This window comes from Leptosomus discolor, chromosome 13 (assembly GCF_034619465.1).
Source record: "Leptosomus discolor isolate bLepDis1 chromosome 13, bLepDis1.hap2, whole genome shotgun sequence".
In the NCBI taxonomy this organism is placed as follows: domain Eukaryota; kingdom Metazoa; phylum Chordata; class Aves; order Leptosomiformes; family Leptosomidae; genus Leptosomus; species Leptosomus discolor.
The window spans coordinates 11,070,553-11,142,641 of record NC_141403.1 but is presented as its reverse complement, the minus strand read 5'-3'; the positions used below and the strand labels follow the sequence as shown (position 1 = coordinate 11,142,641).

Sequence of the window (72,089 nt, the reverse complement as noted above, 5' to 3'; positions counted from 1 at the left end):
CTGATCATATGAGAATCTTTCAGTTTTTGCCTTGGAAACCATCTAGTTTCTGCATATGAACTTTTTATATTCATATTTACTTTTCATCTGGTGATATTATTTGCAATACTATTTATTAGTGTATGAATCTTTTTAATATATTCTATTGAACATGCATTTGTGCAAGTGTTTTGATGCAAATATAAATCACTAGACCAATGCTGAATTCCATCTGAATTTCATGTGATCTTGTACCAGTGATGATACTCAGTCATTCTTTGTCATCTTGCTGTTGGATGTATTTAATAGAAAATCCAAGGAAAGAGTAGGTATTTGTTGACCAAACCTGATACCACAAGAATAAAAGATAGAAAGATCACGGGGAACTAAGGATTTGGGAAACCAAGTGTAGAGAACAGTAAAGCATCTGGAACTATTATACCACAGACTTACTTTAAAAAATAGAGTAAATGAACTCTGAGATATGAATCCCCTCTTTTCACCTTGAGAAATGTCATAATTAGCTGTTGTGCTGTTGAAGGGAAAATAACGCATGCAGAAAGATCTCAAATGTTTCTCTCCATCTAGATATCCAGATCTACTGATGGCCATAGCAAGTATATGAACCAATGTGATCTTATTTTAAATCACTACTTTTTCAAGATTCAAAATGTCCTCCCTACAGACATGGCTGCAAACGCAATCCATTGTGACCTGCAGACGTATTGGGTTGTATCTGTGGAATTAATTTCCTTATTCTGAAAGTTCTAGATTACTATTTCTACCAGAATGAAGGATCCGGTCATGCAGCAGTGGTTCATCTAAACTGAAGAACGAGACGCAACTAAAATCATATCATGGCTTCCTGAGCGCAATGAACAAAACAATTCAGGAGCACTAAAGGTGCCAGAATTATATCACATGTGGTCTCACATGGAGACTGCTGTATCACAGGCACACCAGGAAGAGGCTGGAAAGGCCCATGACTGGTTCATAAGCATTGCAGATGGCAATTTCATTCTGTATACCTAATATATTAGCCACTTCATTCCAATATTATGTGTTAAAACTGCAATGGTAATGAAATAGGTACCATTTGTTTGTATTCCCTGTTGGATGGTGCATTACAGAAATGGCTACCCTAGAGCAGCACTGATGCAAAGACTGTATCAAAGACTAGGACTGGCACATCTAAAGCCTAGACATCATAAGTTGAACTCAACACAGGCAAAATTGGTTGCAATTGTGTCTGGAGTGAGATGAGTTTGCTTTGTTTGCGGTACATCTAAAGATAACAACCTCCAGTGCCTAAGGAAGATTTAAGAGAATACAAACAACAAGCTAAAGAGCTCAGTCAAATGATATTTCTAGGCTATATTAGAATTAGAAAGAATGAAAGGGAACTGCCCCGAAGGCTGTAAAATAATGAGATTTTTAGATATCAACAGATGTCAGATCATGTAATGGCTCTTTCCTGATGCATTCTCTAGCACACATTAAACACCTCTATATACTGTTCAGTTAAAACAATGTGAAAGTGAATATGCCAAAGCAGGGGATAATTACCCTGATATGTCCAAATAAAGTCATTATTCTGTTAGTAATAACTTTGAAATTAACACAGATATGGAAATAAGTTAGCCAAAACTTAATTGTGGCTCTTTTTCATTTAGTAAAACCAAATTATGTTTTCTTTTTCAAAGACTGACAGAATGACAACACACATTTGCAGCCTATTATTCTATGACTAAGGCAAAAGTGGTAGAGCTTAATAGTAACCCAGGATGAAACAATAACAGATAGCAAGGGGATGTGCAATATGTAAATTATAAGAATGATTAGAATTAAGATGTTTTTTCAACCCAGCACTCTAGATTTTTTTTTTTTTTTTTTAAAGAGACATAGTGTAGCAGCATCTTACAGCTAAGATCCAACACTTGGATTAGAAAGTAACTTCCATTCTTTGCACTCTTGTAATTAATCTTTTTTCATTCAAGAGATCAATACCTATTACAGTGATGCCATTTAGGAGATGGCAAATACCTGCTCAGTTCCATTTTCTGCCCAAAACCAGGTAACTCAGAATTCAGTAACAAAAATGAAAATAAAAGCTTGATGTGTCAAATAAAAACTAGCTACGAGACATCAGAATTATGTTGTGAACTAGCTAGGAAAACAAATTTGTAATATGTTTACTGCAGGAAAATAAAATAAATGAAAAAGCGTAATGGTAATAGATCTTCAAGTCCTGAGTTTTTAATGGGTTTTTTTTTTGGTTGGTTGGTTGTTTTTGGGTGTTTTGTTTTGGGTTGGTTTTTTGTTTGGTTGGTTTTGGTTTTGGTTTGGGGTTTTTTTTTGGTGTTTTTTGTTTGTTTGTTTTGGGGTTTTTTGGGGGGGGGTTCGGTTTTTTTTTTTTAGAGTTTTCATCTAGTTTCTGGTGGAAGAAGGATTGACAAAAAATGCAAAGAAAGAAAGAAAGACTAAAGAATTGGTAGCAGGAAGAAAGAAAGACTAAAGAATTGGTAGCAGCAAAAGAATGGGGAAAAATTTGAGCATGGCAAGGTACTGACATAGATGGGGTAGAAAGCAGAGATTCTTCATGGACCTTAAAGCAACTTACTGGATTCAAAAAATGATCTGTCACTGAATAGACCTTTCAAGATTGTGACCCAGAGGATTAGATCCGTTCAGTGTTCAGAAAGTGTTCTTTATACAGCATTTTCGAAGAGTTTTTACTTTAAGAGACCAAGCTAGAAACTCTGGTCCCACTAGCTTTTGAGAAAAACCTACGTTGTTCCTGAAAAAGGGAGGAGAAGGTAAAGTCTTAAAACTGAGGTCCTGACTGTGCAATGATTTGTGCATCCACTAAACAGTATTCACTTGCAAATCGATGGCAGGTCTAGGAGATATGACTATACACAAGGCTGGAGGGAAACAGGATTGCTTCATGCAGATCTTGTACAGAAAAGATCCTCATGGCTAAATAAGAAGTGATCTCAGCAGCGAGCTATTCCTTTCTCCTGGCCCGTATTCCAAAAAATTCAGCACAGTCAAAATAGCACTACTTACATTTTTCATATTTTCTACTGGAAAACCAAATGCTGGCATCTGTTAATTATGTTACACAGCTTATTGCACTACAGAAATGGACCTCAAACCCAGGAAGTGAGAGAGAGATTTGAAAACTGCATGCCAGGATGCTCTAATGTCAGGTTTTTGCAGTACAGCTATTTTTATTGCAAAGAAAATACTGCTTTGCTGTAAAAAGATTACAGGTGAATTATCTCTATCCCTTCCCTGGAAAAATCAATTACAGAGGCCCTATTGATATGTGAGGTTTTTATAATATATTTCTCTATTGGTAAGAGACTGTCATTCTGATGTTGTTTAATTAATGATTGCTTTATCACAACAGGTGTTATTATTCCTAATGCCTCAAATTGAGGACAGTAAACTCAGCTGAGATTTCAAGTCTGAAATACCAGCTGGCCACAACCGAGTAAAACACTGCTTCAATGTTTTAGACAAGCAACAAACAACCCGATATCCATCGAGTCGATGCCTCTGCTGCTCCACTGCTCAGAAGTGATGCAGGTGGCGTATTGCCTGCACAAGAACGGTTTGGTACTGATATCCTCGTACAGCCACGGCGCTGAAATGAACAGCTGCAGCTACAGAATTTAGTATTTCTTGTTGCTATGAGTGCAAGGTTTAGGAAGCGAGCAATCTCTGCTAGCTATCTGTACACGACAGGTGATTTTACTGCAAAACAGGTAAACAGCAAAGGAAGAAAAAGGCCCTGCTTAGGTTAGAAATGACAGAAACAGTGAGCGGATTGTGTTGTCATAGGAACTGCGAGAGACAAATCTCAGATTCCATGATTTTGACTGGCCAAAATAGGAAGCTGTATCTTAGAGTAATACTAAGAGTAATAGCAAAAATGGGTTAAAAAAAAAAAATAAATCTAAAGTTCAAAAGTCAGACCTTAATGTTAAGACTTGTCAGAACCGCTGTGGCTAGAATTCTTACACTCATGTGTTTTGATCTCATTTGCAAGTGAAGCCTGATATGTTATTTTTCACACCCGTTATTTTTCTTCCATCATTCAGTATTTTTAAATTAATAATTAAACATAAATATAATTAAACCCTGAGCTGAACACTAAATTATTAATTTATTCACACATTCTTTTCTCGTACTCTGACCATAGGAACTAATCATTTTACAAGCATTAACATATTTCTCTTTACAGCAGTGAGGTAAATTCCTGACTTCATAAATAAGAAACTGAGTCAAAAAGAAATTAACAACAACAGAATTTAAACTACCCAAGAACTTGCAGTACTCAGTTGTAAAACTTAGGACTTTATATTTCAGAGAACTTGGCACTCGTACATTATTTCCTATGCAGCTGCATTAATGTAACAGTTTCACAAAACACATGTAGGCATCTCCTCTTGAAAGCCCAGAAAATGGGCAGTGGCCAGTTCCAAAAAGCTTGTTTCACATGAACTAAGCCACCACCTACAGGAATCCAGCACCAAAAGGAAAAACAAAATCAGTTTAACTATGAGACCAGACTTTCTGTGTCTTCAGTTGTATAAAACACATGTAATAATACATAATGTATTATATAATACATACCTCTGCTGCAACTAGGCATAGGTCATAAAATAAAATGGCCTCTTTCACTACATACCTGAATTGAGTCCCAAAATATTTCATGTTGTGTGCTGGACTATCCTTTTACAAGGATATTTGTAAAACAAAAAACCCAACATATTTATTAGGGAAAGTATCTTACAAACAGGCAAATCAAACTGAATTCCCAGATCATCTTCTTAAAGAAATTTTTGATTTTCAAAACCAGATTTACTTAATTAGTATGTCTTTGATACTTCTTAGCTCTTATTTCATCCCAGTGTAGTTTCCTAATGCTTAAAAAAAAAAAAAAACAACAAAAAAAACCCCAACCAAACAAAAACAAACCAGTCATCAGCCTTTGAAACTTGTTTCTACAGCACGGCACTCAGTCAAGACAAAATGATACCCAGCAGCAGCAGTGGGCCTTTGCCTTTCCACAGGCTCTCCCATAAAATGGAGTGGGACATAAGTCTCATCACCCAACTTCACAGCTACGTGCTGGTGGCAGCAAAGTGTGTACAGCAGCAGCCTTGCATTCACTTCCAGGTTTTGAAGGAGAACTTTCTGCAGTGATCAGCAAGCATTCAGCCTCCCCCATCGCTGCTTCTGCTGCCCTTTGACCCTGTTCTAGCTTCTGCCCCCCCCAGCATGCTCACTGACATCCTCCCACAGCCCGCCCCGTGCTTCCCACCTTCTCGTCTTTTGGTCTTGTCAGCCTTGACCTCATTTACGTCCTGCTCCACTGTTTACTCTCACTCACTTCCCAACTCTTGTCCTTGCAACTTTATCCTCTTGTCCCCTCCAAATCTGTCCATCGCTCCTTTCTCACCTTCCCCATCATATCCTTTCTCTTCTTCTCTGTGCTCACTAGCTACTACAGCAGATGTAACAAAAAATGAGCACAGAGACTCTTCCCAACTCTTGTTAGCTCTTTTACCCCCAACCATGGACAATAACAGCTCAGAGGAAGAACTGGGGAAAAAAAAGGCAGGAAGAGAAAGGCCTGGAAATAGCATGTGTGTCTTCTAAAGTCCTAGCAACACAAAAATTTATATTTTCTTGCCATTTAGCTAACATAAAAAAAAAAAATCTCTGTGTGGGTAACAAATAATTTTTGTGCCTTTTATAATTTAACCAAAGCTGAGTAAATCATATTACTGCTGTTAAAAAAACATTTAAGTTTAAAAAAAAAATAAAAGCATTTCAATGTAAAGTTGAACTGATTTTTTCCAACATGGATACAAGAATATTTTTTCCCCAATTTGGATCTCAAATGTCAATTTTTTTTTTTGCCTAAACTATTCCTTGAAATTTTCCACATATGCCAGAAATCTCTTCTTCAAAACTCCTGCTTAAATTGATTAAATTTTAACAAAGTTGTAAGAAGCCAAAAACAGATATCTATAGCAAGTATCTGAAAAATTCAAATACAGACTTTAAACCACTCGCATACACTTAAATACAATAGAAATGGTCACACGAGACAAACATCAACCTGGGAATGACTCCTGTTATGTTAGTTAGAAATGCAATCAGCAGCAAATCATAAACTTTATTAAAAAAATTGCATGTTAAGCATCTATTAAAACTGAGTTTTCCGTCAGCAAAAAGGGGAAAGTAAACACCTCTGTGGTACTTCAATGCTGTCTATATGCACCTGTTACGAACATAATGCAATGTCTGAGCATTCAGTAAGACCGAAGGAAGTTAGACTGCAGTGGTGTCTTTCAAACCTGAACAAGGTGCAGCAATGAACTACACCCTTTTACACTAACAACAGACTAGCAAACATTTACACTGCCATAGATTAAGGTAAATTATTAGCTAAATCTCAATGTATACAGTTATGTAGATGCCCTGTCATCTTTGTTATTCAATATTGATTGTTTTCCTGTTGATTCTTTCTCTAGGGTTAATACTGCAGCTCTGACTGTGACTTTGTTGGGTTCCTGTCCCCTGCTCAGACCCAGACTTTCATATATCCAGGAAGAATAAAATAGGCTATGCGTAAATGATTTGACAGGGCAGATTATCCACTGCACCTACTGAGGGCCAGAGCACTTCATCTCTACACCTCACAGATTCAGAGCTGATCTGTTTCTGACTGCAGCCTCCAGAGCAGGAAATAAAATGCTGTAAGCAGAGTTGTCAGAGCCCCATGCTCATCCCACCCCACCTCCACAGAAGCGGAGCCCTAATTGATGTCCTACATGCTGAAAGTAACTGGGCTATTACCAAGAGTGCTGCATTTTTCAACAGCTTTCAGAATGATCAGAAGTGATAAGGAAAAGTCACGTAACAACATGGTGATTCGGGAACATGTCTCACTTCAAAACTACAGAAATGATTACCAATACACGCAGCTCATCTACTTTCTATCATGGTTCATTTAGCTAATGAAATGTTTTGGCAGCTAGTCAAAGATTTGCAAGACTAAACCTACTAACAGAAGATATATTTTGAAATAATGGGACATTTTAGCACATAACTGATCAGCTGCACATTGTAATTAATACACAGGGATTTCTTTAGACTATAATCTCATCTTATTGAAAGGCAGTGGGTTATATAAATATCTAAATGTCATCACTGCTAACTCTTATTGACAAGAATTTCACTAAGAAACATCACAGGTATTTCTAAACTAATTTTCAAAATAGCAAATGCCAGAGACATTGTGTGGTATTGATAATGTACTGTTATGAAAGCAGAACCAATTTGATTTGTTTAGTAGATGAAAAGCTTGCAGTGATAAGCAACTTTTGCAAACAAGAACAAGAAAAAAATGCTAGTTTAAGTCAGGGAAGCTTTAAGGAAAGAGAGCTCCTACAAATCTGGCCCTTCTGGTGCTTACATCCATTAAACTAAAAAAAGCTGCAATCACACAAAAAACAGATTAGTAATCAGAACTCCCTGTTCTGTTTCTGACTTTCTAAACCCTGGCTGTACCCTTGAAAGAGAGCACAGGAAGAGGAAAAGCTCTTCAGGAATCTGAAGTGGGCTTGCTTCAAAGTTATTCTATGAGAGCATGGAAGTTGGTCTTCAAATGAGGAATGTATTACAGTCTCCTCCTGAACCTCTGCAGCAGGTCAACTCCCCTCTTAAAGCTGTCCGCCCTTTATAGGTGGTGGTTAGCAGGTTTAACAGTCCTGGAGCGAGGAGCTGTATTGACAAGCCAACATAAAGCAAAGGAGGCTTTCAGATAGTCACAGGAGAAAGTGGCCCATGGGGATGGCAGTTTGGATCAGAAACTTAATCTATGTGTTGTGAATCTCCCTATGGATAAAACTATAGCAGGAACTTCTGCACTGAAAATCGCTCTGACCTGTGCTGTTATGCAGTGTTCATTCATATCTGTCATCAAGCCTCAACAACCTTTAAAGGAAGATGCATGCTGATTTCTGAAGAGGTAGAGCATAGATTTCTGTTTTAGACACTCTCATCCCAGAAACTGAAGGGGCAGAGGGGTACATGTAGCCAAAGAAAGTGTTAATAAACACTCCCTACCTGCAAAGGTACTATTAATTTTTTGGAAGATCAGCATTGAAGAACAGATCCTTCTTTCATGTGCCATTTTGAGTTGCTGAGCATTGTATCAATTACACAGGAGGTACTAGCTGCCGAACACTTCGAAACACAGCGTTGTAGTTAATATTAACTATCAGCCTAGGTGTTTGATTTCTGCAGTGAAAGAATGAGACTTCCCATCAGCTTTGAAAACAGTATAAGGTTCCTAAATAAGGTGCCTTTTTAAATGCCCAGAACTGAGCAAGTGAGGTGAATCTGAGACCAATATTTGACAATTTTCATCCAGGAAAACATCATCCGATCACTCTGCCGCCTAAATACAATCATTCTTCCTATCCGCCATATATTTATACACCTATCAGTACTATCTGAGCCAGGTAAGAGTTGCAGATAGTCCTATATACACCAAGTAAGATTCTGCTGCAGGCCTTTTGGAAAGGAAATACCAACACAATTACAAAATGCAAATAAAGCTGTATGACTTACAAAAATGTTGTCTTTCTCCAAGGAATCTGAAAACCAAACCAAACCAGCCTCCTGATAGTTATTCAGGATGCATGGTATATTTTGAGTACTTCACTTGAGTACCTGCAGTCAAAACAGAATTCAGTCTGCCCTACATAGAAACGTTACTGGTTATGCTTCAATTTATGCAGAATTAACCTTGTGTCAGCTACCCACATTTTTGAAAAATTATCTTTTTTGATGGTTGGGATGTTACTATACAAGGAACTATATAAAAATATAAAGGGCACTGGCAAGATAATATCCATTTTTTGAGTGGTACTTTAATGAAGTAAAATTAGTCTCTGAGAAAATAAGTGCCCTTGAGTGTGCCAACATACTTTTAAATATAATTTTAACATCAGATTTCTTTATTTTTCTAAGTATTTTCTCTCTTATTTGGGAGTGTAACAGATACAAACGACGAAGTCCAACTCTTCAGACACTTGTAAGTAATCCTTGCTCATTAAATTATTCCTCTAATATCTTGAGAAACACTCAAGTGAGTCAACTCTTTCAGTATTTCCATTACTTCTGCTACATACTGAATAAACTTAATTTTGATGTCAGAATAAGAACTGATTTAATGCTTCAGCTAAGCACAGTAAGCAGATGCTAAAAGTGAATTTTTGAGGAAAAGTCAAAGCAATTTTACCAAAGCATGTCTGTCCCTAAAGCGGTGGTTAATAGTTACTTCAGTTATCCAGGCTTTAGTTTCAAAAGGACAAAGAATGTGCCGGTTTCCTACTCGGAGGGAATGAATGTTCCTGAGTCTTTGCTAATGTCTCTGAAACTCAGACTAATGCTTGATGTATCTTATATTTACTTTATAAGCTTAAATTTATCCATTATGCCTATCGCTTCCAAAATATTTTATAAATTTTTCTGATAGTGGTGTTTGAACAAGACATTAGACAGTGCCAAAAACCCAAAGCAAAAATCAAAGAAAAATTGCTGGAGTATTATCAGACAGATATGGTGGACTTTAGATAAGATTAAATTAAAGCTTTAGATAAGATTAAACTTGTCATAACATGCCGGGTCCTCTTTAAAATGAGGTATTAATGTCCTCCATGGCCTGGATAATGTGCATTCATATATGATAAATGAGTTGGTTTCTGCACATGCAGAAGAATTTGAATTTGCCTATCAGAAAAATATATTTATAATTACAAATATGTTGAAAAATTTTTATTAAGTTATTCTGATACCTAAGTAGACTTAAGCTATTTCTAAACTGTTGGGGACACTGATTCAGTGTTGCATTGTACTAAGAAGCACAATCTCATACAGTCTCTCCTTTTATCACCCAAACTCACCACATGGAAACCCACAAGATCTTAGATGGAATCCAGGTTAAAACTAGGGAAATCTGCAGGGTTTCATTCCTGAAGTTCAAATTTTTCTAAGTGAAATCCACTTTGATTCTTTTCCTCATTGAGAGTTTAAATCCTTGCAAGGAATGTACAAGCTAAGCCATCATACTTCTGAGTCCAGGATGGATTAGAAAGTTTAATATTAACTATAAATTGACAACAATAATGAATATAAATCAATTTAGATAAATAGTACATGTAGTGATTTTGTTCACAGAAAGCATAATTAATTCAGTATGACTGCTAAAGTGAATTAAGATACTCAAATAAAAATAAGCACAAAATCAGTAGCATGGATTTGAAAATCATGGGCCAATCTGATCTCAGATAAGAACCCACCAGCGCCAGTGTTACACATTACATCTGCTGTTACTGCCAGCAGACTCTGGACACCATCTCCAGAACAACCGCATTCATGTTACTGTGGGTACACTGGTATAAATGCAACATCTGGGAAAACAGGTTCACACAATTATCCCTTCCAGTTAAGTCATCATGTTAAAAACACATTTATCATTCCCATAGTCATAAGATGACTTTTAAAAAGAAAGATCTTGTGCCATCTTTCCTTAAGAACACCATTTTTTTTAGATATCAAAACAAAAAACTGTTATAACCTAGTATTAAATCACCTCAAAAAAAAAGTGTTTGATGTCTTCATTTGTTCCTTGATATTTCATTTCACTTGCAAGTTAATTAAGCATTATTTCAAGTAAAAATGTCTTTTAATTCCAGAAAGAGCAAAACTGAGTATTGTTTATGCAATGATCCAACTTTGAATACCTTGTAAGATCCCTGTGTTCTCAGGCCAAGTAGAGAGCTCTCTCTCTAGTTTGCTGAGAAGAGAAAACTAAATCTAAAACCAGATTCAGATTTCAAAATACTTTGAAATGTAGATGACTGGCTACCGATTTAAAATGCTTTGTCTCATGTAGTTCTGTGGAGTGAATGGAGCTGTCCCCCCTTTTTCTGTTAATTATGTGGAAGAAAATGAAAACAGGGAGTGGTACAACCAGCCAGACAAATTCTGCAATAATTGCAAAGCAGCTCTTTAAATTCTACTGATCTTTTTACCAAGCAGTAATCATATCATTTTGAAGTAGCATTTAAAATTTCAAAGGTTAAACAAGATCAGAGAATTTTTTTTTCCCAGAAATGGATACCATATCTGATTTAGCATAAGTCCCAGGAAGTAGGAGAAAATATCTAAGGAGCCATATTAGTATACTAGTAGAACTGTTTGAAAGACAGCGTGACAGCACGAAAACAAGGTTTTTTGAATGCCAGACACAAAGACAGAAAGTCTGTTCTGTGGTAGGAGCTGATGAAGAGAGTGTATTTGAGGCAAAAGTTAACATCCTGCAGGTAATTCTGCACATAAACAACTATGCAAAAATCACTTTAGAGAAATAAAATGCCTCTGTTGCTGGAGAGGAAGACTTTGGACCTATATTCCTTGTAGTCTCCAGTTTCATTCTTCAGTTCAAGAATATTCACCTATTTTTAGATCTGCAGTAACACAGCTGTCTTCCAATTTTAACTAGCTTAAAATTATGATTTTTATCTGTGATGAGAGAAATAAGATACATTCCTATTGTACTTTAGACTGAGTTAACCAAGTTTGGTCTAGCTTGGTGCACTATACTTCTCACGGATTTTGTTATGTGATCTACCATTTATTTTCAAATGCTGATTTTAAGAGATTGCTCTGGGTTTTTTTTTGTCATAACAGTATGGTGTTCTCTTCATAAATCAATAATATTGTTTATTTAGGTGGATTGTGAAATCAATTAGAGAAAAAATAAAAAAAGACACTTTAGGAAGACAAAATCCTTCTTCATACTTTTAAAACAGAAAGAGGTTTTTGCAAAGTTCATAAAAAAATTAAGGGTTTTTATTTAGTACAAGAGTATATTTCTTTGATGTTTCTGTGGTGTCACTTACTGCATAGCTATGGCTCTCAGCATCCTAATTTAACTTTGAATTTAGGCAAATTTGGACTAGATGATCTACAATGCCTATTTTCCCTTTTTGACCTATTTTTTGCTATGAATATAAGTACCAGAGAATATAACCAGGGACAGAAGAGAACAGTCAAGTTTACAACATCTGAAGTCATTCTAATCTTCAAATGTCACATTGTATAAGTGACTTAATAGACTAAGGTCACTTTTTTCAGATGACATAAAATGTTTAGTAGTATAATTTTTTTTAATGCAAATTAGAGTTTCTAAAATGAGTAATAGACTTCCCAACCTCCATAGGCTGAGGCTTTCAGTCATTTCTCTACAGGAAATAGTGTTTCACTGTAAGGAATTTCTGTAAGTATGCAGGGAAAACATACTCCAAAACTCAAGTGAAACTATGTGTCTAACTGGGATTTTCATTGTCCTTACTGCTTATGTTTATAGCAAAAGACAGGCTAAAAGTGAATTTATTAAGATGTATATTTAATTGAAGTGAGAGTTTAATGTAAAATTTGTAGGCTTCTGAAATTAGTTATTCCAGAATTTGGAGATGTTTGTTATTTTTTAATTATCTAAGAAATGCCTTCATCTATCTCAGGATTCCACACAAACAAACATATTTACAGCTGTGGGATAATCACTGACAAGCAACATTTGTTTAGTTGTACCACATGCTCTCTGTTATTTGAAATATGCAAAATATTGTTCCTTCTCACCAAAAGATGAGATGACCTACCCCCTCCCAAGCCATTAGTCTTTCTGATGCTGAGCACATCAAAACGACCACAACTTTAAACAAACCAACACCACTTTAGTTTTGTGCACAAGCTATCAAGTGTCTCGTCTCCTTTAGGCTTTATAGATTTTAAACCACTTCCGGCTTTTCTTGATTAGCATTGATCAGAAAGGAGTACTATCTTCTTGTGATTAGCGCCTTAATTCGGAAACCTAAACCGAGCTGGGCATGGTCTCCTTCTGGAAGCTTTCAAAGGCATTCATGTCTGAAGTTTCAGCATTGTTTTAGATGTAATACCAAATTTCACTGGATCCTTGAAATTTATGATGATGTTTTTTTACTTGACCATTATAAATTCCTGAATCACGTTTTAGAAGACTTCCTCTTGCTCATTTTGGTGTACAGGTGGCATAGAGAGATTAGCTCTCTAACCACATGTCCTTCAAGTTTAGTAGTGGGTTTATCCCTTCATTATCTTCAGTGTTTCTAATCATGATCCCAGATTAATAGGGAATAACCAGTGACACCTTGTAGATCATCAATAGTAGGTCCAGAGTGCAGGATCCCTGCGATTCTAAAAATGCAAGCTTTCAAATATCAGAGGGGAAAATTTCAGCTACACTTTGAGGCAGAGACTTGCTCAGCACTATATTCAAAGTCTGTAAACAAATATGCAGTCCCAAATAACTGCAAGCAAACCTTGACTGAAGGAAGAAACTTCATGAGATTCAAAATTGTGGGATTTAGTACGTTCTACAAGCTTTGCCTGCTGAACAACACATTCTGATATGATGTCCTTCACATTTAATTCAAAAGTATTAAAAGCTCCCCTTCTAAATATCTATTTAAAGCAGTGACTAAAAATCGAACAGGTGGCAAAATCCTTTGTGCACTATCAGCACAGATGAATAACACATCAGACTGCTTGGTTGTTAATGGCCACCAGATGTCTAGCCAAAGAAAAAGAGACAAATAACTATCTTATTAGCCCTGTTGCACTGCAGTTCTATAAACAACTTACTGCTGTAGCTAATAATAATAGGATTAACCTAAAGAAAAACCAAATCAAGAGAAAAAAAGCAGAAATCTAATTTCTAACAGGATTGTAACAGCTGTTCAGTCTCACAGATTTTTTTAATTAGGAGTAAAACAGAATCTTCCAAAGTAATAAGCATTTATATATATATATTTTATATATATTTAAATATATATAAAATATATATTTAGATATATATATTTATATATATAAAATATATATATTTAGATATATTTTTTTATATATATATATATGTTAGACTCCTAATCAGAAGCAAATAATTTGTATTCAATCTGATGGGCAACGAACCACCGAAAGGGAGAGAGTTATATTTTATTTACTAGTCTTTCTAAAATCTGAGTCATACATGCAATATTAAACAAATATATAGATAAAAATATCATTTCTTAATTACATCAGACACAAGTGTTCTAAAACAACTGTTGATATTCCTATAGAGCATCCAGGTTTCATGGCAACATTCCAAGACACTGAAATGTTAGGACACAGAATATCATTCAGACGAAAGCATTTTATTTTGTTTTTCACACACAGACAAGTATAAAAAAAACCCATGAATTTAAATTTCATTCTTAATATATTCAATTTTTCTAAATGTATAGTTATCTGGCTATTAATAATTGAAATGGTCCTTGAAAACTGATATCCTGAGAAATTCATTTTAACTATAGAATTCCAAATTAAATAGTTAGAACACTGTAACAGGGATTTCATACTAGGCTGAAAGCACTGATTTTTCTTTACTTTTTTTTTATTCATACTTTACTCAAGTGAAACTCTGAAACACTCTAGGGACACACCAAAAACCCTATGCATTACCCTCCTTGCTATATAACAGTCGTATCTATGCTTAAATATAATGCAGACAGAGGCAGCACTTGAATAGCATCCTCTGAGGAGCTCTTCTAAAGCAATTGTAAGTGATTGTAACCACTGATGTGAAGCTGAAAGGGTCAGCTGTGTGGATTCTGTGTGTTCTCCCTGAAAAGGCAGAACTGGAGAATAGTGTCATTGAAGATGAGAAATCATTTGGCTCTCTGTAGCAGAGTCTGTAAACCAGAGCTAGCCTTTTCTAAAACTCAGTATGATGTAATCTTAATTGCATTGGACACTTTCTCTGAAACCAAAGTTAATTAAAACACCTTTATCAACAGATATTTTGAATTCCTCCTTCTTTTAATCTTTAGGATTTGCTTGGGAAATCAGAATCAAAAAGCAGTAAAAAGTTTTAAGATGGCATAATCTCCAGATCTTCACTCTTCTCTTCTTCTGCAGGAAAAGAGAACTTGATTGAAACTTGCATTGAGTTTTAGTAGCTCCAAGAGTTTAGCTACAAGAGTCCATGATCTTTACATGAGAGGGATAACTCACAGTCCAATATTTTAAATACAGTTTATTCTATTAATTAATAAATGCTTTTATATTCTGAAAGACCTGCAAGTAACAGGGGAGAAATCTGTTAAATTACTTCAATAACTTCATAACAAGAAGTACTAGAATATAGTTTTCTCCCAAGTTACAGTTCAGTTCTCAAGCATCTAACACAGTGCCTTTATATCAATAGAGAAGTCTTTCATGCTGATGCAGTAAAGTTACAAGCCTCCCATGAGTGCAATAGCATTTATTCCATACTCAGTTTTAGTGTGTTCATACCATCACATTAATCTAATATATACAAGTAAAGCAAAAGTGAAATGTGTTTTTAGGCTTTTTAGAAACCATCTTCTTCTGAATTAGAATGACATTTATGGGAGTGATTTTCAAAAAAGGCATTGCTAGAAGAGTGGTAGGCTATAGGTCACAATTTCACTTTAAAAGATTTGCTTAATATAAGACCAAATAACAAGGAAAGAAAACTATGAAAGATAAAATGCAGACCTTACTTTCATAGTAAGGTCACTGAGGCTGAGTGGTAATAAAGATGTTTTAAGCTATTTGTTATGCTCAGAATTCCCTGTTGTATGCAAGTTTATCTGACTATTCAAGCAAACTCTGCTCTTGAAAGTAAATGGTATTTCTTTTGCAGTGGGGAAATGCTGAAGTACCAAAATGCTGCTGTAGCAAAAGCTCGCCGTCCTTGAGAAAAACATAATTACATTAAATGTGAATATAGTAGTTAAATAACTAGATAAGCAATGAAGCTAAATTAAGTTAAAATTGACAGATAAAGCTCTGCCTTTCCTGAGACACAGCTGAAACCAAGGACTTGAGCATTCAGTGTTATGGACTGTTCTTTACTATCTTTTCTGCCTAATGTTAGTGAAAAGAAAGACCCTTCTTTAAAGAGGTAAGTTAAAAAAATACCCAGTGGGAGTAAACAAGCCATCTAGAATAGTAAAATCACAATGACTGCAATGAGATCCCATCTCCAGAAGCCAGACAAAGGATTAACAACAGTGAGAAAGAAGAGATGACACACAGAGGTAGCAGGATTTTTATCTTCCCCAACCCAAGTCCAGTCATGCAAGTGTGGAGGGAAAAACTGACAACAAAGAAAATAGGCTCTCTAGAATTAAAAAAAAAAGAACATCTATAGCAGACAAACTATATCCAGCTTTATCCAAGCAAGCATGAACTGCATACAACAAAGCCATTTTTCCTCCTGCCTTTGGAGACTCGCTTGAAAGAGAATCTGGACACAGCTAAAGGTACGTGACCAACTGTCTAAATTAAAGCAAGTTTGAAAGACTCAACTTGTCACTCTTCCCTCTCTTTCTTGGTCCTTTCATATCTAACCACAAACACTTTCACGTAAGTATCTTTTCTTTCTGAACATAGGTTGACTCTGACACTACGAGGATTCGATTTGTTGACTTCACACGCTGGCTTGAAATGTAAATGCTAGTTTTATGCATAAACTATCAATATATCTCAGCATTTGCCTTCCACTAGACTTTTAGGATTGGTACTTCTTCATCTTTTGTTATACTAACAGCAGTTTTTGAAATGGAACTGGAGCTGCTTTAAATTATTCTAATTGGTGGCATTTTCATTAATTATAGACTAATTTTAAGGGACTTCAAGGGCCCAGTTTCTCAGCTGCTTAACATTATAGAGATTTCAATGGAACTATGCAAGTTTTCAAGATTTGTGAGTACAGCTAGATGTATAAGAAAAGCTATATTTCACAAAAGCCTGTTTCTAAAGTAGTTAAATATTTTACAAATGTATTTTTAAACAGGAGAGTTAAAAGTTCTTACTAAAATGGGTAGAGAAGACTTAATTTGCAAAACAGGTTATAAATTAGAAAAATATATCTCAACATTTATATAGGTTTTTATATTCCAAACTTGAATTGCATTAGTTTGTTCTTCAGTGTGTCTAAGGTTTATGTTAATTACTAGAACAAACTTCACTGTAAATTAAGCCTATGTGGAAATGCTATGAACAGTAATAAATACAAAAATATTTCTTGTAAGTAAACATAAATTAAAGTTGAAAAAGTACATTTTGTATTGCTTTATTCTCATTTTCTTTTTCAGATATTTTGCTCTATGTGTTAATTAGCAATTTCCAAAATTCTGTAAATCAGGAGGTAACTCAGTAATTAATATGAATGACTTATTTCTACTTGTCCAGGAGTTGCTATACCTTTTCACAGGATATGAAAAAGCTTTCGTATTCTCTGAACCTGTACAGAACAGTTTGCAGAAAACAGTAACTATACTGTTCAGAGACAAAAATATACACACAAAAGGCTGTAAATAATAGTTAAGCTTTCTTCAGACTATTATTCTACTTCACTGCAAATTTACGTCTCTTGAAAGGTGAAATACATCCCGGGTTTAAGAGCAACTAAAATATATTTAGGATTAAACATTTTCCTGGGCGCTGTTGTCATTTCTAGAAAGACTAAAAAATTGTAGCTAATTAAGGTTTAATTAAATTACATTTTCTATTTTAACCATATAATGAAGCAAAATTGTAAGAAAAATACTCAGAATAGGGTGAGGTCCCTTTTGAAAGGCTTAAAGGGTAGGTTTGCCATTGTCTTAGAATCACAGAACTGCAGAATACCCTGAGCTGGACGGGACCCGTGGGGACCATCAAGTCTACCTCCTGACTCCACACAGGGCAACCTAGAAGTTGAACCATATGTCTAAAGCGTTGTCCAAACACTTTGAGTGCTGACAGCCTTGGGGCCACAACCACTTCCCTGGGTAGCTTGTTCCAGTGCTTGACCATCCTCTCAGGAAAGACCCTTTTCCTCACACCGTATCTGAACTTCCCCAAGGCAGCTTTAACCCATTCTCTCCTGTCCTATCACCAGACACTGTGATCACCAGAGAGACCAGCACTCTCATCCCTGCTCCCCTCATGAAGAAGCTGTAGACAGCAATGAGGTCGCCCCTCAATCTCGTCTAAGCTGAACAAACTCAGTGTCCTCACAAACTCCTCGTAAGTCATGCCCTCTGCTCCTGTCACCACCTTTGTTGCCCACCTTTGGACACATTCTATTTTTATATCCTGCTCATGTTTTGAAGCTCAAAACTGCACCAAGCGTTCCAGGTGAGGTGGCACCAACGCTGAGGTACAGTGGGACAGTCACTCCTTTGGACCACCTAACTATGCTGTGCACCATGCACCCCAGGACATGGTTGGCCCTTCTGGCTGCCAGGGCATGTTGTGGGCTCGTATTGAACTTACCATCAACCAAACCCCCCAATCTCTTTCTGCAGGGCTGCACTCCAGCCTCTCGCCCCCTCAGTCTATACATACACCAGGGCATCCAGGATTACACTGTCCCTGGTGTAGAATCCAGAGTTTGTCCTTGTTTCATGCAGTTATACTGTGAGGAAAAAGCTAATGCTGCAATTAAGGAGAAGCCCGAGAAAAAGGTTTTTTCCGACTACAGATTATACAAAACTATTATTAGGGAGCAATTAAAAGCAAGTTCTTTGAGTTATTTCAAGCACATATTAATGTGAAAATATTTTAGCCAGCTCATTTCTCCACTGAAATCAAAACTGAGAGGATTGCATTATTTTGTCAGCCAGACAGCTTCCTCTCCCAGAGGAAAAATTCAGAGCAGATAAAAAGGAGGTAATAACACAGGACAGATGTCTGCTTACTACGGGAAGCCTTCAGAAAAGTTTAGAGGAGATAGTTAATGAACTGTCATGAAAAACAGTCTGAAAATTGCTGCAAGTTAAAAAAGTCCAAACCAACTAATACAACAAAAACAGGAAAAAAAAAAACACCAAAAAAAAAAAACCCACAAAATAAAACAAAACATAAGGAGCTGAGAAATTCCTTGTGTTCTTGGCTAAAGCTCTTACTTTCATCGTCCTTGTCAGGAAATAGCTACCAATTTAGACAACACTTATGTTGTCTGTATGTCTGTATATGTGGCAGGGGTTACAGGTTCGGAGGTATTTGTCCAGCACCCCAAGACAATAGGGTCTATAGAGGCTTAACCCCAAATGAGTCTTTAAACTACAGTATAAGTGTTGCAAAAATAGTAACAGAAGAAGGAACTACATTTTCACTGGAGTGAGAGGGTTTTAGGATTAACATCTTGCTACAAAACTCAAGTCAGTGAAGAAAGTTTAAAATGTAATATTCTGGTTGCTACAAGCTGAAACAGGTCTTGGTTCCACAGACGTGGCTCCTGTCAGCGCTGAGCTCCAAGATGAGCTAGGCCAGATACAGGTGAAGACAGCAAGTTACTCCTTACACGTACTTTAGGAAAAGCTCTTTCTAGCAATTCATTGAGGCATTCAATAAAACTGAAAGAGAAATGTAAAGTTTAATGTAAGGGTTTGAAAAACCTTAAGGCATCAAATATGACAGAAAGACCTTGACAGAATTTTATTTTCATTTTTTTATTATTTCCTGTTTGTTAAAGATAAAAAAGGCTCTAGTCTACAACTGTAAGGTGAAATTCACAATTTAGTTTCTTATGCTGAGTGTAAGTATTAACTCTGTATGTAATTTTATGAAGAGTTACGCACCTCAAAAGGATTTAACAGGCATTAGAATGAGAAATCAAAAAACCCTGAAGAAACTGAAGTGTCTTGCAATTCTACCGTCTTTGAGGAAGAAGGTCAGAGAGCTTCATACACCCCTTTAAGGTTCATAAACACCTAGCTGTTGTTGCCTAAAATGTCTTATTTGGCAGTAGAGATGGGATACCACCTGATGGTAATAGTGCAATACCTCACAAGCACTCGGCTGATCAGTACTATTCTCAGTCTGAAGGCATCCAAACCCATACCATAATCCTCTGGTGACTGTCCTAGACACGGTTACAGACAATTCTGCATCCCCCTTCCATTCAAATTTTGCTATACTGCAAAAAAATCCCTGAAGATTTATTGTATCGGAGAACAGGCGCGTAAGGGTTATCAATCTCCTATTAACGGCTAGTCTGTCTGCTCACAGGGCTGAGAACTGCATTCCAGTAGAGTATGTCCCTATTGGCAGGTAGCGCTGTACCAGTGCTATGGCCATGAAGTGAAACCCTTCACTGTCTCCCTTACAATGCTGTGGCTCATGTCCTGGAGCCCCCTCTGGCACAAGAACTGGGGTCCTTTTGCCTCACCCTCAGATCTCCTCCTGTCCTGCTGCGCTGGTCGCCAATAAAGACATATCCAAATGCAACCCAAAAGTCAGATTAAATATTTTTTTGGAGAATAGGTTTAATTCCAGCCTATTAGGGAAGAAATACCCTTAGAGATTGCAGGTGTGTGTTTGAACTCCTCAGGATGAGGCAGTGCTTAATCTGAATTCCTTTACAGCCTTATGCATTCTCACACATTCCTTAGAAAAGGAGAGCAGCACTTCTTCAAAGGAAAGCAGTGGCGGTTTCAGTGGAATTTAACTCTTGGTTTGCCCTGGTGCCATGCTTCTTCATCCATGACAGACACAGCAGAGACAAGGCACCACCACGCTAGGCCACATCAGAGGTCCGCATGCCCCAACATCCTGTCCCCAACGGAAGCCCATAGGAAAAGCCTTCAGAAGAGTATATTTCTAGGACACAAGAATACTAGTTCCTCACTCATTTGAAGCTATTTCATACCTTTGGTTGTTCTTACTGCCCTTCTCTCAACACTTTAAAGGTTTAATATTTTTGAGGAGGAAAACGCAAGAATGGCGCAGAGTATAACAAACATTAGTGCACCATGATTTTAAATAAAGACATAAGGGTATTTCTATCATGTTCATCTTCCTAATAATTTCTAATATCCTGTCTGCTTCCAACTGCTTCTGGTATGGAGTTCATATGATTTCTTTTTTCCATACACTATTTAATACAACTCCAAGATCTCATTCCTGAATCACTGCTTAAGCTACATCGTTACATAGCTAAAGTCAGGCTGTGGGAGATCTCTGTACATCATTTCACTTTTATCTACATTGACTTTCTTCTGCCATTTTGTCCCCAGCTGACTCAGGTAGACCTTTTGCAGTTTCTCACAGTTTTTTTCTTCTTACTTTGAACATTTTGCATTGTTAGGCCACTTTTTCACCTTACTTCCCATACCATTTCCCAAATCGTAACTGAATATTTTGAAAAGCACAGGTTCAGTGCAAATCTCTGTTGGAAAACATGAACATTTATTCCTATGCTTATTTTACAGGTTTTTATGCAATTACTTATTCATGGAAGAACCTTCTCTTTTATTCCAAGAAGCTTAGGTTCTTAGCTGTTAGTGGCTCCCTGTGAGAAAACATTTAATTGCTTTTCTTCTTTCTCAAGATTACTCCTGTCTTAAGCTTTATGCACAGAAGCAGAATTTGGGGCATTGAAAATACTTTCAGGGCTGACTGTAGATTTATTTGAAGTAAGGAATCGTGTTTGACAGACTCAACTCCTCCTTCCTGCCAAAAACCAGGAAGCAAAGCTGCTGCTGTTACAGGCTACTGAGGGAGTCAGAGATGCAGAGGAGAAGCTGTGTCGGGGTAGGAGCAAGTGGAGTTTTCTGTCAGTGGCAGTCTCCTTTATGCCAGGGATACAAATGAAAGCCTGACTCTGCTTAGAGCTTTCTCCCAATTCACAACCTCCTCTTAGAGGTCACACTGGCAGTTGGACCAGATGATTGTTGTAGGTCCCCTTCCAACTGAATTATTCTACTCTATATTCTCCCTTAGTGGTCACACCACACTTTCTTTTCGGCGATGTGGCAAAGAACTGAAGCCTAATTCTTAAGTAGAAAAGATTAAATTTTACTCACCCCTCCTATGACTTTCAAGCTACTTCTGTGTTCATAGGGGAAAAAAAAAAAAAAGATTGACTCTGGGTTCCCTTTTGGCATGTGTATGAACTTGACTGTCTGGACATCTCATGCCAGCCTCTTGCTAAAGACTAACAGCATCTCTCAGTTTATCTAAACAGCTCAGTATTATCACAACAAACTCCATTTCCTACTTGTGCTTCTAAAATTTCATTTCCTTTAACCAGAAATCCTTTTATGCAAGAGTACACATCTGAAAATAAAATGAATAAGAAAAGCCAGAATCCTTGGAGAATTCAGTCTGGTTCAAATATCAGATAGTGGTTTGGATCTTCACAAACCAAAAAAGATTTTTCAGTCCTCCATGCAGATAGGGTTTGTTTTATTTCAGAGAAATAGAGAGTTTATTTTGACATGTATTCTTCTAAAGCATCCAGATTCATTGGTAGTACAGTCCATTAGCATCTAACTTGCCTGTCAGTCTGTATCATTATCATCAGCAGCATCTGCTACCAAACTGCATAGAGCTACAGATTTAATGAGCAGGTGTTTATTTAATACTGAATTTACTTTAAAGGTATTCTCTTATCAATTGATATGCTTCCAGCAACACCAAGATGCTTTAGGAATAAAAATATCAGGCACTTAATGAGAATTCTGTCTATAATGGGTGAAAAGACTATGAAACAGGTCAAATTCAGTCCTTGGAAACACTGGTTGAAAAAGTTTTCCTAGCAAATACACAAAACCAAGGCAACAAAAGTTATAGCTGCTAATAACAATAACCCTTTGTTGCATACTGTCTTAACATAACTCAAGCACTAGGAGTGCCAGGGGAAAATCCGAACCCTTTCAAGTATGCAGAACTACAGAAAGCCAAAATTATTATTACTACTAGCCTTTGTGTAGCACTCCTTTATGACTGACAGCAGAGAATATGCAAGACCATTAACTTAGCTGTATAATTGGATGAAACTTGCAGGCTAAACAACTCCAGAACAAAAAGAGAAAACATATAAATTGTCTATATGAAATTTTGAGGCATGTAGTAGCTCCAGCCTCATCAGAATTCCATGTGCATATGGCTCCCCTTTTTAAGCCAGGTACTTCATACCTCTCCTGACCTGGTCAAATAATAATATGCATCTCATATCATACAATTACAAAAAATACGTATTTGCCAGCAGGATAAGAAAACTGCTTCTTTTTAGCACTGCAGTTCATGTCTATAGGAATGACATATGAAATAAGTGGAATATTATTCCTTCTTTTGCATATACTACAGAATTAATCTAGAAGAGATCTCCACCTTATACGGGTCTATGCAAAAAGCTGCAATCATGGTGATACACAAAGATCTTGAATTAAAGGTAAGAGCAATTATCTTCCTCTACTTAAATTTCCTTTGATATGTAAAAGAAGGGCCATTTTTTTGCAGGCAAAAGGAAAGACTGACAGGTACATATGTCAATGACAAGATATGAGGTGACTGATAGAATCTCATTGAATTCTTGAGTAACTTTATTAGATTATGGACACAAGGTCTTTATTTAAATATAGCAACAATAAATACCCATTCAAAAAAATCCTATTGTGTCCAGACATTTACTCATTAGTGAAGTACCTGAGAGTATATTTGCAACAGAGTGGAAGTAAGGAGGAGAGCAGAAAGAAATATTTTTAAGGTGCCTATTTTTTGCATGTTCCTCTTTTCCTAACAGGATTTCAACATCAACTTTTCTTTCCTTCACACCCGTTTCCTTATATAAGTTTTCCCAATTCCAGCCCAGAAGATAAGCAGCAACTAGCTTTCTTGCAACAGCAATGTTGTTCATAATTTATGAAGTATTGACACTGAAAAATATGGGGAGAAAACGAAGAGGAAGAAAGAAGAGAGAGATCAGAGAAACCCAGAGAAGTGAACAGTAGCCTGCAATAAAACAATCATTCTTCTTACACTAATGGAAAAAACATGGCCATGAAATAATGATGGTTCTTGTAGCCCATTTGTTGACATTTTGAAATAAGATGTAGTAAGCATTAGTGGGCAAATTTAAAGTATTAATTGTAAATTGGGGCTTGAAGCAGAGGAGAGGATGGAGGAGAGAGGCAGGCTCAGAACCAACTAGTGGTACTGACAGCTGAGATGAGGACTGGGAACTACCCAAGGCACATCAGTGCAGCCAACTCCAAAATGAAAGTCCTGTCAACTTCACTTCATCTCCACCACTGCACTCCCTCCGTTATACAGTAACTTCTTACTCTCTCTCTCTTTTCTGATTGCTATCGAAGTTTGTACCGCAGGGAATAACACCACATTATTTTTCACTTTGTGGGTAATCACCTGTCTCTTTAAATCAAGATCAGGTGACAGCTCGGGATCTTCACACCAAAAACCTCTTGCTGACTTGGTGGAAAGTAAGACTTATATCCCAGTGCTTAACCATTTTTTTTTTTTTAGCAACTGCTTTATAAAAGCAGCCTCACAGAAGGCTCCTGTTTTCACCTGTTTCCCTCGCTCTGACACCGTTTTTTTCTGTGTGGAAGCATGCTCCTCTGGCTTAATTTACTTTATTAGCACACAGTGCACTCGAGCTTTTACAGTTGTTAATGACTTGTGACACAACTACTTGCAATGGCAGCAGTGCCATATTTCTGTGGAGGTTTTTTTCCCCCTAGGATGTATGGATAATTCAGGTTGGGAAAATCCAAGATCTTATTGTTGAATATGTCCAATCAGAAAAAACACCCAACGAAAATGCAATAAGGACAGACAAAAATCATGTCATTCCATTAAGAAAGAACTTACAGGGCTATTATACCTTCTTAGAAGAAGGGAAGACAAGGAAGTTGAAATACGTCCGTTGAGGAAACACAACTCTGTAGATGCAGGTGGGTAATTAGTAGGCACAACACAGGAACCAGGTTCTGCTGGTTGGAGAGTGCTGGGCTTCATGCACTACCCCTGCCTGAGGCAACTCAGCAAGTCCCAGGAACCGGTCACAGCAACAGAAGTTCAGCCAAAACGACACATACTCATGCCAAGTAACTAATCATGGTCAAAATGCTCATTTTCTCCAGGCAGACACTGGAACCTTCTCTAGATCTGTATTCTATATCTTTTTTCCCCATCTGATGTCACTGGTCAACCCTTCTAGTCAACACCCAGATAGGTAACAAAGGTGAAAGTGTGATTTATGCCTTTTTTTTTTTTTTTTAAATAAATCCCAGAGGTTCCTCTGGACGAAGAAAAAGAAGGAGAAAGAAGAGGGAGTAAGAAGCAAGACAAATTATTAAGAGCAGGTTCTGCAATTGCTGTATCCCTTTTGGATGGTTCATGATGAGGTGTACCTGTCCCATTTTCAGCTAAGTAGTATTTGAGATGTCTGAGAAGATGAAAGGATTGAGAATGGAAGTAATTTTTTTTTTAAAAAAAGTAGTACCACTTCGGCAGATAAGAGAGAAAAGAACTGGTGGTAGAGCTGAGCGGAAGGAACAGAAGGGTCACATAGCTGGTACAGATCAAGGGGAAGAAATCTGCAGGTAGAGAAGAGAATTGAGGATAAAAACCATGGAAAGTAAGAAGTGCCAGAGGAAATAAGCTAAGTGGTGGAAGATGAGAAGAGAGGAGCAAAATGGGAGCATTATGGAACAACATGCCTTTGCTGAAGAGGGAAACATCTGTTGAGTTAATCAGAGCAGTCATTGGCTGCAGATACCCTGTTCTGTCAGAGGTGCTGCCTGTGTCGGTGGGGTCTGTGGTGAAACAAGAGAGGCTGATGAGGGTCAAAGTTCAGTCCTTCCAGCAAGCACACTAGACCCTGCCTCATTGTGTGGGGACAGGTAATACTGAGTAGAGAAATTAAATATGCTGTTTTAATGGAGAGATTACCAGCATCTTTTGTGGCCTCTTTTCTTTGGGCCCTATTGTCTCTTTTTTTTTTTGGGGGGGGGGGAGGTTGGTGTCATGGCCAACACAGTACCAACTCAGGGAATATTACTGAATTTAATTTACTGACAGTTAAAACAAACTTTTTGATGACTGATTTGAGTATTGAGAAGGAAAAAAACCACCACCAGAACACAAACAATTAAACAAACACTTAGGGAAATACCCTCTGTCCACCTTCCCCAGGTTAACTTCAGCTCAACACCTCTCCTCCTCCCTCCCTGTTCTCACCTCCCCGTGTTTTTGCTGCTTGTTATGCTCAGTCCTTCTCGATCCCTGTGGTGAGGCAAGGGCTAGAGCAGGAGGTTGGGGCTGTGCTTGACATTGCTTCTTTCTGCCACTCATTCCTTCGTTTTCCTTCACTGCTCATGGCTCCTTCCTCATTTCCCTCTCCCCCCAGCATGGGCCAACCATGGCTCCAGCCCCTTTCAAGTGTCCCCTCCCTAGTGTGGGTCACCCAGAGCCATGGTCCCTCAACAGTCCCTCCTCTGGCAGGGAGCACATCCTTCCCAGAGCATGTCTTCAGCCATGTCTGCAGCCATGACCCATCCATTTCTCCTCACTTCTTCCCTCATACATGCCCTCCCCACAGTGGCTGCAGCTCTGTCTTAAATATGCCAGGGCAGCAGGGATCCCCAACAGGCTGCAGGCCTGTTCCCATCGGTGTCGGAGCTGGTTGGGGCCCTTCACAAGTGGCACCGGTGGATCATGGCCCCCCATGCAGGGCCCCTGCAGCCCCCGCTCAAACCCTGCAGCTGGGTCCAGCACAGGACTGGCACAGAGCAGTGCACAGAACAGCAGGGACACTCAGCCAAGGACAGACCTTTCCTAGCAGTCACATGTAACTCGAGTGATCTCCAAACATGTTTAAGAAGAGAGCCCAAGTTCATGAGGAATAAAATCAAAGGAGAATGATTATCAGAGCTCCCCAAAACCAGTAGACATTACAAAAAATACCTATTTTTCACAGTCAAGTTTGAAATCAAGAAGTCTTTTATACTCCTATACACAGTATGCTGTTAATTACAGGGCTAAATTGTTATCAATGAAAAGACTTATTCATTTCAACAATAAATAAAGACTAAATTGCAAGTTTTGCTGCATAAACAGTAAGTATGTATTGTTGCAGTCTCAACCTACTTCTGTCCTATGTTAAACCTGCCAATTAACTGCAGTAATTATGATTGATTTCGGCACCTACTTTTGCTTTACAACTAGAATTAATCCTTCCACTTCATGCTCCCAAGTGAATAACCAGTATACTTGAAAAGATTTCCCTGTCTGCTTACACATCTGTCTTGACAGTGAAAGGGATTCCCTGTACCTTTTTTTGAAGGTAACGCCCATATAGGTCAATATTGCAGGTGTTACTTTGGAGGATTAAGACACTATCATTAAATTCCACTTGGCACAAATAGCCTCGAAGATAGTTTAGATCTCTTTAGGACCAGTTAGGGAAGTAATGAGAAACCAGAGGTTTATCTAAGATATACTTAAGAAATTAATGTCCAAACCGATTTTAATTTTTTCACTTACTAAATAATTGAAGAGGAGATGCTAATACAATGCCCACAAAAGCACTTCCCCTGAGAAGAAATAAAGAGATGATTTTGATAGTACCCAGGAGCACGAAAGCCTTTAAAAGAACAAAACGTCGCCTAAGCAGGTGACACACTGCCTTCAAACCAGCCTCCGCTACAGGACAGCTAACGTAAGTAGATAGGCAGGCGCTGTGCTCTTCTAATTTCACATAAATGTTGCATTTCACTGAATTAGTTTAACTTTTCTCCTTCACTTTCTGAATTTATTTCTGTAGGCACTCACGTACAACGTGAGGGGGCAGGGGTGAATGGGAAGAGCGTGCTCTGCGAAAGTCAGTTCTGAGGAAACACTGTAGAATCTCATTGTTAATGCTGCACAGTGCAGTCTGGTATAATTTACATGCTTGTTTTCTTATCCAGGCAGATAAGAGACGTCTGAATAGTAACAGAAAAATAGAAAATCAAACAGACAAAGAAACAAACCTACATCCTGCTGCCATGAGGCATTGCTAAGGTTTGGAAGAAATAGTTTTCTTTGCAAAAAATGTTGGTGAGCTTTCTTGGAAACAGACTTCTGATCCGAGAGGGAAGGAATTATACAGAAACCAGGTCAAAGGAGGTGAAGGAGAAGGAATATCAGAACTGAGTGTAACTTCAGGGCTGTCTTATCCTTTGGTTGTCAGAAGCAGGTTACCCCTTCTGAATTAAACTACTTCGGAGAGAGACATTGTTGTGCTAACAATTGAGCCTTAAAGGGACAAGGTGTGCTTCTAAGTTAAAACACAGAGCACATGAACTCAACCTCCTCGCTGCCAAACTATTGCTGTTTAACCAGTTTGTTCACAACTTCATACACTGAACATGAAATTATTGACCAAAGCACACACGCTGTCATGAGCACAGGCAGACATTCTCCAGATGTAACCAACATAAAACATAACCTTGGTTGTAGAACCATATTAGCATTGGCTTTTGGTATAGAGCTTCTAATAATAGTAGTCATTTCACTACCAGAGTTGTTCCTTGATGCACTGTTTTGAAAAGGCACATTTATCCAGGAGACCGAACACAGAGTTTTTAAAAAAAATTGCTTTAAAAGGTTCATTATGTCCTGTGACAAACAGTACAAGCCATCCTTACTTGCTAAATGACCAGGTTATTTGCCAAATGCCCAGGTGATGGAATTACTTATAATTTTGCTTTAAAACCTGACATGCCACCATTGCCCTTTAATTGTCTTGACATAAATTGCAGATGTTTTAATTACAAATTTAACAGCTGTCCCTCCTCTCGGCCACCCTACACTACAGATTAATTTCACAAATGTATACTCCATCTCCTGAGAGATATGCAAGTTAACAATTACCTTGCTTGAACATTTGCAGCCACCCAGTAATGACATTCCTTGCCGCCCCCATTGATCTCCTCATTCTTACACCTCGCTCCAGTCCTCCAGATCTCCATTAGCAGCCACTTTGACTGCCTTAAAATGAGCTCAAGTTCTGCATATTCATATGTAACAAGTTATTTATAATAACACGTCCCCTTCTGCATGAGTTAAAGCCTTCCCTTTCTACTTAGAGCATGATTAACAAAGCTCAACACATACTCTTCAGTGTTTATAAGCAGGACAAAAAGGAGACAAATCAAGAAGTTTCTCTTAAACGTTTGGGGGCAGGGGGTTGTGGATGATGATTATACATTCTGTGACAGTTCTTTATTGCCCAAAACCTGATTAACAAAACCAAAACCAGGTACAAAACACCACACACACACAGAGAATCACACCCAGTTTTAATAACACATGCCTCCTGTCCCACCCATTGCCCCTGGCTTTTTTTAATGCACAACATTGACTGACCATCTTAAGTCATTCTGAGAAAGAAATAATAGAGCTTCTATTTTTAGCATAGGAGATCTTGCAAAATGAAAGTGGAAGGAACATTTGAAAGGCTTTCGGTGCCTGCAGGATTTTCAGAGAGTCTTTTTAAGTGTTTTCAGAGACAACAACCACAATCTAGGCTCTGATTCCTCATCCCTATAGCAGTAGGGAAATTCCGCTCAGGCTTCCTGAGTGCCTGCATGCCTGGCTTTCACAAAGCATGGTGTATTTTTGAAATTTCAACAGTTTAAAAAAATGCATCACCACACTGTCCCAACACACTCAGCAGGCTAGGAGAAGGTGAACTTTTTAAATACCCTGTGCAGTAATCCAGAATAACAATTATTCCAGAGGCTCATTTAAGCCACACGTTTACTTGCAACACAAAAGGGTTCTCCCAAACAAAACAATTTCAGCTCACCTGAACAAACAAATCAACAAAAAGAGCTTGCTCAAAATAATTTCCATATACAGTGCCCAAAAGCAAAAGGCAACAGAGTGAGAGAGATACCAATCAATCACCAGTCCAGGTTCCAGCATCGGTCCAGCCAGCCAGGAGTGTATGTGGGGGGTGTCTGTTCCTAGGAGCACTCTTCCATATACTGTTGTTCCTCTTTCTCCTTGATATCTCTTTCTTCCCCCCCACCTGTGTCACTTCTCTCCCCTTTTATATTCCCTGTATCAGCAGGTCCCACCCCACTACTTAGTCTCAGGTATCTCCCTTCCCTAGGTGATGTGTATCACAATTTGCAGGGGCTAATCCTCATTAACATACGCAAAGGCCTTTCATTAGGTGCGATGGTCCTGAGAACACCACAAGTTAGGCCAGAGCAAACTGCCCCAGCCCCACAGGGCTCCACCCTCCAGCAGCATTTTTCGCACCAAAGATGGGCAAGTGTTGGCCTTGCAGTTGTTGAGCACAAGGCCGGCACCATACAGACCCCACATCACCCACCCCCTGACTACAGGTTTTGTTTTCTGGGTACTGTGCAGCGTTTGAGACCCCCTAAGGGGAAGGCTAGGAGGGCCTTTGCCCCTCCCTCTCCTTATCGTCTTCCCTAAGGTCGCAGTTTTGGGGAGGTACAGGTCAGCTCCTGCACCCACAGAGGAACAGGGTGTTCCAGGGCTGCCCACGGAGCTGCCTTCAGCCCACGGTGCACAATTCTGGCAGTTTAACCTTCCTGTGCTACTTTCAAAGAGTGCTGGAGAACTTTTTAGGGATTTTTTTTCTTTTCAACTCAGGTTTTCAGCACAAACACATTTAATGGTAGGAAGTCTTGGTGCATTCATGGTTGTGATAAACACTGAAGTCTGGTGTTTATCACTAGGCAGCCAATGCCTCTGATTTAAGATTATCAACTTGAGAATCAAGAAACATATTTTTATGTTTCTAACTTAAAAAACAATTCCTTAAAGTTGTTTGAAGGTAGGTAGTCAACTATTTAGAGCTCCAGATTGGCTTATGAAAATTTAAGCTCCAAAATTTTGTATGGTATAACACGATATTACACTTCAGCACTATTTTTTCTGCTGTAATACATCTTTATATTTCAAAATGGTGAAATCCTATCTGTTATCATGGTACAAATATCCTCTAAGTCCATATATTGACTGAAATAATAGAGTTCTGAGAAGAACTCATGGAACATAGACTTTTGTCCCTTTTTCAAAGTAAGAAAATTCAGCTTAGGATACTGTTTGTTGATCAACTTTTAAAAATAGTCTAAGGGTGAAACTATTTCTCTATTTTTATGTGGCTTATTTTTCTAAGACTTTTCTTATTCAGGCAGAATATTTTAATTGTTTCCCAAACTCTGTTATTCTGATTTGTTCTATAAATCACATAAAATAATATGAAATTTTCTTTAATTTTGTTCTCTGCATGCCTGCTTAAAGGTATGCTATATTTTATTTAACTTAACATAGTTCTTTAAAGAACAGCATTTACATACATCTTCCATAGTGACTTACTATAAAGAGACAAAAATTACATAAATCTCATTCTCGAGTGCATCACAAATAATACATGCAAAATACCGTTGTTATCTCTTAGTATTTTATTTTTTCAAAGGCTTGTACATACCTACATTGCAGGTGTGGCTTGTGCTGAAGCTTGACTTCTGCAGAAAACATCAGAGTTAAACCAAGCACACATACATTCACAAAATTCAGTAACTGTCAAAGTTTTGCCTCATTACAAAGGACCATCCAGATGCCAAAGTAATGGAACAGAGTCTACTAGAGACAGCATCTGGCACTTTGGCAAACTCAGCTGGCAGATGGTTTTACACTTGCTTCTCCTGCTATTCTGTTTACTGCCATATTCTCAGGTTTGTTTCTTGATAAAACTTCTTTCTAGAAAACTAGCCACTGTTTGTGTAACGGTTCTGTTCTGTACAAATATTTCATTACCTTTAAATACTAAAAATAAAAGAAGAATAGAACAAAATTTTAAAAATGGTGTATTTCTGCAACAATTACTATGAACTCCTCCATGTCATATGCATTGACTTATGTGTAGACATTGAATTCTGAATTCAAACATCCAGTTGTGTTTTTGAAGTTTTTTTCTTCTTACACACAGTTCATACTCCACCTCACAATAAGTTTATATCTGAGAAGCACACGGGAAGCTCTAAGATGGAGAAAGTTTATGAACTTCTAAGTTTTCATACACTTGTAATAAAAACATAAAACGATTCTATCTTCACTTTTAAGAATAAGCTCATTTATAGCTACAATGAACAACTCTGAACCAAAGAGTTTTCTTTTGTCCACCATTTTAGAGTGAAAGTACTACTACCTGACACTTCTGTTATTGAAGTTCCTGAGCAAAAAGCTCAGGCCTTGCCTCTTACTATGAAAAGAGGAAAATAGTGGGTTTCGATTTCAAATCCAAAGCTTCATAATCAAGGTCTATCTCTAGCAAGGAAGGAACAGCTTAAGACAGAGCCCAGTGATGGAACAAGTCTACATATAGTTTAAATTATTCCAGGTCTACCTCAATACCCGAACTAAATAGCTGAACACTGAGGTTTGCAAGTATCTTTAATACAAACCAAAAACTAACCGTGGTTTCTATCTGCAAAGTGGTGTGGCATTTGCCGATCCACATTGATTCATCAAAAGTCATTTCATGATGCCTAAATATACAACCTTTCTGCTCAAACAGCAGTTACTGCTCTGCAACCTATGTCATTACATGTATGTGTCTCTACTGCCACCTACTTGTGCTAGCACTAGGAAAGTCTTCTTTCCACTTTTGACAAGCTGCGAAGAGAATATAATGAATCACAGATGACTTTTCTAAACTTTCTATTTGTTTCATCTCTATTGTCTATATACAAAAAAAAAAAATCACAAAAAACCCAAACAACTTAACAAAATCTCTAGAACCAATGGAGGCAGAAATACAAGAAATGCCAAAGATCTTTCAAAACTGTACAAAAAAGCAATGTTTTTGTTACTTTCTGCCAGGCAGAAAGGACCTGCATTTGATCGTATTGTTGCACAGAGGTAACATTATCTGCCCGGCTTACCATAGGCCTTTGATGGTACATCTCCTCTACTTCTCAGTCTTTCACCAAAATCATAGCTGTATACATAGAAAAGGTGTGTTACTTATTCGTATGAGTAAAAGGTGATCTCAAATAGGAATGTAAAATAAAAAAAATTATAAAAAAGGTCTGCAATGAATGACAAATCAAGTGAAATGAGTAGGCCATTCTTACCCTTTCTTAAAAACAGAAAGCTTGAAAGAACATGGTAAACTATTACAGCAAGTGCAACACTGAACAGGAAGCGATGTAAGATGATAAAGTAAAATTTGGGAGGGAACTTGGCACAGAAGTGGGGGAAAAAATAAGGAAGCCCTCCAGACTTGAGAGGAGTTATTGCCATAATAAAGATATGACTTGGATTCACTAGACTTGTCAAATATACACTGATTCACTTTGACTCATGAAGTCATTAGCACGAGCCCAAGCATTTGAGAAGTGCAGTCTGAATGACACGGTCAGATACACAAATACAATGTGGTCATTTGCCAAGGCCAGTGCCACCACATTATGTTTGTTCAATGTGTTTGCAGCATAAACTTTGCTTGCCTTTAGAATTTTTACTTTTTTGTACATAGATGAGCTCTGGGTCCTGAAAAGTTTAATATCTTTGAGAGTTTTGCCATCACTGTACAAAGATGATGAGTACTATACTGAGACTTCTGCTAATACCTGTCTTGTAAATAGCTGGCAGAAAATGTGTAATTTCAATCACAGCAAGAACACCAATTGCAGTAAATAAAAAGGATCTTTCTGCACAACGTATTTTTTCAGTGTTTTCCAGCTTCAGTGAGGAAAGGATTCAATGACTGTACTACAGAAGAAAGGAAACATAAAACCATAGTAAGTCCTGAGAACATTGCGACTGGCTGCAGACATTTCTATGTGTCTATGAGACCCTACGCTCTTTATGTCATTAGATAGGTGTTGCATTTAAAACAATATTTCTATTTTACTCAACATATTATTGTAACATTGGATGTAATTTACTTGCCAATGCACTTCTAATACTGGTGTGAAAGGCTGGACTCCTAGCAACTGCTGTTTGACAGATTTTGATGTAATATGTTTTCACACAGAGTATTTGTACGTGCAAGCTAAAGTTACTGTCCAAATTTTGGCTGAGAAGACCCTGATGAGGAAGGGGAAGAAAACCTCTTGGTTGCACACCTGGAACATGTTGACAGCAAATACCAGTGGCACAGTCAGAGCTTTTATTGTCACAAATTAATGATGGAGACACAAACGGCCTCCATTAGCCAGGAGAGCACCACTGCTTGGCAATGACCACCAGCCAAGCACTGTAAGAGGCCGCCTCTGAGCACAAACCAGTGTACACGGACCTGAAATGGAGCCCTCTTACTCACAGGAGAAACCCATTGCAGCAAGAGGGTGGCTGGTCCCTGTGCCAGATGTTATCCCCACAGGCTATAGGCAGTCAGCAGCTCAGCCGACCTGGATGAAGAGAAATAAGTGCTGCCTTTCCAGGAAGTATGTTCCCAGAGCAAGGCCAGAGACGACCCATCTCCATGGATGGTATTTGATGAGTGGGAAAATAGCAATCACCTCCCCTTGGTGCAGACAGGGTTTGGCTGAGGTATTGCAGGCTGGGCTCCAGGGCAACTGTCTGGGACATTGACTTCACAAAAACAAACAGGGTATGAGAATACTCCTGAGGCCTAAATACCATTTGTCCCTCCTAGAGGTACTGCAGGTTTCCAGCTCCCCAACCTGACAAACATGAACCTGGAAAAGAAAGGTCACTTTGCTGAGGAGCGCTAGAGTGCCAGGGAGCAGTGAGGGTGGGCAACTCTGCAAGGGAAGGTGATAAGGGAGCCAAGGGTGACAGCAGGGCTGGCAGGGCAAGGCACCTCACTTGCAGAGGCACCAGATGAGGCCTCCCACAGCTCTTTCTCCCAAATCGGGTGTTTTCACGGCTGATTCTCTGAGGCTACAGCTGCAGTATCTTTGAGCAGAGCTGGCACACAGTCTGGCAACCCCATGGAGCGTGGGGAGAAGGTTGCAGATGGATGTTACAGACCAATCAGGGCAATCAGCCTGTCGTTGCCTCCAGAACTCTGATAGTTTTGGTAGCACCTGATATACTTACAAGAAAGTGTTGGGAGGGAGGTGGAAGTCACAAGATGCACGTACCATAGACAAGGCAGGGTGAAGAGCTTGCTGTGAGAGCTTTGGTGGCACAAGTAGGTCTCTGTACAGTCAAGTGCCAGGAGACACCCTCTCTAGGGTGGACACTGTCAGGATATTTAGGATGTTGCACTCCAGACACAAAAGCATTTTCCAGAATGAGCTGCTGCTGACAGAACCGTTTGGGAAACACACAGTGGCATAATAGGCAAATCAGGGCAGTTAATTACACAGAGGTATAAGGTAAACTAGTTCTCTTCTTCCTGGAAAAAAACAAAACAAAACAAATCAAAACCTAAAAACCCCATGCACAACTATGCCTCCCTGTTGTTTAAAAGCTCTCATTTGAAAAACACCATATGAATTTATAAAAGTTTTATTTAGATTTTGTCTATTCCTCAAGGGTATTTCTGTAGTTTTTCAGCAATCTGGAGTTCAAAAGCTATCACTGAAACAAAAAAAAAAAAAACAAACAAAGTTTATTTTGTGCAGTCCTGGGTAGCCAAGTGTTGTCAACTGCAAAAGTCAGACACTGTATTTGTGGTTCTCCATTTGCAGGCTACACTGTGTATCCCAGCCTTCAAGAGCAGCATCCAAGACTTACTGAGGAAAAGCTTTACCTCTGTTCTCACTCCTTTACCTCCCAGGGACACACTGGCACCAGCAGGGACACTACAAACACAGCCACCTGTTATAACTGAATGTTATAATTCATCTCTAAGGGAAAATGTCAAGTAGCCCAAATAACAGCATCCCACAAGTAATATGCGTTATGATGTACATCTTTTTTTGCATTTCAGAAACTAAAAGTTACATGAACAAAAGAGTTTTAGACCAACTTAAAATGTGTTTAGGGTGACGTCCATCTCCACCTACAATATACCACTATTAAAGGAACATACTCTTGAATGTTGTGTGTCACTAAAAAAGAATAAGAAAATCTGAGCATCTTACAAGATTTGCAAATCCAGTTAGCTTTCAATTTCGGGTATTCTCTTAGCTATGACTTAGCTTCCATACCGCACTTAAGCCAATTACTTAAGTACACAGAAAAGACAGAATAGCAAAGGATCAAATAGTCCAACTTCAGGATTCTATATCAAATACAACAGTAGCTTAAACAATAGTATTATTCAGTATAAAACAAAAACTCTTGCTTATTTGTCCTGGTTTGACCCCACCCAGCCGGCAGCAAAGCCCCCGCAGCCGCTTGCTCACCCCTACCTCGTCCCCTGAGGGAGAGGGAGGAGAAAACACAACCAAAAAGGCCCGAGGGTCGAGACCCAGGACAGGGAGGGCTCAGTCACCAGCGATGGGCACGGGCAAGAGATAGACTCAGCTTGGGGATAACGACACACATTTAATACCAACAACCACCACCGTCAGGGTCAACGAGAGGTACAACCAGGTCTGAAATACATCACACCTTCCCCCCACACCCCTCCGGCCTTCCCGCGCTCAGCTCTGCTCCCTCTTCCCCCCCAGCAGCGCAGGGGCAGGGAATGGGGGTCACAGCCCGGCCGGCACAAGGGGTCTCCGCTGCTCCTTCCCCCTCAGGCAGAGGGGCCCTCGCAGCCCTCCCCTGCCCCACCGCGGGGTCCCAGACATTCCTCCGCCAACCGCCCCAAAGCGAGTCCTTCCCGCGGGGCCGCAGCTCCCCAACCCGCCCCAGCGTGGGGCCCTCCCGGGGCTGCCGCCCTCCCACCGACGGGCGGCTCCAGCGCGGCCGCAGTCGCGGCGGCTCCGGGCCCGGTCCCTGCTCCTCCGGCCCGGGGCCCTCCGCGGGCTGCAGGGCGACCTCTGGGCCACCGCTGGGCTCCAGGGGCTGCAGGGGCTCAGCCGCCACCCCACCGCGGGCCGCAGGGGAACCTCTGCTCCGGCACAGCTGCCCCTTTGCTTCCCCACTGACCTGGGTGTCCCCAGGGCAGCCTCCCTCACATCCCCCTTCCAACAGAAACAGACAAAACAAGAGCAATCAACGGCTTCTTTCGCTCTTAAATAGTTATTCGCAGAGACGCCATTGGCCTGGCCTTGGCCCGAGGCTGGTCTGAACCGGAGCTGGGGGAGCTTCTCGAAGCCTCTTACTGGAGCCACCTCTGTAGCCCCCTCCCTGCTACCAACCCCCACCAGACACCGAACCACCATGTTACTATACTATGTTATATAGTCAACAGAGTGCAAAATTCTAACTTGCAGGCTCTATTAAGACTGCCACAAACCACAGTATCATAAAACCACCATGTATCAAACATGTTAAAACAGCTATTTCAATTCCATATAATGTTCCATGAAAACAGCCCGCTCACATGAAATATGCAGAAATCCTAATACAGTGAACACCAGGGCTACCTGTCTTTGGAAAACTTAACAGTGAATAAACCACTGAGCAGATGTTCTTGTTTATTTCGCAGTATTTACTGGTCTAAAGCTGCACAGGGCTAGAAGTCAGTTGAGTAAGGCAGCTGTGAGTGCCCCCAGCAAGAGAGGGAATCAGCAGATGCAGAAGAACCCATCTGACCTCCTCATTATAGGGGATGCATGGGTGATACTGCAAGTGTGTGAGAGAATGCAAGCACCGAATTCAGGCTGCCTCTAGCTGGTGAGCGATCCCTTGCAGAAGCCACCAGCTGGTGTGAGCTATTGGAATCAGAACCTGAACTGTCCGAAACAACACTGCAGATCTGCTGTCAGAATTGGGCAACCACAACAGACTCCTTGAAGACCTTCTGTGGGACTGGTTTTTTTCGTCCTAATTAAATGTTTTCAGAATACAAACTCAAAACTTTCAGTATGTCTCAGAATCCTTTTTATTTTCCCCATCTGCACAAATTTGTTTGTACATTTGTCCTATATCTGGCCAGTCGTGCAATTTTTGGCTGAGAATGTCATGGCAGCTGTGGCTAAAAAAAGATGCAAAAACTCCACTAACCCTGCAGGATAGAAAGTATATGGACATTATAGAGGAAAGGGTGATGCCCTATCACCTAACCCAAGTTAGGCATCTCAGTTAATGTAAACCAATATGCAGCAAAAAGTTCCTGCCTAGTGTCGAGAGGAGTGTGTCCTCCCAACCTGTTGAACAGTTAGACATATGAAGATGGTACAGATGGGCAAACATCTGTTCTAATGCCTTACTGACTCCTTGTCTCCACTAAGCCACTCTTTCCCTTTCTGTGCACACAGCAGCATTTGTCAGCATGCCAAGACAAAGTGTACGGAAGAAAAGGGCTGCAGAAGCAAGTTTAATCTGTTCTTTCCTCGGGGAAAAAGAAAATTTTAAGGAGCAAAGTTATAGGAGGGAGGGCTGCAAGTTTCCATAGTTAAAAGCTGTATGTTTATATGCTGACATTTGGAGGGATTTCTCAGTTACAGAACTCATTAAGTCTGTTTGACCTCAGCTAGCAGACTTGGCTAACCTTGTGTTAAAATCAGCTTTACACTTTTTCATTATTGTGTAAACAGAAAGATTATATTCTGTGTGTTTACTAGGTGGAGTTTCTTTTCAATATTAGCATATATGCTTAAAATGAAACCAATTTATAGCACCACAAAATGGACACATACAGACTGCATGTGGTTCGTGCACCATGCAGTTTGTAAACCCCATTTCTCATGAGCTGCAAGACAGAAGCCAATTCCAGAGCTCCCAGCTGCGTCCCCAGTCCCTCAGGCGATCTCGTTAGCAGCCTTCCTGCCAACTCTGGCCCTCTCCCTGTGCTCCCTAGTCCCTCTCTCTCTGATAAATACCAGGTATCCTAACAGAACACCGATTGTCTGTCAGCAGGGAATGTGAAACATCGCTTGTCTTCATTTTATGCTTTAAACACATCCTTTGTTTCGCTGTTTTCCTTCTCCTTCCCAGTCATTACCTGCTGTCATGTCATCCTCTCTCCATTCTTCCCTGGTGCTTCATGTTTCATTGCTCTCCTTCCACCCTCTCTCCATGCTCTGCTAAGCACCTTGGCTGCAACTAGCTTAAGGAGATGCTCTCCCCTCTTTTGTAGCTTAATAACCATGATGCCAATCCTGTTCCACTGAGTGCATTTGGATTAATAACCATTTGCTGTCTCCACACCTTTTTCCTCTATCACTGATTTCATGGAGAAAAAATATTTTTTACTGGAAGACAAAAAATACAGAAAATTATGTATTTTTTTAGGTATATCAAATCCATTTTACTCCATTAACCTCAAAATGTAATTTCATATCATTTCACATCTGTGTAAATGTGCCTTAAAGTTTATGTTGGTCTTAGGTTGAAATATATGGAAAATCAGGGATGAGCATGATAAATGTGGAGACCATGTTGAAAGTATAGGACATAGATTTTGCCTATATACATGGAAAGGCAAAAAATGAAGCAAAAGCTTGTTTACCCCTTTTTTCTTTCCACCATGCTTCCGTCTTCACCTTCTCGTGGCAGGACATCACAGGAAACAGGTGCAGCTGCTGCTGATGTCCTGTTCAATGCCTCAGCAGCTACCAGTCTTCTCAGTGGTATTTACATTCTAAAATAGGAGACTCCTAATGTATGCCATGTCCATAAAATGGAAATATTAAGGGTGATGCTACGCCCTGTACTTCCTGGTGCTTATAAACTTGCCTGGGAAAGTACTGTTAACTTCAGCTGTGCCTTCCTGGCCGAGCGAGGAGGCAATGTTGGCATGGCATTTTCATGAGTTGGCAGGAGGTTCCCAGTGGCTTACATATCTGATCTTGATACTAAATATTTTCTTGACCTAATTGTATAGGTTTAAATGGTTCAAAAATGTAAGCCATATTTTTTTTTTCAGTTTTGCCGCAAAATGTTGTATATATGAAATTCTTAGGTTATTTCAGGTCCTTTCTTTTAGAAAGCAGTTACAGTAAGGAATTCATTGTGACAAAAATCATACAGGTTTGTGTGGCTCAGGAATTATTGTGACCGATAGGCCCTTAACTTGACAGAAATCATCTTCTTTTGCTGGAGTGTGAGTTCAATGCATGGCGTATGCAGAGTCTCCAGCTGGTGAATGAGTATGTTTGTAGCATTTCTCAATGGTGTGCTGACAGGACGCAGTGTGACGTAGTCTGCTATGTGAAGAATTGATAGGAGAAAATCATGCCTGTTCAAGCAACCACGAACAACGGCTTCTGCAATCACAGTCAGAGGAAGAACCTCGAAAGCACTCATGGGGAGGTGTATTTCATTTACCTAGCATTTTAACATGATGTGAAGGTGACAGTGAAACCAAGTACAGACGAAGAATTTCCCAGCTGGCTGCAGGCAGAGGTGTTAGGGAATGCGTTGCATGGGCGTGAATACAATGCCCAGTAGTGCAAAATCACTGTGTGATACAGACCCATATGTTTACAGTATTTTGAGTGCATTTATACTAGAGTTATAGGATAGAGATGTGCTTTCAAATCTAATCTCTCAAATCTCAGTTATGAGCTTTGGTTTATATTTCAAAGTCATCTTAGAACACATGAACAACATTTCTTTTGGCTGAGCTGGCCTCGAAGATCAGCTCCACCCATTTATGTGCACTGTTGAAGCACATACTCTTGGGATATTGGATCTCAGCATTAACTGTTCTGCTTCACAAATTCACTTCTATTCACTTTCATTGCTACACAGACATACTTTTTAGAGCCAAGGGAAAGTTACTGGGCACAAGCAATGATCGACATAGACTGTACTCAGTGAAGCTTCTTCAGTGCCCAGGGGGGTTAGTGTTCATCTTAGAAGGCAGTTCATATGTCCTGTTACCCCAGTACAGGTCTACCTAGAATAGGAAGAATGCAAAGCATCAGTTGCTTTATACTTTTTTTTAAAAAAAAAAAATCAGAATTTCATGACCATGTTTCGGTAGAATAGTTCATTCTGAATTATTTTTAACTTACTGTTATGTGTATTCTCCATTTGTCTTAATTAAACAGCATTTTTCCTTTGCTGGATGACTGCAATTCTTATAGACAGAGGAAGGACCCTGGAAAGATTCAAAGGTGGACACACAGACATCTGGACTAAGTTCTTAGTGGCATGGACATTCACAGGCAAAACCTTTCTTAAATATTCTGAGGATTAAAAATTGTTTGTACTGTTGTTCTTTTCTATATTTGTTTAAGAAAAATGGTTGCAAACATTATCCAAGTGACTCAGACTCACTTATTCAAACATTTGCAAATATTCCTGCTCTCACTTGCCCTACACAGTATATTAGAGAAAGCATTCAGATTATTCTGACTACTTGCCTACACACAGCAAAACTAAGCATTTCTGAGGAACATTCTTTGATGTTTTTATATATTCTACACAGTAAACCAGGCATATAAGTTTATAATTACATACATTTGCAATGAAAACTCTTGCTCGTAACTCCTTGAGGGAGAGAATGGCTTTGTCTTTCTTACTTTTTTAAAAAAATCTCCTATACTACTCAGGTAAAAGCTGAGAAAATGAATCAAACTCATAGGAATGTTCAAATAGATGTTGTGGTGGTAAACACGCTCATCAAACTGTCCAAAGCACAGTGCAGGCGCTGCTGATGAAAAGATCTTCATGAAGAGGGAGAGTTACTAACTCCACAGGTATCCTACTGGAAAAAAATAAAGCTCTAAGTTTGAATGAGAAGGTCTATTAAAGCCACAGATATTCAGAGAAAACAGAAGAGTACAATTATTTGCCTGCTGAGCTTCATTGCATGCGTCTTCTCATGTACATGCGTCTATTTACCAAAATCCATTCAGAAATAAATAATAGTGGGATCAATTTAGTGGCAACTATGCTTATCAAACTGAGTTCCTCTACTATTCCTGGTTTTGCTCCTTGCTGTTGTGTAAATTATAGAATGTACAGAATTCTGTGCATTATAGAAACAGACCTTGACTATCATGTTTAAATGGAGTAGCTTTATACAGCAGTTTCATAACCAGTTTAATATGACATAAGCCAGCTCAACCATCAAAGAGTCATCCCACCACCCCCACATTCCTGGGAGCTTATTTCTCCACCCATAACTGCAGGCACATGCAGTCATACAATGAACCACCTCAGGGAAACCAGCTGACATAATTAACCTGGGGGGGGGGGGGGGGGGGGGAGGGAAACCAACAAAAAAAGATATTTAAAACTTCCTCTCCCAGTTGGATGTTTTCTCAAAGAACTCTTCAGCTGTCTGGGTGGGGTTTTTTGTTTGTTTGGGGCAGGGTGTATGGTTTTCGTTTTGTTTTGGTTTTGATAAGAGAAAGGAAAATGTTTTGGGCAAGAAAAAAATGCCAAGAATTTCAAGTAGTAGTGCCACCTTATACAGATTTAAACTAATATAAAATAATGACATCATTCAGTCAATTCTGTGCAGTCCAAAGAGCTATTAACTAAAATTAATACAATGCTACTCAAAACAAAGAGAAAATTACCTGGCTTAAAATAAATAAAATAAAATCTGAAGTAAAAAAAAAAAAATCACATGGACTGCTTCCCATACATAATGGCAAAATGCAATGCCAGCGTATATATCCATGGTTTAAAAACGCAGCAGGAAATCTGTAAACATTTCATATATGAAAAAGCAAATTAGCTGTGTGATTTTGCAATCCAGCTTCTGTTTCCTACATGAGTAAGGAAATAGAGTCAGATATCTTCCATCATAGGGATTACCCTTATCATTGGCTATTTTTTGCTGAAATAAAGGGGAATTTCACAATAGGTTTAAGCTCATAAAATGAGATATTGACAAATGCAGGCACCTACATGCAGAGTTCCGAGGACTTTATCTCGGAGGCACTGTAATTCCGTCTGTGCCTGGTTTTGTTCCTAAACATCTGCCAGACCTCGCAGTTTGCGCATCCCCCTCGTGCTAGCTGAGCAGCGTGAGCAGCTGGCTTGTGCCAAACCCAGGTCAGGATCCGCAAGGTAAGCGTTCTTCCGCACGCTGGCGCTGGGGGGGTTGATCTTCTGATAAAGTGCAGCTACTGATTTCCTTTAAGGGGGGTGAGATGATGTTAGCGCTTTTATTCCATAGACTATTAGTTAGCTCATCCTCGCAGGAGGTGGAAATATCCTTAACCAGCAGAATGATACAGCGCTTCATCATAGGCTATTTTGTGCAACACAGCTTTCACTTCTCAATTTCAAACTCAGCTACTGAACTGAATGAAATGCAAGAGCTGTGAATTTTCTGAGCTATAAAGTGGAAATGAGCATGTCTCAGTAACCAGATGTTTAGGATATTAACCTGAGAACAGAGAAACCATCTTCTGGTTTTGCTTTTCTTATATACTTTAGTGGCTACTAGGTAAAATACAAAGGTGGTGCTAAGGACCACCTTAACCTCTACACTGTAAAATCATAGTGATCTCAGTCTGAGTCACCTATAGTCCCCCATAATTTCTTTTTCTACCCAGTATTGCCTACGAGATAGTTCCAGAGTCATTTGGTACACTGAGTTTGACAGGATAATTTTGAGACGAGCAATTTCCATTGCTCTTTGTGTGGTAACTTTTGTTATAGTTTGATTTGGGGACTTAGATCACTAACAATTCAGCACTGAGGCAGTCTGTCTGTCTGGGAAGGGTCTGTCCTTATTCTTGGCAGTTTCTGTAAATTATCTATACTATACATCAGGGAGCCTAAATTGCCAGATCATAGCAATTAATAATAATAGTTACTACAGAAGAATAATAATTACTATTATTATTGTCATAATAATAAAAGCAGTAACTGATTCACAATTTAAAAGCCTAATCATTATTATAGAATAAAGTTATGGAATGAGAGGAAAAATTTTTCCTTAAGAACTTCTGCCTTTCAAGCAGATAACTATATTTTTCAACAGCAAATATTTGTTACATAAGTATAGATCACTTCAAGTATAAAATCAGCTTACTATTTTATCTCAAGTTCTTTCTTTCAAAAGTTCTACTACATACATTTTTAGTTTGAGGCACATTTGCTCTCTCAATATTTATTATGAGTAAGGCTGTGACTGATACTTATTCTTCACAGGCATGCACCAAGGTTGAAAATTTGTTGGAGGTAGGGATGCTAACATCTCATTGCCAAAGCTCTATGTTATCCCAATTTTCCAGGGATTTTGTCAGTAATTAGTATATTTCTGTGTCAATAAATCATTTGTCTTTTCGTTCTGAAAGATAATTTCAGCCCAGAGAGAAACTGTAATAAATACTTATTATGTACGTGATATATTGCTAATGAAGAAGATGATATATTGCTAATGAAAAAAAATGTGTTGTGAAAGCCTGGCTGAAATACACATAAAGGATATTACATTTAGAATACAATTTTTCAGGTGCTCAAACGTTATTATTAGATTTCATACCCCCTTCAAACACACCAAGCTCTTCCTCTGCAATTCCACAGGTTTCACAGAATCACAAAATGTTGGGGGTTGGAAGGGACCTCAAAAGATCATCTAGTCCAACCCCCCTGCCAGAGCAGGATCACCTAGAGTAGATCACACAGGAACGCGTCCAGGGGGGTTTTGAATGTCTCCAGAGAAGGAGACTGCACAACCTCTCTGGGCAGCCTGTTCCAGTGCTCTGTCACCCTCACAGGGAAAAAGTTCTTCCTTATGTTAATGTGGAACCTCCTGTGCTCCAGCTTGCACCCATTGCCCCTTGTCCTGTCATTGTCCAAGGAATATTTGGCAAAATGAGTTCTGGGAGAAAATGGGAGGAATTAAAATTGTATGGAGGTCAGCGTGCTTGTCAGGGAGCTGCGAGGGAGGCAAGCCAAGAGCTGAGTGTGACAGCACTGCCAGCTGGGCAGGGACCTCACCAGCATGGAAGCTGGTCCCACAGCTCCCCAGCAAGTGGGGCAGAGCAGGGCCAGAGCAGGGGTCACAGCCCCAGGATGGCTGGGCAGGGACGTGGGGATGGGGATGGGCTGAAGCCAGGCTGGGGCATCAGCCCATGGGTGGTGGCCAGGGTCGGGAATGGGGAGGTGGGAGTCTCAGGGGTACCTGCCACCTGGCCCAGGCAAGACCAAGGGCAAGAGCTGCAGGTTCCAAGCAGGTCCCGAGCGAAGGCAGCGAGGACCTCCCCTCTCCCAGCAGCTTGCACACAGCTCTGCATCACGGCTGCACAGCTGCACCGGGCTGGACCCCAGCCCAGGCCAAGCCCCTGCAAGTGGGAGGGTGGGGGAAGGTTTGCACGCAGGAGGGTTTTGAAATGTCATGCTTTTACTTCTTGGGGCTCTAGTCATATGGTCATAAACTATAAGATAACATTTCCAGAGTGAAAGACCAGATACCAAAGCAATTACAAAAGGTTAGACAACTAACATCATAACTTATATATTACACAGTTTAAAATTTCTTAAAAACAAAAGTGAATGTCTGTCAAAGTAAGAATTTGACACTCAGTTCAATGATCTTGGAAAAAAATAACACAAAATTAAGTAAGACTCACTTTTAAAGCAAAATTCTTAATCCAGCCAACTTAAAGCCATGGATTTTAATATTGACAGATGTTAGCTGAGGTCAAAAATTGGAGTGCAAGTTCTGCATTCACAAAAAAGCTCAAACAGATTTTCTTAATGGTAAATCAAGTATTTTCAACCCAAATCTTTACTCTTTTGAGAGTATGTACAATATACCATCCATTGAAAAGTAGCTGTCAAAATTTCTTCATTAAAACAGGTTATTTGAGCATCGTTATATTCTGATCTTGGAAACTAGGAATGTCCATGTCAGGATGTCAACTATTTCCTCCCTAATAGCTACTTCAATGTTTTGTTGAGGGTTAATTTACAGGTCGTTCACATTCAAGCTCTAAATAGTTTAATATCTAAAAGTTATCCTTCAAAATGTTTTTTTTTTAGACAAAAATACACATCTTGGTCCTGCCTCCCAAGTCCCTTGGACTTCTGAATCAACACAAAGGATGTTTTCTCATTAGATCACAATAAAAATACGCAAGTGTTTATGTTACGTTTTTTCTCTTTAGTAATACTTTCAATCAGAGTTTATGCCACAAAAATTTTCAATATAGCGCATTTTTATAACATACCATATTGTTTTTAAACAAAACCAAATAATTATTTTCTTCCAATCCAATATCATGAGCCATTTACTAATTTTATTTCTTTTAATATAAGACATATGATTTAGAATTAAAATGCTGTTATTTCACACTCTCTGTTATTTTTTCAGATAAAATATTCACACTTTATTTACTAGGGATTTACTAAACCATATGGTGCCTAGTAGCATTACACCACGTAGGAGTCAGTCAAATAATTAAACAGTTGCTGTATTTTAGATGCACTTTTCAGTCCTAGTGAGACAGATGAAGAAGACAAGGCTGAGGGGAGACCTTATCACTCTCCATAACTACCTGAAAGGAGGCTGTAGCGAGGTGGGGGTCCGTCTGTTCTCCCAAGTAACAAGCAATAGAACAAGGGGAAATGGCCTCAAGCTGCACCAGGAGAGGTTCAGGCTGGAGATTAGGAAGAATTTATTTGCTGAAAGGGTTGTCAGGTATTGGAACAGCCTGTCCAGAGAGGTGGTAGAGCCACCATCCCTGGAGGTGTTTAAGAGATGGGTAGGTGTTGTATTTAGGGTCATGGTTTAGTGGTGCTGACAGAGCTGGGACAAAGGTTGGACTCAATGATCTTGAAGGTCTCTTCCAACCAAAACTGTTCTATGATTCTAAGATAACGCTTACTATCTTACTTAAATATTATCTTACTTAAGTGCACTTAACACAGATTTATGAGACAGGTATCCTGATCTGCAATAGCAACTCCAGTTCAGATAGTTACTTGCCTAATGTCGTTATCTTTTAATCAAACATAACGTTGTGCCAAATAGTGAGGCAGTGCTCAGGGGTTTCTCAGCTATACTTTAGACCGTAACAGTTTCTGACAAAACTGCTGTGCTCACATAAAAGCTTAGTAAAATCATCTTAAAATTTGCAATCCAAACTAAGTTTGCCTCTTCAATTTTTTGAATAATGCAGAAAAGTCTAGCTGTGTTAAATATGGGTTGTCAAATTCTAATTTCTACCTGACTCCTAAGATGACAAACAGTTTGCACTATATCCAATCTGTATTGCTCAAAGTTTCCATGTTCTTAGCTCTGAAGTGCTTTAAAATGAAACGAGAATAACAACAAAAAAACCAAACCACTCACCTTTCCATTATCTGATTTTATATTATAATAAAAATATTTTATTTTTTCATTCTTATTTTCAGATGTTTGCTGATTCACAATTTAAAATACTCTTTACAATTTTAAGAGGAGATTAACTGTTGAGGCAATACGTTGCTGCAGAGGTGTCAAATAATTCCTTACATTACAACAGAGGTTATCATCTTTTAACTTTTAAACATTTATTTGCAAGAGATTTTATCTCCAATATACCAATATATGTGTGTGCCTGCACTTGTGAAAGGAAGAGCAATAATGCCTTAGCCCTATTATAGTTTATTTTCAAACTCAAGACCAAATTCAGTAAAACTAAACTTTTTAAGAAAAACTTGGACAATAAATCACAAGCTTTGACATTAACAGAAAATTATCATCCACACATTCAGCAATTGTTTCACCTTACTTTTATTAGAACTATTAATACGATTTACTATACTTCTACTAGTTGTTCCAATGAAACACAAAAAAAAACCCAGGGAAATAAATTAAAGTTAATTATCTCTTCTATATAACCAAAATAACACGAATGTAAACTGTTTAATGCTTCCACCAATTAACCTCAAATATAGATTCCCAAATAATTTTAAGTTATTACCCTCCAAACTTGCCTGTTCTCCAGATAGGGCACCTCTCTGTCTAGAATGCCTGTGTTCTTCATCCTTTAGCCATGGCATGGAGCTGAAGGCATCTGTTAACCTGTACATGATTGAGACTCTGCTGCACTGATTGAATGACTGCAGACTGCTGCTGTGAGGAATTTTTGTACACAATTAACATTTTTCTATTGAATTTTACATCTTATGTGGATGGAAATATATATATATTTTTTTTACTATAAAAAATAGTTTCATCCTGAAAGACAGTACCTAGCAGAAGTCTTCCACAATGATTTTCCTCTGTCAGCTTTCTACAGCTCTATTGGCCAAGACAGAGAAACTAATTACTACATCTAAAAGCAGCTCAAAGAATTTACGTCTTTACAAACTAAATCTTCTAGTAGACAGCCTCTTGCTAAAAAGCAGCACGCAGGCCAAGCTTTCAAAGAAAGTAACTGAGAGATGAATGTGTTTAGGAGAGAAGAGCATTTACACTTATTTATATTTATTATTTGTATTTGCATGAACGCTTCCATTTACTTGAAAGTCCTCGCCCCTTTGATAATTCGTTGACATAAATCCCTTTCAGACATCAGAGCAGTTGCCATACTCATAAAAGGTTAAGTGACAGCTTCGTCATTTCAGGGTAGCCATGGCTTATAAGGAAAAACTTCAGGAGTTAAGCCAATTCACAATGACAGATTTGGACAACCTTCCTCTGTGAACTTCATTTGGTAGAGTGTGACTAGCTGTGCCCTCTCATACTACAAAGCTTGGATCAACAAAACCCAATTCTCTTCCTTTTTCCCACCACAAAAAAAAAAACCACCTTACCTTTTGCCCTTTCTTGGGATTAAGGAAGCAAGTTTCAATTCAGTAGCGGTGGGAAGAATTGGACAGGAAACTTCTACTGAACAGGTGATGCCTTTGCAACAGAATCACTGTAGCGACTAATGTTCAGGAATTTTCCCCCTCATTCAGTCATTTCCTGCTAAAGTAAATCAAGGATATGGTGCTGTGTGGATGGCAAGAGCATTAGTGGCCCAGACAAGGAGACAGCAACTGCTGACGGGTAGCCAGAACAGTTTGCCTTCACCTCTCTAGAGACAGCCAAGAAGAACACTTTAGCAAACAAGCATGTGGAAAAACTTTATGCTATGGGGATTAGGCACCTCACTCACACCAATAGCCACATCCATCCCCCTGGGAACCAGCAGAACAAGGCTAACCTTTCCTTTAAAGTACAACCAGCATTAAGCGCCTGGAACATTTATATCAAGAAGTAGTTTCCTATTTGATTCTTTGCTTACTGGTACTCAATGTGTCCTTTGTCTCCAGAAATGCCCTCCCAGGACACAGAGAAATTTACTGTCTCTTTTGTAAAGGGGAAGAGAAAGACAGCACCCTTCTGCTACAGCTGGGAAAAAAAAAAATTATATAGTGGGGAAAAAAAAACAGAAGGAAAGTAAGTTCTTTGACACGTTGATAAAGGAACTTGGCTGCGTAAGTAAGACTTAGCTTTTGGGTCTAGCATACAACTGTGCTTTCATTTTGCATTAAACTATAGATGAACGTTAAGGGGTAGATAAAATACAAATGACGAAGGTTATTTCTAAACTTTGTGGATATGCTTATGTTATACGCATTCTGACCACCTCAAAGATTAGACTACTGAGGGAATTTAGGCTGAAAAGACCTAGCTTCTGGACTGAAGAGTAATGAGGAGCACACCAGGATCAGTCCAGCTCTGACTGGGACAAAAATCTATGCATATTGGGACACAAATCTAGACACCTCAAGATTTTAAAAAGAAACAGTGAGGCTCCTGCAGGGTTTGGATGTTACCAGGATTAAGAAGTATCCATCACAAAATCTTCAGAATTTTAATTTTGGGCATTTAGTGCTTGATTTTTGCCTTATGCATCACAGAACCCTTTTACATCTTATTTGTATTTAATCCATAGTCTTTGAATATGAAAAACATACCAAGTTTTATAGGAACATGTGAAGTTTCACTGTGAAGTTGTTACAGACCAGACCTCAGTGAATCCTGTTTTTCATTCCTTCTGCATTGATATTGTCCTTGGCAAATGGCCTCAGTCAGTAATGCAGAAAAGTGTACATGTTAGTATTCGGCTAATGTGCATTTGGGACCCCTAATGACTCACGCCATTAGATAACTGACTGAGATCACCTAAAGGAAAGAAACAAGACCATTACAAAAACCTCAGTATTCTCTCCCTCTTATAATGCGGGTAGCCGAAGACAGAATTCCCGATTAGAGACTCTGAAATGCAATTTTGTAGCAATTTTGATGGTATTGGCATTTGAGCAGCCTCTAGCTATTCTAATTGTTCCACCTGTGTGGAAAGGGGCTGAAGGCCAAAAAAGTTCAAAATGAAATTAAAAGACAAGCAAAAATTAGAAGATGAAGATGCTGCATTTAGCTCAGCCAGAATTATAGAGTATTTTTAGGTCAGGGTTAATATCCAGTGTCTGAGCTCTATACCCAGAAACTGCTGCGATGATGGATTATATTTACTGGTATATTTTAATATATTGGAACAGCAAGGATTCCAGGTAATACTTATCTCAAACATCAACATTTCTAATTAATCGAAAGCTAACTTGGTATACTATCATAGCTTTAATAAAATTTGAGGCTTGATATTCAGAAAGGGGAATCAGAACACCAGAATCACAGAAGAGGTTTTCTAAAAGCAAATGGTGTATAGTGGTGACATTTTTTTATGCTATAAAGATTTTCCCTCCTTTGGTACAGGTTGGTCGCATAGCTAATGCAGTCTACTGAGCACCATCAGTGGCAATTTTTCTCAGGGGAGAAGAATAGGAAAAAATTATGGTTAGTTGAAAAGTTAGACAGGAGTGGACATTTAGTATACCTGGAACAAATAGATTTAAAATCCAAATTAATGTGGTAGCAGACTTAATTATTGCTAAACAAGCAACAGAATAGTAAGGAGGGCTCAGCTGTGCACGTACGCTGTGTTTGATCCTTGGGCTGGGAGCACTTTCTGTTTTCAGTCCTGCACTGGTTTCCTGCACAAAACTTTTATTCCAGTGTCAAGGAGTCAGAAAATTACCCTATACAAATGAGCATACATGCACATTACACCACATACCTTGCAGTCCAAACCAAAGAATTTAAAACCTTGAACAAGATCATCCAGGAAGAATAACAAAGGCGTGGAAGAAATTCCTCCCATCTAAGACATCAAAAGAACAAAAGTGCTGGGATGCCTGTAAAATATTTGAGTAGGGTTTCCTTCTACAAATAAAGACCTTCCCTTATAAAATCACTTCTGCAAATGCAGTATGAAGAAAATCGAGGTTTGAAAATTCAGATATAATGTGCAAATGACACAAAATTATTGTGTAACAAGGAAATAAATCCTTGTCATCTTTTGCATTTTGAATATTTTCACACGTTTTTCTGGTCAGCATATTGCATTTCTTTATTTTCATACACTTCATAGTACATGTTCCAAAATATTTTGTTTGGTTTTAACACTAAGTAAATTGAATATAGTGTTTCCCTAATTTAATCTTCTTGTCTGATGCAGTATATCAGATCTAATTTACCTCTGTAACTCATGCTTGGTAGGAAATTGGTTCATTGAGTTATACATTTCAATATTTTTCTTGCAGGTCGTGGAATATATAAAAATGAATCACTTTTCACTCAGGCATTTTGTGGTATGTCACCAGCAAATGTCCAAAGAAGCAGAAACCTTAAGCATTTAAAGTTTGAAACAGTTAGCTTGCAGCTAAATCTTCCTAACTTCTCGTCTAAAAAAAGATTTGTAGAGGTCTAATGAACTGTTAAGGGATGAGACATGAAAATTATCACCTACTGGATTCTTCCCTATCTTTGAAAGAAATACAGCCTTATTTTAGTTGCACAGAAAATTAAATTCCAGTACTCCTATTTATTATCCTAAATCATAGAAAGGGTAACTATGATGACGCATGAGAAATTGCCTTTTTTCACCTTCACTGGCCTACAAACAAGTGAATATATTTCCCTCACTTAAATAAAATACATGTCTGAACTGAGATTAAAATTAGAAATGTATTCCTGCACACATAAATATGACAGTTGTGTATTCAAAATCCGGTGACTATAACTGTCATGCTTGAGTTGGCCTCCCATTCTCTAAAACAGACTTCTTTAGGTACCACATCACATTACAGAATGCTGTTAATGGTCAATAAATAAATTAATTTCTTGTGGGTTCTACTTCAAGAAAGTGCATTTGAGACAGCAAAACATGTCAGTTTTGGTGAAAAAAAAAAAAAAGAATACAGACAAGCCAACCCACGACAAAACAACACGGAACAGAAATTTTGTGGCAATTTAAACTATGCCTCCTCTGATAGGAGATACCTTATAAAACAGAGGTTGGAGCCTTTCACTCATAAGCATTTAAGAAGGAGATAATTTAAACCCTGTTGGTTGGGGGGGGACAACGGTGTTATTGTTGGGGTTTTTTTGTTGTTGTTGTTTAGGGCTTTTTTTCCCCCTGAGTGAATATGAGGCTGTAAAATGAACTACTACTAGGAGACTACAACCTTCTTTTTTGTTATTACTAAGATTTATGTGACAGCAACACACTCAAGATAATTTCTTTAGGATTAGAGTAATTTTGAACTTTAGAGGATTTCTGTTATCCTCATGGCTCTAATTCTAATGAGCTCTTTTCAAAAGCAATGTGTATTTGGAGTAAAGTTTGCACACACTCTCCACAGCTCCAGTGACATTAATAGGTTGGGACCAAATCTTTGGAGTTTCTGAAATATGGAATCAGGCTCAATCAGAGAAGTCAAACCACTACTGGGAAAAGAAATCAGAAATGTTATTTCATAGGGATATAGGTGCCATGTGCTATTAACACTTTCTCAAAAAAATCAGTTGTCCTTAGGTAGATAGTATCTTTTGTATCCCTTCCTCTGCTACCCACAGATTTGTTTGTTTTGGCATTTCTGTGGATTGCAAGTTTTGCAGACCATGAAAGCAAAGGAACAACTTATGCAGCATCTGCAAGTGGAAAGCTTTATTGTGAGCAAAGAGAATGGCTGAATTTTTCCTCCAATACCAAACTGAGTATTTCAAGTACAGTAGGAAATCTATAGATTTCCCCTAACTACAGCTCTTATTTTGAAGCCTTGGTTTCAGACTTTAGGGAAAGGAATAGGAAATATAACAGAAATGGAGAGGAAGAAAGATTTCACATTCCAGGGCTTCTGGAGAGATCTGTTCCTCACCTTTGAAGAGATATTACCACAGAAAAAAACCAAAACAACAGAGTTACATATAGTTTTTTAATTTCTATTTTTATTGTCAGTCAGGCAAAGAAATTCTCAGCAAATACCTAAGAGACTATTGAAACTGCGTAAAAAACAAGTCACTGAGTTATGACCATTCTACTACAATATCCAGGCAAATATTTCTCCCACCATATTCAGAATTACTACGTAGGTGATAGTGTTGGCATGTTCACAGCTACCAGCTGACACCACACCTTTTAAAAATCCCTGGGAGGTTACTCAATCTCATCACAGAGCACAGGGGTGTGAACTACAGTGATACTACTGGAATACTATTGCTACGTGACTCAAGATTCTGCAGCACCAGCAAAATTACCTTACCACAAAACACCACTAACACTTGCTACTAAAAATAATGGAGCACTAGAGGAAAATAATGGAGGGATGGGAGGTGTTGTCAGCAAACCCACAAATCTTGTGAGCAAATTCAAAATTTGGGGACAGTTCCATTATGACAATGCATGATTTCAATTCCTAAAACACTGGGAGAAGGTCAGCATTGAAATGGTAACAACTGTCCGAAGAATACATAATACATTTTCATTCACCTTCTTAACCTTCCAGTTGGGAAGGCTGGGTGTTGGAAAGAAAGGCTAACAACATACTTCCTTCTCTAGTGCAGGTCTGGTGATAGAAGTTCCCTAGCTATACTGAATCAAAAAGGCACAGCCTTGGAATTAGAGCTTTTCCCATGAACCGAAATGCATGCAATATATATGAGAAAATTTTTGGAATATGCTACATGAAAAATATTCAGTTGTGAAAGCAAATATATTGGTATTAATCATTCACCGAGTTTTGCAGCCTTTCTAATCTGACCTTTGGATTCCTGATACTAGAACTGTACTACATCAGGAGTAGTGATACTAAATTTATTATAATTGCTTTTTATTTTTTTAACCTCTTCAGTTGATTTCCAGCGATTTGGTTAGTCCATGACCTCCACAGTTTTCATTGCCACATAACTAAGGAAATATCAGTGCACACAGAACTGACCTGAGCCGCACCACCACCAGGATTCAGGGGCCCAGTGTCTGTTAGGCTAGGTGTAAGGCGGGTCTGCTGCCGCCTCTTTGCAGCATCCCAAGGACAGCGCATTTCATGCGGGGAGAGAGATTTGCTATGAGTGCTGTAGCCCAGGGAGAGATGAGAAACATGTATTGCAAGAAATCAAGAGAAGAGAGAATGAAAGCACATCATTCATAAAACAGCTTGACCGAGCAAGTAAGTCTGGTTACCTGTGCTGTGGAACTATTGTCATGATAGCTCCACAGGCACCACATTCATTTGTCACTTCCACCGTACCGTACCTCAAGACATATGAGTATTACATCAAATGCATCCCTCAGCAGCCTGCTAGCAGCCTGCTTTCTGGCTCATCTCAAATGCGTGGGTAAATACTCAGGACTACGCACGCTGCTCTCCGTCACCCTATCTCTAACCTCCTCAAAAGCATCTGCGCACAGGCTTTAGTTCACTGGCTTTGGCTTTTCCCCATGTTTCTCTCCATTACAGGTATTTGCGTTTGAAGTAGGTGAGACTGCTCCTCTCGGGGCTCCAGGGCGGGCGGGACCCCGTGTGGGCCAGGGTGCTGCTAGAGGGCCTCAATGTGGAGCGGGGCAGGGTGGCATAGGGAGAGGGAGAGGTGGAGCGGGGCAGGGTGGTGTAGGCAGAGTGGGACAAGGTGTTGTAGGAGGAGCGGGACAAGGAGCTGTACGGAGGGCGAGAGAGAGTGCCGTAACCTGTGCGGGACAAGGAGGAGTAGCCCAAGCGCCCTGTGGGGCTCCACGCTGAGCGGGAGCTGGGAGCCCATGTCGAGTGGGAGCCTGAGCGTGTGGCAGTGTCACAGGAGGGACCCCACTGAGGGCCGCAAACCGAGCGAGACCCCGGGGTCCCCACCAACCGAGAGACCGAGCGAGAGGTGGGGGCACAGAGGGAGCGGGCCGTGGCGGCTGCCAGGGGCCGTGGGGCTGGGGGGCACGGGAGGCAGGCTGCCGGTAAGTCCTCGGGGTGAGCGGCGGGCGGGCTAGTGGGGCGGGCCCCCGTGGCACCCAGTGAGACAGAGGCGGGGGAGCACAGCGAGTGGGCTGCAGGGGGCCCCACTGGGCGGGGGGCTGGGGAGCACAGTGAGTGGGCCGCCGGGGGTCCCACAGGGCGGGGGGCCGGGGAGCAGAGTGAGCGGCCCACTGGGGCGCTCCCCATCTGCAGCCCTGCAGGGGTGGCACTATGGGCAGCAGAGTGGGGCACGGGGGAAGCCGCTGGGCCAGGACCTGTGGAGCACATGCCATGGGCTACCGGGGTGTTCAGGGGTTGGGAGGGCAGGGTGGCCATTGGGCCGCACGGAGGCTGGGCAGTGGGAGAGGGTGCAGAGCTGCAGACGTGTGAGATGGAGGCCGCAGGCACTGAAAGGGGAGCTGGTGCTGGCATGGGACTGCTGACAGCATGGGCTACCGGAGCGCACACAGGGTGAGACGGTGGAGCAGACATATGGGTAGGGACGGCCTGTGTTGCCACAGTGGGACCGGAGCCAGCCATGAAGTGCGTCAGCAGGGCACTCACCGCATTATTCGCAGGGACAGAGACAGAGTAGGACATCGGCCCCCCTCCACCTCCAGGCTGGTGCGCGGGAGCAGGACCTGTCTCAAACACCACATGAGGCATAGGGGGGCACACGGGGTTGGGTGTTGAGGCAGGCATGGAGCCATACACAGCTGGAGGCATTGGGGCGCACGCAGCGGGAGGCACAGTCTCACATATGACACGGAAGCCAGGATCGCATCCCAGGTCAAAACCAGGATTGACGCCTGGAGTGAAGCCTTGGTTGCAGATGGAGTTGCATAAGGGATGGCCCGCAGGGAGGTACACAAAGTCGTACACAGGCTGGCCCCCTGCATTGCAGCTTGGGTTGCACACTGGGATACATATATATTCACACATGGAGTTGAACGCAGGGTCCGCCACGGGGACAGGCCCAGAGCCATTCATGGGGAGGGAGCCGTTCTCACACACTGGGAACGACCCGTTCTGGCTGACAGGCAGGCCCCCATTCTGGCCTGTGGGGCAGCACACTTCAGCCTTGGCACATCCCTTGCAGTAGGCAAACTTGTGGCATCCGAAGTTGGCCAGGAGCCGGTGGCTGCCAAGCCTGTAAGGTGTGAACTCCACGATGGTCCGTGCCTGTTGGTTGGATGCCAGTGTTCCCAAACTGGACCAAGAGAAGGAGAAGAATTAGGACCCTGGCTAGCTCACAGACATGAAGTGCCACAAGATGAGTGCACACAATTGGGTTTGATTTGCTACAACACATTTTTCAGAGGCAAACTGTTATAACACCTTTGTTATTCTTGCCTTCCTCCAAAAAAATACGTTCTGTGTTGTGAAAAGCATGATAAAAACTTCTGTCCCAAAAGAAGATTTGGAAAACTCCCATAGTCCATTCTGTAATTGGAACTGGAAACTCATTCGTGATAATCTCTTGAATTCTTCAAAATACAGCACCTTTCTGCCTCAAAGATGTATTTACTGCTTCTCATTTCCAATAGTCTAAGTTGGATCAGGCAGATTTGTGGAATCAAGTTCATTATTATTCAGCAAGAACAATTCCTAATTGCTTCCCCTCAAAACTAGTCACACTTCTGTCAGTTCTCCTTGTCATGAAGAACAGCAATGCATGTTAATGAATAGCTACTTTTCCTAGGATGTTATAGCATCCTGGAAGTGTCCAGCTTCCTGTGATTAACGTGTTATGAGCTTAGAATGCATATTGCTATTTCTCACTGTCGTTTTCTAATTGTTCACGTATGTGGTGCCAGTTCATGAATATTTAGAGGAATTCTGTTATAAACTCAATAGGATCATAAGGGATGGGGACCCAGCTAGAATTTCTTGTAAAGAAAAAAGTGCATTCCCTTTCAGACAGAAATTTGAAACACACAAATTAAATCTTGAGAAAAAAATGAAGCAGCATCATATCTTGCCAGGTCTAAATGATCTATCAGTTTCAAGAGGAGTGAGGCTTTTTATGGAGTCTCAAAGTAATAAGGGGCAAAAAGTCCTGCTTAGGGCCTAAACACCAAAAAATATCAGAACTACTGTCTTCCTCAAAACCTGCTCTGATCTAGCACACCTTAGTCAACCCCCAATATCATCCCCATTTAAATAACTAATGATCTTACTCAATGGTCATCGGCTCTTTGAATAAACCACAGCCTTCTAACGTCATCACGCAGTTCTTCATATCTTCCTGAAGAGGATTGCAGAAGGAGATCTCTGCCGTACATGGTACTTTCAGCCTGGGCTGGCTCAGTAGCTAGTTGGAAAATAAACAAACACCTTTTATGTTTTGTAACTCTTACAAAATTAGCAATGAAGTAAGTAAACATAAGGGGAAAAAAAAAAGGATTATTCATACATGTTTCTTTCTGATCTAATTCTATGATCTCTATACATCAATCTAAGTCAACTGTTATACATTTAAAATCACATTGATCTTGCTAAAATAAAAAGCACAATAAAAGAAAAGATAAAAAGAAAAAATTTCAAGTTTATCAGCATTGTACCTAGGAAGTGGCTAACAAGAGTCCCTAAGTCTGTTAATCTCATAATTAAAGTTCTTTACCTTTACAATAACAGGTGGCCTGTTGATCACGATATCCCTGCTCACCATCAGAACTTCTCCACACTCTGGGTCTGAGACAGCAACTACTTTCATAATGTTGTGATCACAGAGATGAGGTCCATATTGACTATATGATATACACAGTGGAATATTTTTCACTGTAAAACAAATTTATGTTAATTATTTTTTTCTGAAATTTTTGGCTAATATTTCCACTTTCCTTCCTCCTAAAGTTTAACTGACACTTACAATGCCTTAATTAAATATTAAGTTATCACAGCATCTTTGAAAACACACATGATTTTTCCTGGCTTAGGGTGGTACATTGCCACCTTCAACAACCAGCTTCACAGTTTTCAGTTAACATACCTATATGAGTGCATTTACAAGGAGGTTGGTTGGTTTTTTTATTATTATTATTATTTCATCATCATTATTATCATTATTATCATCATCATCATCATCATCATTATCATTATATTATTCAAAATTTGGAAACACTTATTCCAGTGTAATTCTTAAAGCAATAATTCAAATGTAGGCAAATTAAAGCTTCGTAAAACAGAATGTTAATATCAAGTATGAAATTTCATCTTAAAATGTGTTTTATTTAAAGAGATAATTTTTCTTCCAGAAAAAGATATTAACCATGAAAACAAGCGTTTACATTCTGATACACCATTGCACTTCCCAGCATATGGTATATCTAGAAATGATTACTTCACACAAGTGTTTTACACTGGCAAATATCTTCTGGCTGAAGGAAACAGATTGCTTTTCTGATAGGCAGCTGCAACTTTATCTCTGTATTGAATATAGAATTCAGAATTGAACCTTTAGTGGAAATGAATTTTTAAATGATCATAAGAATTGCTAAGCCTTGAGAAATCAAGGTAGGACTACGATTTACCTGTCACTATACAAGTAGTACTGACACTGTGTTGATTTTTGAGTGATCACCCTAAAGTGGATTAGGCTGTCAACATTTAACATCGTATTCATTTCACTCCCCACCACTATTACGAAGGCTCCACTAATCCTAAAAAACAAATTGTCTCCTGAAAAGAACAGTGGACAAGAGGGTACTAGACAAATTCACCTTCTTACCTTCCCTTGGACCCAACGTGATATTCACACTGTCTTTCCAAAATTGATCCATTGGGCAACCACTGTAGGTTATTATTTGTGCGCACAAATTAAACTTCAGGGTTTTGGTTTCACTACGCAAATTTTCAAGCAGCCAGTGCAGTTGGACATCTTCACCGTACATTGGGCAGTTAGCCATCTTTAACCTCATGTTAATACCGGAGTCACTCAAAAATGGGTTTTTCAGAGATGATAACTCTCTCTCAATATGACAGTTGGAAGCATTGCAGTACCCTGGGTGAATTCTTCTGTAAGCCCGGTAATAGGCTTCTTTGTTTTTTACAGAACCTGTTGAAGAAGATATAGGATAATGAATCTGCTGGAGGCACAAGAAGTCCTCTCTACCCAAATAATAATGATGATTAAATTTCTTCCTCCTCCTTCCTGAAACCTAATGTAGCGGCTTGGTGTAGAACAAATCCACCAGATAATGAAACACAAGATACAGTAGTCTGAATGCATAGAAGAAAATAAATATCTCAGAGGAACATTCAAAATATTTTACTTTTATTAGTTAAATCTAAAAATGATCATGTAAATCTCAAAATGTGTATTTAGTGCAAAACTTAAAATATAACTCTTTACAAGGGTTGGGATGAATATGAAATGATACCATGTCTCTCAAAAGGCAAAATACACCATTCAAACAAAGAAACTATCAATTGTTTTCTTTTCTGTTCCTGTTAAAAAAAAAACCAAAACCAAAAACCAACCAAACAGCACTTGCAATTTTACAATCAATTGTGATGCACTCTTCAGACCTTTAGGCAATTTTGCTGGTTGAACTCCTCTCTACTACTGGAAGATGAAAATCAGTGATCAGTAGCCCAAAGTAAGAACAACAGAATACCCTAATCATACATTAATTTAGTAAGGAAGCATATTTTCTGACAGAGCTGGTACAAGAAGGAACAAATAAGAAGTTAATCCTGGGTTTAAAAGAATTTAGGGGGTTTTAGATTATGTAAAATCTGTTAATATTTTAAACTACTGTACAGGTGAGACCAACATATGTACATATGAATAGTGGTATTAAAAGGGCTGGCAGGCATGTCCTGTGGGGAGTGACTGGGGGCTTTAGGTTTGTCTAGTTGGGAGAGAAGGAGGCTGAGAGGAGACCTCATGGCTCTCTGCAGCTTCCTGAGGAGAGGACGTGGGGAGGGAGGTGCTGATCTCTTCTCCCTGGGATACAGTGATGGGATGTGTGAAAATGGCTCAAAGCTGTGTCAGGGGAGGTTCAGAGTGGACATTATGAAACATTTATTTATCAAGAGGGTGGTCAAACATGGGAACAGGCTTCCTAGAGAAGTGGTTGATGCCCCAAGCCTGACAGTACCTTAAAAAGAGAGATTTGGACAAGGCCCTTAATAATATGCTTTAACTTTAGTCAGCTCTGAAGTGGTCAGGCAGGTGGACTAGATGATCATTACAGGCCCCTTCCAACTGGAATATCCTATCCTATCTTATTCAATCCTATCCTACATGGATATATTTACTGTGTGTTTTGATGAATCATCTAGATATGTTTAGGAGTTTAAGAACTGAGATCTTTGAACAGAAAGGCATCTTCCTCTGTCTCAAAAAAAACACAACTTCAGACAATTTACTCATTTTAACACAGGACAGATTACATTGATAATTTTATATGATTGGCATTTAAAATTTCCTCTAACCCATTCAATGACTTTTCATCATACCTAGTTCATACTTGTAAGCCCCGGTGATATCTTCAAATTGCTCACTGCCAACACTCTTGGTGATTAGATGTTGTCCACATGGCCAAGAGTCGCAGAAAAATTTTGTTCTTTTGGCATTGTTTTCAGAAAGCCAGCCAACATAGTTCGAATTTACTCGAGAAAACATGTGATGACCATCATAGTCCAAGTCCAGTTCCCCTTCTCTGATACTTCGAACCCATGTGGGACCACTGCAAGCTAAACCTAAGCCAGACAACAAAAATGTTATAATAGGTTGTAACCTGAGTAGTAGAGGAACTCAACATAAGCTGAGGCAAACAATTACACTTAAACAGTTACCTCTGCCCGTTTCCAAAGGTGTCGGATCCAGACACTGCCAATCACCACAGCATTGATTTAGGTCTCTGCGAGCCATCCAAGATTCATTCCAGCAGTGATATCGCCTGTAGGATGTAGGAATATGGGATTAAAGACATCTCTTGGATCGTCAAGTTCAATGCCTTACGATGGAGGAAAACCATGTCAGAGATAATCTTTTAATCAACTGAAAACTCTCTGTGTCTTAACACTGTTAATGATGTTTGGGGACAGGAGTTGTTTGTTTTGCTTTATATTAGTCAGACTGGAAATTTGTTCCAGAACCCTGCAGACCTGATTGCAAAACATTCTTCTTACAGCTCTTTTTTTTAAAGTTGATAATATGCCATCACAGTTCCTTTAAGTAGTTTATTTTCCTAACATTTTCCTCCTGATTCTTTAGAGTAAAATCACATACTGTCTTAGTCTTCTTTTTAATAGCTTAACAAAGAATAGACCTTTAAGACTTTTGTGCTAAAATAAGATCCTCATTCCCTTAGTATTTCAGTTTGACCTCATCTTTTTGACATGAGAAAGGGCAGAAAATTTATTAAAAGCTCTCACAGATGAGACTTGGATACAAACAAATTTTTGGTGCAGTGAAACTCTGAACATTCAGGTCAAGGGTGAAAACATGGAATTCTGCTATGATGACTGATAATGTCATAGTTATATGAACACAAATTGAAAGGTTTACAAGGATGAAGCAATCCATGATAAAGAACCTCAGGAAGAAAACATAATTATCAACCAAGTGATTATGACTGAAGTAATAGGCTTAATTTGTGATTAATTTTCCCTTACATTTCATGATCTACTTAATATTTTTATAGCTACTAATATTGATGGCCTTATTCTTGCAAGTGGGGGAGGTTTTTTCTTTTTAGAAAATGTAGCTTGAGCAGACTGCCTCTTCAGTAATTTCATGTATTTGAAATGCGCTATTAGGAAACTGAACACCCTTGCCACACTAAAGAAAGAGATACACTGATCTGCTAGGTTTATACTAGTCCTTCTATCATTTAAGTTTTAACAAAACCAAAAGAGCTTGTTTGTTTCCTATTTACCATAGCTTGTCTTTACCAGACAGGTTTTTTCCAGTACAGTCAAAAATCTCATTGATACCAAGGGGATTCTCAATTGAGCTTGGAAAACAGAAGTTCGTGACAACACGGCTTGGAATTCCCAAACACCTCATCACTGTAAGGAAAAAAATATTAACGAGTCATTACAAATGGGAATCAGTCAAGCAAATCCTTCACTTATTTTATGAATAATTCTCCTATATTTTACTTTGCACTTATGTAAACAAAATGGATAGGAGGCAATATTGGGGATGCAGTGATTCTGTCTTCAAAACTTCTTTTTAGTGGTTGAAAATTACCCTGAAAAGAGCCTAGCAGAAAGGAATGGCTTGTTACTCTTCCAACTTTGAAAAAAAGACAAAAAAAAACAAACCAAACCAAAAAACCTGCAACCCCCCCCCCAAAAAAACAAACAACAAAAAACCAAAACAAACTAAAGCAAAAACCCAAAACCAGATCTGTTGTAAGTTCAGAAATAATGAACCTGATCCTGCATTAATAAAACACCATATTTTTTTTTTTTTAAACAGTGTAGTACATATAGATTCATCTATGGAATATCAATTTCATTTTCTTCAATGTAGAAGCAGATTCAGTAAATAAATGCTATAAGCTGGAACTCAAAATTTTTGTCTGTAGAATTTAGTTCGCTATAATCTCATCCTTTGCTGTAAAAGAAGATAGTAGTCTGCTGCTTTTATGTTTTGGAGGAGACATTGCTAGAGATCGTCTTCCTATTCATAACTTCACATTTTTTCTCATCCTTCAAACCTCACCAAAAAGAAAAATTTTGGCTCCATGATGCTGCACTTGCTCTGTGTTTTAATAAAAGCTGCAGCATCGATAGCTGCATGATATAAAGGTCACAGAAAAGACAGTCCTGCTTTTCTTCTTGCTCTTCATGCTGTATAGGAAAGCACTAGGCTGATAATAAGCCCTGAGTTAGGAGCCATGCCGTATCATAAGAGGAAAATATTCGATTTCTTTTCTAGTAAAATGCTTATGAGTAATGTTCTTCCACTAGTTTTTGGGGTCAGAGGTTTTTGATCCTGGTTTTCTCTCTTCCTTTTTGGGTAACTAGGTAAGGGCAGCCTGAAATATCATACCTGTGCACATTACTGATGCAAGAGACCCACAGTACCCATATCTGACCGGCCTGCATCTGCCGTTGTACCACTGCTGAAGAATAGGGACACTTCCGTTCCAGGAAAAGGGTTTCGTTCCTTTCAGGTAATCATTGTTTTCTGGAATCTTCATGATACTGTTAGTGGTATGGCTACTTATCTAGAAAGAGAAAAGAAAAAAACAACCTTTGTGAACATTTGACCATGTCTTCACGTCTTAAGCATACCACAAAATCACCAGAGATGAGCGTTAGGAGTTAGTTTGTCCTGTGAACCTGGGCACAGAAAAGATTTTCCCTGCCAGTCATACTGTGTTAGATTACAGTGTGATTTGTCCTTCTATAATATAATGAAGAGTGACCTGATCTATTCAGAGGTCACACACCACTAGAGACCTTACCATGTGATTTACCACCATGCTGACGTGCACAGGATCATTGCGCCAACAATGGTCGCGATCAGAGCCGTGATGGTAACTTGCGCCCATGTCTAGGATCTTCAAGCAGATATCCAGAATCCCATCTTCAAACTGAGGAAAGAGGAATTAACATAGGCATCATGGTATTCTGACATCGATGAAGTTCCTTTCCTGTCAATAATCTAGTCTTTTTTCATGTATATGAGCTGCCCTCTCTTCTCCTCCACCTTTCTTTTTTTTTTTTAATCAAGCACAGCTCTTAGTGGTCTCCATGGTTTTGTTTATCTGCCTGAAGGCAAACCAAAGGGAAAAACATGTAATTTTTGCTTATGTTTGACCAATGGAATAATTTTCCTTCAGAAGCACAATATTCTGTTTCACCTTTTCCAAGAATATTCTGCAGTTTCCTTAATTTTAACTACAGCAAATTTCCTTCCAGTTGTTTGGGCTACAGTGAGATTTTCAAACATTTTGTTTTGTGCATGCATAGCCTGGACTGGTCCTAAAAACATTTTGCTCTTCATAACATAACATGCATTTCTGAAAAAACAGAGAGAGCACTTCATTTATCTGTATACAGATGACAACTACTTCTGAACAAGTCTTCAAAAAGTACCTGTCCAAAGTGCCATGGTCGCGAAGTAATATGCTTGTGAACCCCTTCATAGAGTATCCCATGTTCATTCAGGACATATTCTTCTCTGTGGGCTTGATTGTCCATATATACAGGGTCATCTGGAAAAGATGCAGAGCTGTCGGTAATATATGTTCATTTCTAGCACTTCTGTTATCTTCTGCTTCACTGGATCCCTCTTTCTTTTCCTTCCTGTTTTTTGATTTATACTTTTAAACGTGTTCAAGGGTGAGGGCTCTTTAATTCACAGACAATTCATTTCTACTTACGGCTAGATATTATCTTTATTAAGTCTCTCCCTGCTGTAGAACACCTGAGTTTGCAATTTATCTTCACACTAAGCTGTTCTAGGAGTCACATACTGTGCACTTAGAGTTGGGTATCTGATAATGTGAATATTTAGCATGACTCTGACAAGGTCCTACAGACTCCAGAATTGCTTGCTACAAGAACCAGATCTACAGAATTTCGTTTGTATTTATACTATATTATTTCATGGTGATACTACAGAATTCACAGAATGGTTGATGTTGCGAGGGACTTGGAGGCTTGTCTGGTCCAAGCCCCTGGCTCAAGCAGGGGCACCTGGAGCTGGTTGCTCAGAACCTTGTCCAGGCAGCTTTTGCAAATCCAAGGACAGATACTCCACAACCTCTCTGGACAACCTGTACCAGTGCTCAGTCACCCTCACAGTAAAAAAGTGATTCTGGATGTTCAGAGGAAACCTCCTGTGTTTCAGTATCTGCCCACTGCATCTTGTCCTGTCAAGCCCTTGTAAAAGCGGGGAGGAAAAAATAACACGACATCCCTACTATCATTAAGAAACCAAATCAAAACATTGGTTTGAGACAGTCTTGAACTTGGAGGAAAAAAATAAAAATTAACAAAACAAAATCCCTCCCTGGTTCTCATTATTTCTGTGACTCCTTCCCTTACTTAGCAGCTAAGTAAGAAACTTGCGCAACATTTTTACTCATCACTAGCATTTTTCTTAAAACTATCTGATCATCACTAGAGTTCTTACCTGCACACCAAGGGTTAAAAAGGACATAAAAATCTCCAAGACATCGCTGATATGTGTGACCACAAGATGTGATTTGCATATTGAGAATATAACGGCCAATGCAGGCGTTGGAGGGAAGAAACACGCTGATACTGATGCATTTTGGCTGATGAACCTTGTAGGAAGCACTCCAGCAGGTTTGATCTAGACATCTGCCCATTGGGAAGGTACACTTTGTCTCATTTGATTCGCAGGGTCTGAGGCCTTTTCAGGAAAATAAGTACAACTTCCATCAGACTAAACAAAGCACATGGAAAGTGCAAGTAATTTGCTTAGCCATTGTTTGCAATGCAAAGCTCCCAGGGGCGCATTTCTTTTTCACTTGTCACTTCTGTAGCAGAGTGAGAAAACTTCATGTTAGCAGAGCTGCCTGAGTTAGGGGAAGGTAGTCTCTTCACACAGAAGATGAATGAGGAGGCACTACTTGTCACTGAAGACTATGGGAAATATTACTTACCAGCAAAGGACTGGGAAAGACTATACAGAGTTTGGGAGTGACTACCTGTCTCCACGGTGAAAATAGCCTGGTCCACGGAGTCATCCCATTCCCGATTCTGGAAGCGAGCGTAAAAGCTGAAGGCTTGCCCTCTCCTTATTATCTGTCTGTCAGTTCCGAAGAAATGGGTATTATGAATTTGGCAGTTGGAAGGACAGTTCAGGTCGACTTCTCCCAGCTCAATGACTGCAGGATGGAGAAAGGAACACAAAGTTAAAAACAGATAATTGTGTTCCCATCACTGGCTGAGGTCAAGACTACATGAAAGAGGAGATAATGATGAAAACCAGAGATAACAGTTTCAAAAAATTCATTCAAGTGTTCATTCAAAATTCAGCAACACTGAGACGGAGACAGACATCCATAAAAGTATCCTTACAAGTTCACCACTTCTCTTGCTTGCAGAGGGAAACTTGTTTAACGCTTTGATTTATAAAGCTGTGCTACGAATTTCACATCTTTTATGTAGCGCTTTCTTGCTTTATATATACCTGATGCCAAGGGACGATATTAGTATCTCTACCTGAAAAATTGATTTTGCATTGTAATATTCTCTCCACATTACAACACGCTGTCTATAGGCAGCTACCTTGCAACCACAGCTGGACAGTAAATGTTTTGCACATGCTACCAATTGAGAGTTGTTTTTTTATGTAAGTAATAAAATAATAAAGTAAATTGAATAAATAAAAGATTTGATAACAAAGGTAGGCGTTTGAAAGCTTAATGGCACTCCAAATGAGTTATGAAAAAAATAGATACGAATAAATATCCCCTCCGAACTGTAAATACTGTTAAATATCCAAATGCCTCAATCTGTATTTTTGAAAATCATAAAATGTTTGCAGACATCTTTGAGGAACTTTATGGAGAAGGAAATATTCACAAACTGTGACATTTAAAAAAATGCTGACAGTCTATCCCAAGTGCTATGATTAGCTTGACAAAAATATTAGATGATCCCCCCTTAGGCATCTTGCCTGGATATCAGTCATTTCATAGGAGTGATTATGAACCTGGTGCCAGAAGGATGGGTGGCAACACCCATTTTTACTTATTTGCATGCAACTTTTTATTTTCAAAAGTGCTTTACTCTAATTGAAGACAATGGGAGTCACAGATTCTCAGCCGTTTTGGAAATTCGGCTTACTGAACTACAAAGCCTTGTATATTTTAATTCTAAAGGGTTGAGTTTGGTCCTGCCAAGCCTACAGAACAATCAAACAATGCAACTTCTCTAACTATATTGGGACTAAGTTGAATACAGAGATGGTATTTAGGGGAAACTAACTTTTCCCATCCAGAACCAAGGGTGTATCCACATAAAAGAAGACTCATAGCTAAACCCATGGGACTGGGACACTTTTAACACAAACCAGTGGTTTCCCAGGATCACACCCTGAAGTAAATCATAACTGAAATTAATTGGGAGGGGAGGGTGTGTAGGTAAGAAGAAAAAAAAAGAAAAGCAGCTTTTTCAGATTTGTTTCCTTGAACCAAAATAATCTCATTTTTCATCTAAATTTCATCTAAATTTCATCACGATTTAAATTTAGTTATGACTTGGTTATTCAGCTCTTCAGCGAAGATCAGAGGATAAATGCAGACCTGGGTGTTACCCATGTTAAAAACATGCACACTATCAAACAACCCAAAAATACAGCAATGCATTGCATCATTATTGCTCAAGAATGCATCATACCTGCTGACAAGAAAAAGTAACAGAATTGAACTGAAAATCTTGTATCTTAATGAGAGTTGTCGACCACAACGCAAAGTGTGCTGGCTGAACAGAAAGGATCAGAAGTGCTTACAGCACATATGACGAATTCCTGTGGTCTAGAACACTGAAAGAACCTCATAGATCCTCACCCATCCTCTGGAGGCGTCTACAAACCAAGACAACTACACTTCATCCACTCCTTAATCCAGCTGAACCGGAACATCAGGGAGTTGAGATATTACATGTTTCCCAAGGAAGTTCTCTAAAGTCAGCCCACAGTTTCTTATCAGAGTTCGTTATCACAACTGGGTCACAAAGAAGCTAAGAATTGCCTTCTTCAGCAAAGGTAGCTTGGAGAAAATACTAAAGGTTAATGAATTTCACATCTCTTACTGGTTTTCTCTTTCTGGTAGAAACCCAACCTTCAATACCAGTCACTGGGTTTTCTCTGTCAATTCATGTTTTGCCTTCGTTCCAGAGAGAATATTTTATGTATTCATTGTGAAATAATTGCTTCTAGCATGAGAATACTGAAAACTAGTACTTTGTAGTTTATGCTGGAAATAAAACGTATTCTTTTCCATGTTCTTTCTCATTCTCAGAATTGGCTGTTGTTTCACCAATTCTTCTCCATAGCTCTCTTTTTCCTCTATAAAAGGAAAGGATTTTTTCAGAAGTTGTTTTTTTTCCTTTCTCACTAAGTCCACAAATAAATTCTAAACCATAGAAGTAATCCCTAAACTTGATTCCACACAGCAATATGTAAAATTTTTTTTGTCCTTACATCTGACCATTTAATTATTTCCACTTTCAGTACAGAGTCAAGTGATAGTAAAGTTTCAAGACACTCACCTTCCATTTTTCTTCTACATGTACTAGTATCTGAAGCACAGTACTGGTGGAGCTACCTGCTCCTTGGCAAGATGCGCTGCAAGGTCTGGCTGATCTCCTCTGCGAACCAACCTAATTTCCTCTCAGTAACATTTATATTCAGAACTAAAAGGCTGTCACACGTATTGCATCAACAAAATACCAGTTTAAAAAGAGGCCACACCCATGTGTCTACTGATGCTCATAAATGATTCATTTTGACTTCCAGCATTATTAGGGAGAGTCCTGCGGCTGAAGGGAGGGAGAGATCTTGGCACCTCACCTATAGCATAGTACTCTCAATGTCCCACAACTTGCCATGTCTCAAAAATATTTTAAGACCAGGATGAATCTCAACACGTTTCAGCATAAGCCATTATTTTTAGCCATGTAAAGTTCCTATAAATCGCAGCACCTATTGTTCCCTTCTGGCTAGACATCTTCAGTCACCTATAGGGAAACAAAGAACACTAGACTTAAGCTGAATTTAGACTCTCTGAATATGACCACTGGTGGACATTTTTATTATAAGGAGAAATCCCAGCTTTCAAAACGTCTGCACAGCACTCCCTTGAAGTGGAGGTCAGAGTAAAATGAACAGTTACAAACTTTCCCAGCTAAACTGTAAAATAAATAGACATGCACTATTTTTTTTTCAAGTTAACCGTAAAATTTAATCTAAAATTTACAGAATTTATTTATACTTTATGTGTATTTATGTTCTAGCACACAACCAGTTTTGCAGCTTCTTAGCTTACTCCACCTCCTTTCCCCTAAAATTATGAAAACCATTTGAGATTTTTTCCAACAATTTCTGTGAATAGAAAACATTTAAATATTTTGATACAAAAATGTATTATTTTATTTTGGTTCCAGGCTTATTTAATAAAACAAAACAATTCCAACAGTATTCTCTCTGCACACTCAGTGATGAGGACACTGCAAGTAGGAGAAAAGCATTGAAATTCCCTTTGCCAAAACCAGAGTGAACATTTGCTATAGTTGCCTCCTATCCTTCTTATGCCCCTGTGCCAAGCTCTACTCCATAAGTTATCCTTTGAATCCCTCTAATTTATTCTACTTCAGAATAAAAAAACACCCTAAACCAACCAACCAACCAAACAACAAACCAAAAATAAAGAAATCATTCATCGATACAGAAAGAACACAATGACTGAAGTTCACTGATTTGCATAACTGCCTGGATTTTAGATAGTGCTTTAAGAAATCATAAAATGGAACAGCTTAACTAACAGTGAAATAACTTACTAAGCGTAACTTAACAGCTCAGGTATTGTGAAATAACCTCATAGAAATTAAAGCAAAGAAAAAAATCAGCACATCAACTGTGGGTTTGGAAGAGAGTGGTTAAAATAGTTGCACGACTGATGCATATGAAAGTGAACATAATATCCATTGTGTTAATATTTGAAATCTGTAAATACTTAGCTAGTCAGTAGGCAGACACAAAAAAATGTGAATCCTAAATATTTCATTCATTTCTTGTGTATCTGAAACCTTTCTTATTCTTAATATTTGTTATTTGGCTATTAAACTTCAACTCATTGAAAAATGAAAAATTAAAAGCAATACTATTCCATAAGAAGTAATTTAGCAGCCTTAAACACATAATCAACTTTAATTCAATCCGTAAAATGGGAATGGTAATGGTCTAGCCACCCATTGGAGACCTGCCTACAAGAGTACAAGCGTATGCCCATACTAGTGTCCAGAGGACAGAACAGAAAGGTACCAAAGTTGGTCACAGTTTCCAAGAATAGATTAAAATCCCCTCACATACCTCTAGTATCTGCCTAAAATATTTTGGTAAATGAAAGCCTATGACAAATAAAAGAAAACAAATAAGCATCAGCAAGTGGCTGCACCTGTGGGTTCAAAGAGACTTAATTAAGAGTTTAAAATAATAAAGGCCTGAATCACGAGCAGAACACTTTCTGTATGGATATGAGTCACTGACTTTAGTACGTATGATTGCTTAGATCCTTGAAGCTGCTTCGGTGCCTATCTGTCTCCGCATGATCACTATAAAGGTACCCAGCCCCAAAGCAAAGCCTCCCAGATACCCAAGTTCCTGCCTATCAGCGCTTGCAAACCCATCCCATTGCTGTGCCAGCTCACTGCTATCAGACTGGTTGGTCCTCTCACTCAAGCCAGGTCCCAAATGCCTAAAGTAAGAATCTTTAACAAGGTAGGAAATCATAGCATAGTAGCTGTCTAGGTACACTCAGTCTGTTCTTACCCCTCTTGTCTCCCAAGCCCTGCATCTTATGAGCTGGTCTCAGGTAGGCCACGCAACAGGGCCACCACCCTGCAGAAAGAGGCAGGGGAGACCGAACACAAACAGGAAACAGATACGGTTCAAAGGAAGGTTTTGCCTGTCAGCATGTGGCCTGTCTAAACACCTGATGTGTCCTGATTGCTGACCTCAAAGGCCAGTTGCTGCCCTCGCCTTACAGTGAGGCTCACCAAGCTAAGGTTGATAGTCCTTTGGTCCCAGCTGGGGCTGCTGCTCCCCTCTGCCTCCATCTCCTTCCCTAACGCCTCACTCATCGCTCACTCAAGATGTCCTCTCCACATGACTACAGTATCTTTCTTAGACATCCAGCATTCCCTGAAATGTACAAAGAAGCTGAGATGGCTGACGCAGGCCTGAAAATTCTGCAGGATGGCAGATATTTACGACGATTTAGACACTTCCAGAATTTAAGCCATTTCAGTTATTAAGTTTCTTTAGAGACCTTGACTTTGGCCCTTACTGTGCAAGCATCTATGTGATAACATTTTAGAAAGGGTTTTTTAATTTCTGGAGTAACTGGTACTTACAATAGTACAGACTACACTTACCTTTTATAACACTTTTCTAAAAAAAAAAAAGAAGTATCACTTGCATTACAATAGACTGACATATGATAAGCATTGACAAAGTCAAGTGGTGTGCCTGCTAAGGCTCTGGAATCTTCATAGCTTTCAATTGCCCATTATGGCACTAGGAAATGGTGAGAACTGAAGAAGAGGGCACCACAATCACAGAAAGAATCACATCAGCGCTGTGAACGGCGCTGATGCAGTTCCACAGCATCACTAATATGTTCGGGAACAATAGGGATGTCACAGTAATCAAGCATCCAAGGAATCCTTTCAAGAAAAAGGAACACAAAATGACAGCTCAACAGGGGAAGAAGGAAAGAATCAGAAAATGTATGAATTGAGATTAAAGTGTTTTGGTGAAAGTGTCATCTAGTGGAAAGCTGGTGTAACTACCGCGCTTAAAAATATTTTATCTGCTTGAACTTATGCATGTGTCAATAGGCAGCCCTAAAGTTCAGTTTGCACTTGGTCACATAATTGTATTCCTTTGATCACTGGACCTGGAGTTCACCTTATTAACAAACTTATGATTTTGTAGAAATAGCGATGAGTGATGGAGTAAAAAGTTACCTGTCAAGTTGGGATATTTGAAGTCATTAACTGGCATCATTATCTGCTCCCAAGAGTTCAGGAATATTCAGGTGTAAGAAGGAAAGGGGATAGAGAAGAAAAACATTGGATGCCATAGGTTAACTCTAAAATAAGCTCATGTTTGTTAGGAATCCACATCCGACATTCAGAAGCTTTATATTACAAGGGCAATAGGCTTGCAAACATGAACTCTTGTCACAGAACACACCCAGAACTTTCTTAAAATTCAT

General features: G+C 39.2%; 1 protein-coding gene across 1 annotated transcript; it reads right to left on the bottom strand.

The window, feature by feature from the left end:
• Positions 1-54,657: 54,657 nt before the first annotated feature.
• LOC104341627 (protein-glutamine gamma-glutamyltransferase 5) lies at positions 54,658-70,950 on the bottom strand. The gene is made up of 14 exons (XM_086472469.1): positions 70,803-70,950; positions 70,640-70,708; positions 65,793-65,972; positions 65,252-65,494; positions 64,210-64,328; positions 63,576-63,704; positions 63,158-63,335; positions 62,034-62,166; positions 60,949-61,052; positions 60,610-60,852; positions 58,874-59,200; positions 57,767-57,924; positions 57,324-57,457; positions 54,658-56,353 (listed from the first exon to the last, which is right to left on the bottom strand). The coding sequence occupies exons 1-14, from the start codon at positions 70,948-70,950 to the stop codon at positions 54,658-54,660; spliced, it is 3,861 nt and encodes a 1,286-aa protein (XP_086328595.1).
• Between the last annotated feature and the right edge of the window lie 1,139 nt (positions 70,951-72,089).

Bases quoted from the DNA above. Each gene is read 5' to 3' on its own strand.
- LOC104341627 (XM_086472469.1), bottom strand. From the start codon at position 70,950: ATGAGTGAGGCGTTAGGGAAGGAGATGGAGGCAGAGGGGAGCAGCAGC. The intron at 65,495-65,792 runs GTAGTCACTCCC...TTTCCTGAAAAG, and splicing joins TATTTTCACCGTGGAGACAG to GCCTCAGACCCTGCGAATCA. The intron at 63,336-63,575 runs GTAAGGTCTCTA...TTCTCTTTCTAG, and splicing joins GCATGGTGGTAAATCACATG to ATAAGTAGCCATACCACTAA.